The sequence below is a fragment of the Pelecanus crispus genome, chromosome 21 (genome assembly GCF_030463565.1).
Source record: "Pelecanus crispus isolate bPelCri1 chromosome 21, bPelCri1.pri, whole genome shotgun sequence".
NCBI lineage: Eukaryota > Metazoa > Chordata > Aves > Pelecaniformes > Pelecanidae > Pelecanus > Pelecanus crispus.
In genome coordinates, this window is record NC_134663.1 from 38,598 (window position 1) to 108,757 (window position 70,160).

Below are 70,160 nucleotides of genomic sequence, written 5' to 3' on the forward strand. Positions count from 1 at the left end.
GTGGCTGCTCCACAGCACTGGCACCCCTGGAAACATCTCTGCATCCCATTGCTTACGGCTGCTGCCACTGGCTCTGCAGGGGATGGATGAGGACGGCGAGCTCTGCAGCACTCCTCAAGAAGGCATTCCCTTGCTCTGGCCACTGCTCTCCAGCTGAAAAGGATTTCCGTCCAGCACATGCACTGTGAAGGTGGCCCTGCTGGCAGCTGGCCTTGCAGGGGAGAACCTCCAGCAGCCTGGTCCAGCCTGCGCTCTTCTTCCCTCAGCCCCCTGCAAGTCGTTCTGCCGGCTCCTCAAGGGCTTCCTCTCGCAGGTCTTCAGGCTGCCCCTGGGCCAGCTCTGGCAGCAGGGCACGGGAGGATCCTGCCTTGGATCCTGCCCCGGGGCACTGTGACTGCTGCGTTGCTGGGGGGTGGCCCTGTGCCATGGGGGTGAGCGGGCCCCCCATGCGCAGCCCCGCCCGCTGCCCCTCCTGCCAGCATCCTTCGCAGGGAGGAAGCCTTTGGGCTGCTGGCCCTGAGGCAGTGCCTGTGCCCAGGGGCCCCAGGGGCTGGCCCTGCCCTTGCTGCCCATGCCCGGGGCACGGCTGCTGGGCGTCCTCCTCTGCCCCTCGGCTCCCAGGGACAGACCTGCTGCTGTTCCTCTTCTTTCAGGCCATGGCAGAAACCAAACCTGCAGCCCAGAGAATGCCCCTCTTAGCCGGCCCCTCTCTGCACCACAGCTCACACTCATGAGGTCGCACATCCAGGAGGACCAGGGATTTGATCTGTCTGGACACAAAGCCTTTCCCAGTGGTGCAAGCGGGGTGATTTCAGCTGCTGCAGCCTGGAGGAAAGCCAAAGTGTGGCCAGAGCCATAGCTTGGGATGGATGGTGCCAAGAGACCGCCACAGAAACATACCACAGGCTTTGAAAAACAAGGGAGCTGAGGTTACACTGGTGGGGTGGAAAGGCTGCTCAGTTGCAGACCTAGAACATTTGGATCCATACCCAAAGCACAGCCAGGCAAAAACTGACTCTTCCAAACTGTCAAAACATCCCATTGCTGCTGTTGCCCTCACATCCCCTTTTCCCACCAAAACCCAGCTGCACACTTGGCTGTGTTTATAGGGGACACAAAACGCGCTTCAGCCATGGGGTAGAGCTTTCAGAGCTCATTGGTGACTTTCACCTTCTGAGAGTTATTTGCCTACCTCCCTCAAAGTGGGAAGATGTTCAGATCTTACCAAAAAGCCTGGCAAATCTCTTTTTGCTTTAGGAGTTTGTATGTTAATCATGCTGGTGTGGGTAAGGAGTTGCCCGGACAGGCGGCCTTCCAACACTAAAAGGCAGATGCCTCTCTTTGAGAGTCCCTATGCGCCTGGAAGATAGCTGCCAAGAAGGTCTGAGGATTTTGCTTTTTACACACCCACCTGAAACCACCTGAGAATGTTGGTGTGATGAAATTACTGAGGACATTAGTCAAAGGAACTGGTTTATTTGCTATTATTAATAAAAGAAAACCTCTCTCCTAGCACGACTGGCTAAGTAGTTTGCAAAACTGGTGCAATGAGTGCAGAAAGCTGCCAGTGGATGTGTATTCAGTTAAAGAATCTCAACATTTTGATGCCAGCTCAGTGGGAAGTGCCCAAACGTGGATCTGGTGGATCAGCAGGCAGAGTGAGGCTAGGGACAAATTCCCTTGCCAGGATTGCCCCCTGTCCAGAGGCCTTTTAGGAAGAAGACAGTCTTTAAGGAGCAAGGATTTCAAACGGCAGGGAGTTTGCAAGCTAAACCCTGTGTTTTGAGCCATGAACTGGTAGCCAGTGCATTGTCAGGCCACGCTTTCCTCCTTGCAAAGGGCCCCACAAGGCAAGCGCATGCTGAAGTAGCACATCCTGAAATAAGGCGCTAGAGCTGCACTCATTGCATTCCTGTCCTGTGGGGGAACATGGCACAGGAATGCAATCCCATCAAGCAAGCCCCACCATTTCAAAAGGATGTTAAGGTCCTTGAGTGCATCCCGAGGAGGGCAGCAAAGCTGGTGAAGGGGCTGGAAGGCATGTCCTGTGAGGAGCAGTTGAGGACACTGGGTTTGTCTGGTTTGGAGAGAAGGAGGCTGAGGGGTGACCTCACTGCTCTCTCCAGCTCCCTGAGGAGGGGAAGTGGAGAGAGAGGTGCTGATCTCTTCTGCCTGGGATCCAGTGCCAGGACGCATGGGAATGGCTCAAAGCTGCATCCCTCAGGGGAGGTTTGTGTCAACACAAGGAAACATTTCTTTACTGAGAGGCTGCTCAAACCCAGGAACAGGCTTCCTTGAGATGTGGTCAATGCCCCATGCTGGTCAGTGTTGAAGAGGCATCTGGACAACACCCTTATTAACATGCTTTCACTTTTGGTCAGCCCTGAAGTGCTCAGGCAGTTGCATCCATTATTTTTGTAGGTCCCTTCCAACTCAACTCTTCTATTCAATTTGATTAGCATTTTTTTTGATTCATTGGTATACACATTTAGCAAAAGCCACCTGGTTAGTCAACACCAGGGGATCTGCCGATCGAGCTGGCCCTGCCCAATCAAAACTCTTACATACTGTAGAGGGGGATAAAGTCCCCGTAGTGCACGTAAATAATATGCTGGGGAAGACAGTCTGAGTTATCCCTGCCAAAGAAAAACCCATTTGTGGGATTGTTTTTGCTCAAGGACCTGGGTGCCCTTGGTGGGTAATGCGAAAGGATGGGGAATTCCAATGTGTACCTCAAGGGGATTTGATTTTGGGTGAAAACAGCCAATGAACCGAGCTGTGTGATGTTAACTGCTATATAATGCTGTATGTCATCACTTCTATGGTTGCTATGTGACATATCAACAGCATTACAGTAAGAATCACTCTGATTAATCAAGAATGAACTTCACTGAAACCAAATAAAGTGCAGGGGTAATGAAACGAGAACTGGCTTCAGCATGCAACAAGCCAACACCGCACACAATCTCTCCTGCTCTGAAAGACTGTGATGACAGATGGAGCCCAAAGTCATGGACTAAATGAACTCAATTAACTTTTACAGGGATGGTCCATAGATTAAGGGAATGATATCTGTGTGTATATATCAAAAGACAGGAAAAGTGGTGGTGATTAACTGGAATGTATTGGGAAGTGTAGGACCTCGGCAGTATGTAGATGGTACAGAATAAGGGGTGGATACTGTCCTGGTTTTGGCTGGGATAGAGTTAATTTTCTTCCTAGAAGTTGACATAGTGCTGTTTTGGATTTAGTATGAGAAGAATGTTGATAACACACTGATGTTTTAGTTTACTAGCTAAGTACTGCTTATGCCAGTCAAGGACTTTTCAGCTTCCCATGCTCTGCCACCACAAGAAGCTGGGAGGGGGCACAGCCAGGACAGCTGACCCAAACTGCCCCAAGGGCTATTCCATACCATGTGACGTCATGCTCAGTATATAAGCTGGAGGAGTTGGCTGGGGAGCAGCGATCGCTGCTTGGGGAATGGCTGGGCATTGGTAGGAGCAAGGTGAGCAATTGCATTGTGCATCACTTTCTTAATATGTTGTTGTGGTTATTATTATCATTACTACTACTACAACAACTATTTTACTTAATTTATTTCAATTATTAAACTTTTCATATGTCAGTGCATGATTTTTCTCACTTTTACCCCTCCGAACCTCTCCCCCATCCCACTGGGACAGGGGAAGTGAGCGAGCGGCTGTGTGGTGCTTAGTTGCTGCCCAGGGTTAACCCACCACACTCTGTGAGCTGCTCCCTTAGAGCTGGCAGTCACCTGCACATGTCTTGGACCACCTCCTGAAGCCCAAATGTCACCAGGTGTTTGTGCCTGAACAGCTCCCTCCTGCCCTCCATCTCCATTATTGCCATGGGAGCTGAGACAAGGAGCTCACATTCAGGTGCCCATGTTGTGCCCACCTGAAGAGAGACAAGAGGAATCCCCCCTCCTGTGGGTTTGTGCTCTGCATGGGAGGGAGCTGAGAGCCCTTGCAGCCCAGGATGAGATTCCTAAATTGACTCTGCTGAATCCCTTCCCTCATCAGGGGCAAAGGAGATCCCTGCCTGTCACTGCCTGGGTGTCCTGTCTAATGTGGAGCCAAGAAAAAAGTGATTACAGGACCTAAATATTTCTCTGTTAAGAGAATGCCACTGGTGGAAAGCAGTGTCTCTCCCCAGCTGTGGGAGGGAGCATCAGTGATGGCTTCAGGCTGTGTCACAGCAGGTTCCCCTGCAGCCCCAGGGACAACACAAGGGAGCCCAGAGGGGCAGAGCAAATGCTGCCTTGGGCTGGTGCTGTGCTGCTGAGCTGGGCCGGGCTCCTGGGACGCAGGCAGCTCCTGGCAAGCGGGCAGCGCTGCAGAGAGACAGCTCTGCCCAGGAGCAGCTCCTGTGCCAAGCGCAGCAGGGCTGAGGGCAGTGCCTGCAGGCAGGGAGGGGAGAGGAGGGAAGCAGGGAGAGGTTAAAGGCAATGTGGGGTGGGAGGGTGCTGAGAGGTCACTGGGGAAGAAATCTTCACAGCAGTCTACATGATAAGTCTCTTACTGCAGGGCAATGCAGCTGCATTTCCTTGAGGGGTCTCCTAAAGCTGGCACATCCCACAGATGACAGGATCTGTAAGTACAACTCTCTGAGTTTCTCTAGTGTAGAGGCAAAGAACATCCTCCAGAACAGGTATCCCATGCTGCACTGTCTGAGGGACAGGGCATGACAGCTGCCTTCTCCAAGGGATGGCTGCAGGGGTGTGAAGACGGGTGCGCAGCCAGAAGCACCCAGGGCTGTCCTTGTGAGCAGGGTCCCTGCACCCCAGGGTGCTGTGTGCCGGGGCAGGGACTCTGCTGCCTGCCAGGGTCAGCTCTCAGGCTGCCCAGGGCACTCCCCACGGTTCTGCCAGGGGAAGCTGTGGGTGGACAGAGTGACCCCAGCAAGGCGGTGTCCTTCTGCTGGTGAGAGGGTGCTGCATGCGTCAGGGCTGCTCAGAGCTTCAGCTCACCTCCTGCATATTTCCAATAGGAGGTTTCAAGGGGAAGATCAAGACAAGGATTACTTTCAAGAGAAAGGCCATTCTTGAGTCCCTGTTTAAAATTTCCTACTCTTGAGAAACGGGAGGGAATAAATGATAAAGGAGTTCTTAATTTTGACAAGTCACTGAGATTGCTGAACTGTAACTTTGAGGGACCAGGAGGTCTTCAAGACTCTCCTAATGTGTTTTCATCCTAATGTGTTCCCAGCCCCACCTCTGCCTATGGACAGATGCAGCATCACCTTTGCTGGACCCATCAGGCTTAGTCTGACCTGTCCTTTTTTCTATGTGCAAACATGAACATGGGCCCAGCCAGTGCCCTGCATACAGGCAGGTTTCTAGAGGGCTAAGGTGAGTGCACAGAGATTGCAGTGGGGTCTGTGAGTGCTCACAGGGAAAAGACATGGCACAGGGAATCACCTCCCAGGACAAAAATCACTAGGCAGCAGGGATATGATCTGGGAATGAGAGGAAATGAAAACTAGGAATGTTAGAATCATAGAATCATAGAATCTTTCAGGTTGGAAAAGACCTTTAAGATCATCCAGTCCAACCATTAACCTAACATTACCAAGTCCACACTAAACCAATTAAGGGTAGACTAGACTAAACCATGTCCCAAAGTGCCACATCTACCCATTTTTTGAACGATTCCAGGGATCTTGTGGGAGGGAGAATTCAGAAAACTCTGTCTCATCCCCTCCGATGCAGAGGCATTGCTCGCTCTGTTCTCCCTGAGTGCAGCAGAAATGCTGGGGGTTTCTGACATCCAAGAACATTCCCCAGGGGAGATGGGGGGAGCTGTACAAAACCCTAGAGCTCTTAAACTGCATTTACCATGCCCGTTCCTTAGCCCTGGGAGTGCAGATGCTGACAGGCCCTTCTGTGTTAGCAGTGGTTTCATCTGACGCAGTTGAACACCAGGACTGGTCCCTGCCCCTACCCACTGCTACAGAGTAGGGCTTACTTCTCAAGAGCCCGTGGGCAGATGCCCTGCTCTTCATGGCACATATGGCCAGCACCAGCCAGGGCTCCAGCCACAGAGCTAAAGGAAGGGCTGCTAGGAAAAGAAAAGGGGGGTGTGTGTGACTGTGGGAGGGTCTATGGGAAATGGCTCTTGTTTTGCTCATAGAAGTCTCCCCTAACTTGTCACTGTCTTTTTCTCCTATGACAGTCCCCATGCCCAGAGGCAGCAGATGTCCAACAGCAGCTCCATCACTGAGTTCCTCCTCCTGGCATTTACAGACACGCGGGAGCTGCAGCTCCTGCACTTCTGGCTCTTCCTGGGCATCTACCTGGCTGCCCTCCTGGCCAACGGCCTCATCATCACTGCCATAGCCTGTGACCACCGCCTCCACACCCCCATGTACTTCTTCCTCCTCAACCTCTCCCTTCTTGACCTCGCCTCCATCTCCACCACTGTCCCTAAAGCCATGGCTAATTCCCTGTGGGACACCAGGGCCATCTCCTACTCAGGATGTGCTGCCCAACTCTTTCTGTTTGTCTTTTTGATGTCAGCAGAGTATTATTTTCTCACTGTCATGGCCTACGACCGCTACGTTGCCATCTGCAAACCCCTGCACTACGGGACCCTGCTGGGCAGCAGAGCTTGTGTCCACATGGCAGCAGCTGCCTGGGGTAGTGTGTTTGTCTATGCTTTGCTGCACACTGCTAATACATTTTCACTACCCTTCTGCCATGGCAATGCTGTGGACCAGTTCTTCTGTGAAATCCCCCACATCCTCAAGCTCTCCTGCTCAGAGGCCTACCTCAGGGAAGTTGGACTTCTTGTGGTTAGTGTTTTTCTTTTTTGGGTATGCTTTGTCTTCATTATGCTGTCCTATGTGCAGATCTTCAGGGTCGTCCTGAGGATCCCCTCTGAGCAGGGACGCCACAAAGCCTTCTCCACGTGCCTCCCTCACCTGGTCGTGGTCTCCCTGTTTGTTAGCACTGCTATCTTTGCTTACCTGAAGCCCCCCTCCATCTCCTCCCCATCCTTGGACATGGTGCTAGCAGTTGTGTACTCGGTGGTGCCTCCAGCAGTGAACCCCATCATCTACAGCATGAGGAACCAGGACCTCAAGGATGCAGTGTGGAAATTGATACCTCGATGCTTTGCTGAAGGAATTAATTTCTTCTGCATAGCATTTGTAATGTAAATCATTACAGGCCCAGCCTATTGTCTGTAATTTTTCTTGTTTGTGGTGTTTTTTTACTTGTGATAATGTTGTCATCACCTTTCTAATTCACTCTTTACTTTTCTTTTCTGGCCAAGTCACTCTGTAAATGAGGAACCCTGTTCTCTCTCTGTGTTTAAACAAAATAAAGCACCCTTCAGTTGAATTTTTGTGGTGAGATTGTTCCCCCAAGGCTCTTTGCAGCTGCAGGGACAGTTTCTGAGTGCATGGGTGGAGGGGAAAAGAGTGCCATCATGGCAGCAGCTGCCTGGAGCACCAGCACTTGCTCTGCCAGGGCTCTTCTCTTCCCACTTGCATGCTCTCGTTCTGATCCCTTGCGTTGCTGTAAGGCCTGAGTGCTCTGGCAGCTTGGTCACAGGCGTGCTGCGTGCTAGTGCTGTGACCGCATGCAGGGACAGGCCATGGGCACTTCTGTGACAGAGCTGGCCTCCATACCAGCGTTTCCATAAAGAAAGGTGACCTCCTCAAGGCAGGGCCTGAAGCCTTAGGTCTGCTTTCAAAGTTGCTCTCAAGAAGAAGCTCAAGCAAGTGCTCTATTGAGGGAAACACCAGTGAAGAGCTCAAGTGTGTGAGTGTGCAGGACGAGGGCACACAGCAGTGTCCCTTGCACAGCCAGGCCTCCAGGGATCGCCTTGAAGGACCAGCAGAGCAGGGTCTGCTCTGTGACCTTGTTTGCTGGACACCACGGGCAAGGCGCCCCAGGGCAATGGTCACAGAGCAGCCCCTTGCAACCACCCTTCCCAGCACTGGCCTCTCACTCCAGCAAAGAGAGCTTGTTTGTCCCTCCACGGAGGAACACTGAACAACGAGGTCAGAAGTCCATGTTTGCATTGTCCAGAGAAGACTTAAGCATGCCCATGGTGTGTGTGTGAGGAGAAGAACCCGAGTGAGCACAAATGCCATCAGCTATTGCCAGAGGTGCCATGAAGGCCAGTGGGACAGGCAGTGCCTCCAGGTCACTTCACCTGGAGAGTAACATCCCCGGGGAAACCACCTGAATGCAGCACTGGGATGTGCTTCCTTGACCCGAGGTGCCTGTGTCCATCCCTCCTGCCGTGGGGCATCTCAGATAGGTGCAGAGCAGGGCGACCCACCGCAGGGCTGAGGTGCCTCCCAGCCTCTGGCAGTGGCAGCAGGAGGCCAGAGGGTCATGATGCCTGCTGCAGTGCACGGCCTGCGCGTGTGCAAGGGCAGGACTCGTGCCTCTGCACAGCCCTGTGTGTGTGAGGAGTGCAGGAGGCCAGCTCTGATAGGGACACCTCACAGGGCCCTGCCCTTCCTGGGTGTGACTCCAGGAAGAAACCCCACTGCACCAGTGAGATTCATCTCACCGCCACAGGCTCCTGGCAAATGCTGCTGTCTGCTCACATCACCCTTTCTGGATTGTGCCCTCCAATGTGTCAGAGCAATCAGAGAGTTGCTGGGCTCCTTGCAAATGGCAGACATCAAACCTTTCTTCCAGAAGTGCAAGAAGGAGCCTTGGGAGAATTACAGGTTGGTCATCCTCACCTCAGTCCCTGCAAAGGTGATGCGCCAAATACTCCAGCAGCCACTTCCAGGTCCTTGTAGGACAAGAAAGGGATTGACAAACCTGTATGTGGGGGGGAAAGAAGGGATGTTTTGTACCTGGACCTTAGCAAGGGTGTTGACATGATTTCCCATAGTCTCTTTCTAGCCAGACTGATGATACCTGGACTGAAGCAATGGATGATGTAGTGGGTGGGAAGCTGGCTGGTGGATCAAGCTCCAGTGTCACCAGTGGTAGAGTCCTCCTGGTGTCCACTTCCTAGTGGCATCCCTCAGTGCAAGCACTTGTGCCAACTCTTTTGAATGTCTTTACTAACTCCCTGCATAATGTGACGGAGTGCCTTTTCAGCTCCTTTGAGGATGATGCCGAACTGGGCAGAGTCCTTGAGCCTGCCTTGAGCGTGTCAGCTGTTCTATGATTCATTGAATGTTTTCCTTGGAGAGCTTTCTGAAGACAGACTGGAGAGAGGAATAAGGAAAAAAAGAGAGTCAGAAGTAGAGATATAAAATACACCAATATAAATACAGCAGTTCCTCTGAGCAATGTTTCTCCATTCAAAGCGTTGGTAGGAAATCTTTGAGACCAACTTGATGAAACATGAATACTTTTATCTGCTCACATACTGGGCCACAAGGAGGGTGATGGCTGGGTATCGTATCATGTGGTCAGTTGTGTCTCGGGACCTCCTAATGCAGTAGGAAGCCAATCCCTGTGAAGGGAGCTGTGAGGTTACTTCCTTCTGAAACAGCTGCTAGGTCAGCCCTTGACTCATGGCTGGTATCTGTGCTTTGAAGCGCACATCTGCCAGTGTCTCTGACAGGCCAGCAGAAGGCACCTGGATGGCACATTGACTGGGAGATGCCTTCTGCCAAAGGACCGAGGCTCACTCCAGGAAGGGGGCTTCTCTTTTGGTTGTCATGTCTCTTCTGCCTGAGTACATGATGGGACAGCAGCAGGCATGCAGCTTGGTCATGTCTATCCGAGAAACTGAAAGGTCATCAGCCTTGGAAGATGATGGTGAGGTTCCTTCTGTCTGGTGAGGGGAAAGGCCACAAGAAGGCTGATGGGTTAGCATGCCTGCTTGAAGGTTGTTTCCCAGATGCTGGAGCTTTCCTTGGAGGTAGGCAACAGCAGGAGAATAAAACACTGCCACAGGGTGCAGCTTGGAAGGTGGAGACTGGACATGAGGAGGAAGAAATGTCACTCGATGGGTAGTGCTGTGGGACATGGTGTCCTCCAGGAGGAGTATGAGATCAGTCCATCTCTCCGTGTTTCAAGGAACAAAGTGTGAGGGTGGATAGATGTCAGTGACTGCATGGAAATGCCAGGGTGAGAGCAAGGTGGGGAAGCGAGATGGGTGCCTCCAGCATGCAGGGAAAAGGAAGCAGCTGTGGGACAGCGCAGGACAACTTGTGCTAGAGATGGCAAAGAGCGTTGGCAAGGCTGGGAGTCACCAAGAGGACCCAAGCCTTTGTGCCCCTGGGTACGGCAATCGTGTCTGCCACCAAGGCCCATGAGGAGACACGTTGTGCTAAGGCACTGGGGGGGCCTCATGGCCTCCTTGCACACTCCCAGGAAGGCTGGGAGTTGTCACACCGTTGGCCTTCACTCAGCATCACACCCCCCACATCCCAGTGCCCCAGGAAGGGCCCTGAGAAATGTGCAAAGGACAGGATCTGCCTTCTGTGGGGCTGGGGGTCAGGGCTTGGCCTTTCTGCTTCATCAAAGCAAGCCAGGCTTTTCTCAGCAGCTGAGCTGCCTGCACATTACCTTTGCCTACCTGCAATCACAGCCTCCAATTATCTGCTCTAACGAGTCCCTTGGGAGGCTTTGTCACTAATGGCCCTCAGTGAGACTCATTAATGCTTCAAGGTACTTTGGGTTTTGCTTTTGACATTGAGTCTTGGAGAGGTTTGTGCAATCTCCTCTCAGTACTTGAGGTTCAAGGACTCTGCACCAAATACACTACAGCACTCATTAACATCAAGAAAGCCCTAACAAGCTATGTCTCTTCCTGTAATTGTCTTCTAGTCTTGCACAGTTAATTAGAGAGGTTTCCTAGTGCACTTCTGGAGAAACATTTCAAAGAACATCTAATAAAAATGAATGTTTGTTTTAAAGGGTGTAGTTTATTATGTTTCATTTTAGGGAAGAGAGGGTAGCAGCCTTGTCTGAGTGCTGTTGATGCAGGGTCTCTCCCAAGGAGGTCTGGACTGGTAGGAGAAGCTGTCCCTTGAGCTCTGACACAGCATGGACACCCTTGCTCCTCACCTCCCCAAGCCCATCATGGCTCTCATCGGCCACCTGGCACTGGCATCCCTTTTCTTTACATCAGACTTCTCCTCTTCAGTCTGCCGCTGGATGTTACAGCTCCTTTGTGCCAGCTCCCACCTGCTTTCCTTAGAGGCCTGGCTGCACAAAGGCAAAGAGGGATTTCTCTTATTTTTGAACAAGCAAAATAAGACTGATAAGACTCACCAGTCAAATGAAACACGCTCCCCAACTGTATGCCAAGTACAAGCTGCTACCAATGAAGTTCACCTTCCACAAGGCATAATCATGCCAGAAATCTTTTAGACAGAAAGGAAGTGGTAGAATAAACAAAATTAAAGTGTTGGCTAAAACCAGAATTAGACAGCATTCTGAAAGATAGGCAAGCTTTTAACTCCCTGAAGCTCAAAGTAGCTACTGGATTGTTGAGAGGTGTCTGAATAATCAAAGAGTAAGGGGAAGGGAAATCTAGGGAGCCACTGGAAGTGTTTATGTGCAGATGGGCTGCTGGCAACGGGTCTTCAGAAATGGTCAGTTTCGTTCAGAGAGCTGGAAATACGTGAAAGATGAGGGAGATGAAATGCACAGCCCAGTAGAGAGAGGACTGACAGTGCAAACATAGAGGAAGGTCAATAGTTCTCTTCTTGCTATTCATGGACATCCTGAAAACTGCTCATTTTGATCTCAGGGGAAAACACTGATTGGAGCCCACTTTGCTTATCATTGTTCTTTCCTCATTCAGGTTGCCTATTGTTGTGCTTTCCAAGTTCAGGTTGGTGTTCACTGTCAATAAAGTGTTTTATTGATCATTTGATGTCATTTCACCTTAATTTAGCCCAAGGAAATCACAGAACCTCCACAATCCTCTCTGGACAGCCCAGTTCATGTCATGACAACATCACAAGTGCATGCACAAGCCAGGTGCCTCCCGCCCTAGAACCTCCTCAGGCACCTATGACATCACAAGCCACTGCGGAAGCCAGGGGCATGCTCCTCACCTACCATGTATGCAGCTACCAGAGCCACCACATGCTCCTGTGCAAGTCAGGGGCCAGCACCTGCTCTGAAACCTCCTTAGCCACCAGTGGCATCACAAGCAGCTGCACAAGCCAGCTGCATACTCCTGCCTTATCAGCTATTCAGCCATCAATGACAACATCAGCAGCTGCAGAAGCCAGGGACTTTCTCTTGCCCTTGGCAACATGACATCACAAGCGCCTTGTCATGGTTTATCCCCAGCCAGCAACTAAGCACCATGCAGCCACTCGCTCACTCCCGCTACCCCGGTGGGATGGGGGAGAGAATCAGAAGAGTAAGAGTGAGAAAAACTCCTGGGTTGAGATAAGAACAGTTTAATAATTGAAATAAAATAAAGGAAAATAGTAGCAGTAGTAGCAACAATGACAATATAACAATAATAGTAGTAATAATATACAAAGCAAGTGATGCACAAGTAATAAAAGTAATAATATTATACAAAGCAAGTGATGATATCCCAGCCAAAACCAAGACAGTATCCACCCCTTATTCTATACCATCTATGTCATGCACAGGTCCTACCTTTTCCAATGCATTCTAATTAATCACCACCACTTTCACTATCTTGATATATACACATAGATATCATTCCCTTAATCTATGGACCATCCCTCTAAAATGTCCATTAAGTTCATTTAGTCCATGACTTTGGGTTCCGTCTGTCATCACAGTCTTTCAAGGCAGGAGAGATGGTGTGCGGTGTTGGACTGTTGCATGCTGAAGCCAGTTCTTGTTCCATCACCCTTGCAATTTGCTTGGTTTCATCAAAGTTCATCTTCATTAAGCTGGGCAATTCTTAAGTAATACCATTGATGTGGCATATAACAACCATAGAAGTAATGACATACAGTATTATATAACAATTAACATTGTATGACTCAGTTCATTGGCTATTTTCACCCAAAATAAAATTCCCTTGAGGTACACATTAGACTTCCCCATCCTTTCACATCACCGACCAAGTGCACCCAGGTCCTTGAGCAAAAGCAATCCCACGAATGGGTTTGCCTTTGCCAGAGGGGGAAGTAACCCAGACTGTCTTCCCCAGCATATTTTTTATGTGCACTACAGGAACTTTATCTCCTTCTACAGTATGTAAAAGTGTTGATTGGGCAGGGCCAGCTCGATCGGCAGATCCCCTGGTGTTGACTAACCAGGTGGCTTTTGCTAAATGCGTATCCCAATGTTTGAATGTCCCACCACCCATTGCTCTCAGGGTAGTCTTTAACAGTCCATTGTATCATTCGATTTTCCCGGAGGCTGGTGCATGGTAAGGGATGTGATACACCCACTCAGTGCAGTGCTCTTTGGCCCAGGTGTCTATGGGGTTTTTTCGGAAATGAGTCCCATTGTCTGACTCGATTCTTTCTGGGGTGCCATGTTGCCACAGGACTTGCTTTTCAAGGTCCAGGATGGTGTTCCAGGTGGTGGCATGGGGCATGGGATATGTTTCCAGCCGTCTGGTGGGTGCTTCCACCATGGTGGGTACATAGTGCTTGCCTTGGTGAGTTTGTGGGAGTGTGATAGAATCAATCTGCCAGGCTTCTCCCTATTTATATTTCAGCCATCGTTATCCATACCCGAGGGGCTTGAACTGCTTGGCTTGCTTGATTGCAGCACATATTTCACATTCATGAATAACCTGTGCAATACTATCCATAGTTAAGTCCACCCCTTGATCACGAGCCCATCTGTATGTTGCATCTCTTCCTTGGTGGCCTGAGGCGTCATGGGCCCACCGAGCTATAAATAGTTCACCTTTATGTTGCCAGTCCAGATCCACCTGAGCCACTTCAATCTTAGCAGCCTGATCCACCTGCTGGTTGTTTTGATGTTCTTCAGTGGCCCAACTCTTGGGTATGTGAGCATCTACGTGACATACTTTTACAACCAGGTTCTCTACCCGGGCAGCAATATCTTGCCACAATGCGGCAGCCCACATGGATTTGCCTCTACGCTGCCAGTTGCTCTGCTTCCATTGATGCAGCCACCCCCACAGGACATTTGCCACCATCCATGAGTCAGCACAGAGATAAAGTATTGGCCACTTTTCTCGTTCAGCAATATCTAAAGCCAGCTGGATGGCTTTCACCTCTGCAAACTGACTCGACTCCCCTTCTCCTTCAGCAGTTTCTGCGACTTGTTGTATAGGACTCCATACAGCAGCTTTCCACCTCCAATGCTTTCCCACAAGACGACAGCACCCATCAGTGAACAAGGCATGCTGCTTTTCATTTTCTGGCAATCTATTATACAGTGGGGCCTCCTCAGGATGTCACCACTGCCTCTGGTGATATTCCAAAATTTTTGCCTTCTGGCCAGTCCACAATCATTTCCAAGATTCCTGGGCGACTGGGGTTTCCTATTTGAGCCCGTTGTGTGAACTATCTCCCGTTTAATTTGTTCAAAGGCTTGTTATTGCTCAGGGCCCCATTTGAAATCGTTCTTCTTTGGGGTCACCTGATAAAGAGGGCTTACGATCTGACTGTAATTTGGAATATGCATTCTCCAAAAACCCACAATGCCTAAGAAAGCTTGTGTTTCCTTTTTGCTAGCTGGTGGGGACACAGCTGTTATTTTGTTGATCACATCCACTGGGATCTGACGACGTCCATCTTGCCATTTTATTCCTAAAAACTGGATCTCCTGTGCAGGTCCCTTGACCTTACTTTGTTTGATAGCACAACTGGCCTTCAGAAGGATTTGGACTATTTTCGTTCCCTTCTCAAAAACTTCTTCTGCTGTATTGCCCCACACAATGATGTCATCAATGTACTGCAGATGTTCTGGAGCTTCACCCTGTTCCAGTGCCATCTGGATCAGTCCATGGCAAATGGTGGGGCTGTGCTTCCACCCCTGGGGCAGTCGGTTCCAGGTGTACTGAACACCCCTCCAGGTAAAAGCAATCTGGGGCCTGCACTCTGCTGCCAAAGGGATGGAGAAAAACGCATTAGCAATGTCAGTTGTGGCACACCACTTGGCTGCCTTTGACTCCAGTTCATATTGAGTTCTAGCATGTCTGGCACGGCAGCACTCAGCGGCGGTGTAACTTCATTCAGGCCACGATAGTCCACTGCTAGTCTCCACTCCCCATGAGACTTTCACACTGGCCATATGGGACTATTAAAGGGTGAGCGAGTCTTGCTGATCACTCCCTGGCTCTCCAGTCGATGAATCAGGTTATGGATGGGAATCAGGGAGTCTCGGTTGGTGCGATAGTGCCGCCGGTGCACTGTTGTGGTAGTGATCGGCACCTGTTGTTCTTCAACCCTCAGCAACCCCACAATAGAAGGGTCCTCTGAGAGACCAGGCAAGGTAGACAGCTGTTTAATTTCCTCCGTCTCCAAGGCAGCTATCCCAAAAGCCCACCGGTACCCTTTTGGGTCCTTGAAATACCCTCTCCTGAGGTAGTCTATGCCAAGGATGCACAGAGCCTCTGGGCCAGTCACAATGGGGTGCTTCAGCCACTCATTCCCAGTTAGGCTCACTTCAGCCTCCAGTACAGTGAGCTGTTGGGATCCCCCTGTCACTCCAGAAATACACATGGGTTCTGCCCCTCTATAGTTTGATGGCATTAGCGTGCACTGTGCACCAGTGTCCACTAGAGCCTTATCTCCTGTGGGTCTGATGTTCCAGGCCATCGAATCCACACAGTCCAGTAAACCCGTTTGTCCCTTTCCTCCACCTGGCTGGAGGCAGGGCCCCTCTAACACTGGTCATAGTATTTGTTGTTCACTTCTTGTAAATGTGAATCAAGAGTCCATTGATTAAGACTGGAAGTGAAATTAGCCCTCTTACTCTGTCTGGGGAACTGCTCACTGGAAACTGAAGCTGCAGTTTTCCTGGAAGAACCGCCTTTTGTAATAGTTCTTCCTTGTAACTCACGCACCCATGCCTCTAGGGTCGAGGTAGATTTTCCATCCCATTTCCTCATGTCCTCTCTGTGATCACGCAGGTAAAACCACAGGGTCCCCCGTGGTGTGTATCCTCTCCATCCTCTCTCTTGAGCATAAGGACATTGACTCCTAATGGCTGAGATACTGGTCCATACAGGTGGGGAGTAGGACAGAGTTGCTGAAACTCTCAGGACAGTTTTTCAGACAGTTTTTCCACAGCCGAGATGCAGGCCCATAGGGAGGAAGAGATACTTTCTTCATATTCCCGGAGTCGTCTGGCCACTTAGTCCACCTTTGTTGCCTTTTCATCTTTCCAGTATTGCCAACGAGTTGGCATACGATGCTGGTGCGCTCTGTACCATCTTCCGCCACATGGGTCGACTTCATCTGGATCTTTGGGTAACTGTTTATTGTTCAGGTCACTATAAATCACCTCTGGCATGCCTAATTCCCTCAGGTACTGGATACCCCTCTTTGTGGTGGTCCATTTGCCTGGGCAATATGTAACATCCTCCTTGAAGGGATATCTTTCCTTCATGCTTGACAGAAGTCGCCTCCAGAGGCGGAGGGTTTGTGCCCCTTTTCCAATTGCTTTGTTAATGCCTCCTTCCCTAGAAAGGGATCCCAGCTGCTTGGCTTCCTTACCCTCTAATTCCAGGCTCCTGGCCCCATTACCCCAGCATCAGAGCAGCAAGGTGATGATGTGCTTGACTGGATGACGGCTGAAATCTTTTTGCATATCTCGCAGCTTACTCAGGGATAGGCATCGGGTAGTTACCATCTCATTTATGGGTTCTGCCTCTTCCTCCTCTGGTTCTCATGATGGCCCTGGTTTATCTTCCTCCCTTACTAAATGAGCTGTTTTTCTTGTGTATTTTTTCTTTTGTATAGGGGCAACTGATACCGGCACGGGTTGGTTCTCTGGTTTAGCCATGGTGCCTGTCACTGGGGTTGGAGTAGCCTCAGTGCCTGTGGCGGGGGTTGGAGTAGCTACAGTGCCTGTTGTTTTGTCATCCGATCCAGAGACCTTCTCTTTCCCTTGAGGGTACTGAATAGTGTTGACCACGGCTCGCCAGGCATGGGCCAGTCCCCAGCATGTTGCAATGAGTTGTGTCTCTCTGGAGTTGCCAGGGTGACAACATATTTTTTCCAAATACTTTAGTAGTTCTTCAGGATTCTGCACTTGTTCAGGGGTGAAGTTCCAAAGCACTGGAGGTGCCCACTGCCCTAGGTACTTGCCCATACTATCCCACACACCCTGCCACTCATAACTATCCAGCCTTGGGGCAGATCTCTGGATGATATTCTTGAGTTGCTTACTAACCTTTGTCAAAACCAAAACAGTATTCCCAAGAAGTATCAATAGAAGTATCTTAACTGCCCAGGGGTGTTCAAGATAATGAAAAGTTGTTGTAATGGAGGAGGAAACATCATAGAAGAAGGTAGCGAAGGTGCCATTCTGTATTTCCTCCACAACAAGCCTTTCAGAGGAAGAGGTATAATTGCTAGCTCTCTCCATGAGGTGGTACCTGAAGTACAGTAATGACTTCTGTATGAAACCCAAATACCAAAGAATGCTCAAGGTCAGTGTTTTAATAAGGAATCTCCCAAGCAAAATATCATTAATCACTGCAGAGCATAGCACACTGCACAAACCAACACCAAACTTTAACAGGTACCGCAAAAAAAAGAACATGGTGCAGATCAGATGAACTAATATTGTGACCAGCAACTGTTAACAGATTCCTTAATACACTCTGGTTAATCTGTTATTATGTCAAACCTTTCAAGCTACACGCTGGGCACCAAAAAGGACTGTCGTGGTTTAGCCCCAGCCAGCAGCTCAGCACCACGCAGCCGCTTGCTCATTCCCCCTACCCTGATGGGATGGGGGAGAGAATCGGAGGAGTAAGAGTGAGAAACACTCCTGGGGTGAGATAAGAACAGGTTAATAGTTGAAATAAAGTAAAATAGTAATGATAATAACAATAATAACAATATAATAATAATAATAATATACAAAGCAAATGATGCACAATGCAATTGCTCACCACCCACCGACCGATACCCAGACAGTTCCTGAGCAGTGATCACTGCTCCCCGGCCAACCCCCCCCAGTTTCCATACTGAGCATGACGTCATATGGTATGGAATAGCCCTTTGGCCAGTTTGGATCAACTATTCTGGCTGTGCCCCCTCCCAGTTTCTTGTGCGCCTGGCAGAGCATGGGAAGCTGAAAAGTCCTTGACTAGCATAATCAGGACTTAGCAACAACTAAACCGTCAGTATGTTATCAGCATTGTTCTCATACTAAATCCAAAACACAGCACTATGCCAGCTACTAGCAAGAAAATTAACTGTATTCCAGCCAAAACCAGGACTGTATCCACCCCTTATTCTATACCATCTAAGTCATGCACACATCCTGCCCTTTCCCATGCATTCTAATTAATCACCGCCACTTTCCCTATCTTGATATATACACACAGATGTGTGTATAATCCCTTAATCTATGGGCCATCCTATATTTATATTCTTGTCAAAAGCTTAAAAACAGGAAGTGTTTGCTTTGTAGTTTTAAATCTTACACTGTGATCTATAGCCGGATAACTGTTGTAATGTGAACAAAACTTTAACTTTTAATAATGTAAAGTATTTATTTTAACTGTAAAATGTGTGTATATTTTGATACTGTCCTATAAAGAGTAGTTGCTTGTCTGGGAAGGTAGAAGGGGAGTACCTTATCAGCCTCAATGTAATGTTGCTGTATTACTCAACTTCAAGACACAAAGAAGCAGCACTGCAGAAGCTGTTTACCATTCTTCACAGGTTTCATTAATTTTGTGTTGGAAACTAACACAATTTTCACAGAAGAATTGTGTATAAGTTATGGACATTTCAGGGGGGGTTGCAGCAGCCAAACTGGAAGCGTTTCTGGAACATGGCTATTTCTCAATTTCTAGTCACAATAGTTATAGTTCCATTCTGTGAATGCTGCAGAGTTTCATAAATTGTAGTACATATACAGTGGTGTGGAGTAAATGCTGCAGGTGATTTAGAGATTAAACTTAGATTCACAATTTTAGGAAAAGGCAAAGCACTGAAGAAGCTTCCAGGGTGGAGTGCAGCTGGTATGCATGGAATCAATTTCACGGAAATTCCCTGGGCCTGCAACCTTAGACGTTGGCAACACCAGGGGAACTTGGTGTGTTGGCTCTAAGAGGAACTGCCCGGAGGGTGGAGCGGTGTGGAGAGACTGCAGCCAGGCTCTGTGTGGCACCCCAGATGGGACTGCTGTGAAGCATTCTGCCCAGCCAGGGCAGCTCCTGTGCCCTTGGATTCCCCAGTACACTCCGTCAAGCCTGGAGACTTGTTCTATCTACGAACATGAAAAGACGAAGCATTTGTTGCCTTATTGCTGCTGCTTTTAGTCTTTGTGTAGTCATGGCAAGCAGTCTATTGTAGATGTACTGACCAAAGGAACAGCCTGTAGTATAGCAGAACACTGCGAGAACTTGGGCAAACAATGGATGAATGAAGAAGGACAACAGGAAAGGGTATAATGAGACCCTGGGCCAACAACCTGTCACGGTTTTGACAAAATGCTGCCCTTTGGTAAACTTTTGCTCATTATAATATCATTATAATACCAAAACACACCTCCACCCCAAAACCTACCCACCTCTAAGGTGCGACCACTCCTCACTGAGCTTGTGATTTGAATTTCTCCAAGCCTATACCTTTAAAGCGAAGCAAGAAAGTTTTACACCAGTTGTAACAAAGTATGTATGACTAGAGTCACTCAAGCGCCACCTGAAAGATAAAAAATAGTATAAATTAGCCTAAGAGAGAGGGCATGTTAGGGAAGATACCATCGCGTGCTACTCTGACCTCTGGGATCAGTCGACGGGCTGAGCCTCTCTTCTCCCTCATCGGGACGTCTTTGAGTAAGAATCTAACACTTGGTTATACCAAGTGCCTCCCTGGGAAATTTAGAAACCTCTATAGAGTCGCTTTTATGTCTTTTGATGCATCTGTGTTATCCAAAACTTTGGTATTTGCATATGCTTTGCAGTCAGTGAATTTATCACCGGTAATCCAACGAACCTGTGTCTGTTGCTTTAATAAATTGCTTTGATTTATTGGTCTAGCCGTGATAGTGGTCATTGAACGCGACCAGACGCTTTAAGTGTGGCCGTGGTGGTTCATGCAGCATGACTAGACAAAAGGTGCCTACATTATTTGTGCATTCGTAATCGTGATAGTTCAGTGTACTGAACGCGACTGGACTTACAACGATAAATTGGGTACCTTCCAAAGCCCTCTTGATGCAACAAGTGGACAATACAATGTAATTTGTTTGAATGCAGGCTGTGTAAATTGTGTAAATGTACCTGACTGTTTATAGGAACATGCCAATGTGTATGTGTGGCATATTACCAGATGTGACCTTCTGAAACTGTTGCAGTGCCGTGTTTTGCTGTGGAACTGCTTGCATTTTGTTCTCAACAATGTGTACCTTTGCCTGGTGATTTCAATAGTGGTTGCACTTTGTGCAAAGGCATAGTGCTAGCCAATTAAATGAGTGGTCTTTCGAGTGACAAAGATTAGAGAAGGCAGGGCTTAGTGCAGGGGAGCTGCTTCTTTCTTCCGAAAATTAAAGGCTGGAGTTCATTTGCAAGAAAGATACGTGTCTTCCCACTCGTAACTTCTTCCCTCACTCACTGCAGAAATTACACTGTGTACATTTTGGGTGGAGAAAAGAAAAATTACTGTGGAAGGTAGCCACCAGAAGAAATTGGACTCCGTTAGTGCTGACCCTAAATGTGTCCTTTGATCTGTAAACTCATGTGAAGTTTTCCTCTGAAATGAGAAAAACTGTCCAAGTGGTGTAGACATTTAAGCTTTTGAGAAAGTTTAAAGAAAAATACAGGAACATAACATAAAGCAGCTCAAAACTGTTACTTGCTCTAACCCCTTGAGTGCAGACCAGCTTATCATGGAGGCAATAGGTGGTAAGAAGTTTACCGGTTTGTTATTCCTATGTATTAAATGCCATAAGTTAATTATGGTCTATTCCTAGGATGTGTTTTTTGTGTTTTGCAAGTGTTTTGTAAACTGTTTGGGTTCAAACAAACTAGTCAAGTATCTGTAAAGTTGTCTGTAAATGTTAATGGCAATGACTTCAAAGATGTTGATGTGGATGATATTACAGTTAAGAAAAAACTGTGTATATGAAACAAGCATTTAATAAAATACTGAAACTAGATGGTTGCTTTTGTGAGTGAATGCATCTAAAACCAAAAGCATGTGCGGCTGATCTGAAAGATCGGTTCTTGAAGGTCCAAGTCATTTACAGTCACTCCCTTTGACCCTGCCTGTGTCTGCACTAGTGTGTAATAAAAAAATCTGACCAAATACTGTTTAAACAAAATCAGCTGGCTTCAAGAATTTGAAGATGTAGTTGTGTGTATGGTTTATATTACAATTTGTATGTTAAAAGGACACAGTCAACTGGAAAAAAAGGGCAGGTTTTACTTCCTGTAGTTACATCACTTCATATGAAGAAGTTAGTAGGGGGGAGCATGCAGTTTGGACTGCCTACAGCACATGATGGTGACATTTCTACTGAAAAGAATCCTTTGTCTTGCTGAGGGATTCTAAAAAGCTTGATTCCTTTTCATGCTTCTGTGTCTGAAGCTCAATTTCAGCAAGCAGAAACAACTTCCCCAACTGCTAAGTTGAGTGTCCTTTTAATGCTGCAAAATGTAAATCATGATAGTGGCATACATCTTTCTCAGTTAAATGTACAGTGGAGATCTTCTCCTTCAAATAGTCTGGAGCCTAAAATCAATTAAAAAATACTGGACAGTGTAAATGTTTCTACGCATAGCGTGAGTGCTCTTGGAAGAAAATGGGACTGGTTCCACAAGCCTTTATGTAAGGTACAGACAGAGCCTAAGGTTTTGGGTGCCCAGGAATGCTCTTGTCAAGCAGGTTAACGGGCACCCAACCCCCACGTAAAGGTGTAAGGACTCCCCAGAACATCTTCAGCACCACTCTGTTTTATGAGTAGCTGTTTTGGTGCACCCTCAGCTGGCGTTGTGCTGCTCTTGACGGGACTGGGTGAGTGCTGTGGTCTTTGGCCGTGGGGGCTGCACTGTGTTTCTCATGCGTGTGTCAAATCCTGACCTGTTAAACAGACTGCCAATCTGGCTGAAGCCGATGCTTCCGAAGGAGATAAAATAACAGCGATGATGATACAGTCTTGCCAGGAATATGATCCATCCAAGTAAGCGTTGCTGATGTCAGATCTGTTCTTTGAAGATGATGGAAAAGCTGCAGAGATGCTTGTTGGAACAAGAGAGACACCTTTGCATACCTTTCTTTCCCCAAAATCTTTCAGTTACATGAGGATAGCCTTGGGTCCACCTCCACCATCTTACACTTGCTTCCATTGTGGAAAACCTGGCCACTATAGGAAGAACTGCCCAACACATGGGGTAAGACTGTGGGGGACTGCTGGTGTTCAGTAGTTTGTCATTGTTTTTACCTTGGCAGTCATGGAACAAATACAGAAACACTCCTATTAAGAATTGTTTCTCTAGAGGTGAAAGACAGAGGTTACCTGGCAATGTTGCAAAGGCCTTCAAACTTCCAGGGAAACCTGCAATTACAAATGCAAAAATGTCTTTTTTCAATGTCATAGGCATTAAATATGTCCATAGACCTTTCTCTGTAGACTTTCACGCACATTTTTGTATATTTCAATATCACTGAAAATGTTTCTGGTTTTAACTCTTTTTAATGACTGGTTTTAGACAGGTTTTAGGATTCTGTCTGAACCCAAGATGTTTCTCTTGACCCCATCTTGTGACTATGTGCGTGTTTTAATTACACAAGCCTCTGGTTGAGGATTCATGCCATTGAACGTTCGTCACTGAATGTATATGCATGAGGTCTGAATTCCACCTTCATCTAGAGATGGTGAACACAAGTTCCCCAGCGAGTGATTCAGAGCAGCGAACTGAGCTGTCACGCTGAATTGCGCTGGGGAGCAGGAGCGGGTTTGTGTCTCTTCTCTGAGTGGATGGCGAGTGCAGGGATGTTTCGCCCTTCAGGAACCTGAAGTTAAGCCAAGGAATGTCAAATGAGTTCAAAACACTGCTCAAGCTTCTGGAATGTCCTGGCTCTGTTCTTTTAGGAAAATACATACTTTAGTCGAGCAACCCTTAGGCTAGGTACAAGGAGAGCAGTAAAGGCTTTTGCTGCTTCAAATAGACCTTGAAATGTCATTTTAAGTGTGGGTCTTGAGATGAGATATGTCTGCATTTCTTTCCTTAACAGGACAAACAATTTGAGTCTGTTCCCGGAGTTAAAAAGAGCACAGGAATTCCCATGAGTTTCATGGTGGAGGTGAAAGATCCCAACACCAAGGGTGCTATGCTGACAAAGAGTGGAAAATATGCAATACCAACTATTAATGCGTAAGTAAGGAATTAATTGGACTGACCACAAAGGGAACGAGAGAAACCATGTGTAAACATCCGAGTGGCAATGCAACCAAGTTGGCCAGCATCTGGAATAACAGGAGAGGAAGCATTGTCATTGTAGCTTACCCTTAAAATCGGTGATACTTTCTACCATTAAAATAGGGCGGTCCTTCTGTTCCTGCCCCTGCAAGTTGGTGAAACTTGCGGTATGCTAAGAATCTGTATTTCTGCAAAACGTTTCAGTAGCGCTTACAGAGGAGTTGTTCTCTTTGAACGCTCATTTTGCTTCTGGGTTATGCTTCAAAGGCTTCCTGCAAAATTTAACAAAGAGCTGTTGGACTGAGATTTCCTGCCCCCCTGACTTTTATCCAGTCCCATGTGTGAAACAGACTGAAGTTTTCCTGTGGCTATAAACTAAGAAAACACTACTGTGTGCTGACAAGAGTGGCTGTTTTCAAATGCACTTGGTAGCACTTGTGTTTTTCTGTTGTGGATCTCCTTTTGTAGAAGCTGTAACACAGACTTGCTCCATTTATCAAACACAGTTACTTGGAGACTAAGTTTACCCTGAGCCTGCAATTTACACTTACCCTCTGGCCAAGGAGAGTTGGGATTCATTTCACCTGATTTCCCGCTGTCAAGGAATTCTTTTTCTAGTCTGAGCTGGTGTCTGAGTTGATCCAATGAATGGGAGAGTTCTGCAGAAGGAAAATTCTTCCCCCCTCCCTCTTCTAGTGCTGTGGATATAGAAAAGTAGTTCAAACAAAATGCCTACATGTTAGAAGGCTAACAGGGAGTGAGACGGATTCTATCTATTCTCTTCCTTTGATAAAATCCAAAGTTTGGAAAAGTTTCCCTTTACCCATCTTTAACTTTTTCCTTTTTCCTTCCCCACCCTGTCTCCAGGGAAGCTTATGCTAGAGGCAAGAAGGAAAAACCTCCCTTTCTACCAGCGGAGCCATTCTCCTCCTCCTCAGAGGATCCTATTCCAGAGGAGTTGTTGTGTCTCATCTGTAAAGATCTAATGACAGATGCAGCTGTTATTCCCTGCTGTGGAAACAGTTACTGTGATGAATGTAAGTGTTACTCCCCTCTCTGTTCATTCAAAACATCACATCTGATCTTCTGAAAGCAGAAATAGGAGATAAAGAAATTGCTTTGTTACCACTTCTACTTAATACTTCAGTATACCCTGAACAGGAAAGGATTCTTCTCGCATAAAGGAAAAAAATGCAGAAAGCTTTTTCCCCTGTTCATGTATGTCGTTAAATCCTCTTAACATGCAGAAGGATGAGTATGAGAAGAGTGCGTCACTGTGCAGGTGATTACAGTATTAGATATGGAATGCATTTAGTTTGTCCACAGCCCTTTCCCTCATACAAAATTATACAGCCAGCTCTGGTGCCTGACTGTGCTCTGCAACAAAGGGACAGTTAGGCATTTAATCCACATTCTTCTCCAGGGAGAGCTGGTTAAAGCCTTCAGAACTCAAACCTACTCATGGTTTTTTAAGACGTGTTTTATTCATTAACCTCAAGGTTGGTGACTTCTCGCTGCACTATACAGTGGAAAAAAGACTAGTGGAGACATCAAGACACAGCCTACTCTACATCTTCAGGTGTGACAGTAGTGAAATATCAAAACTGCACAGTTGTGTGCTGCATACGAGACATTTTTGACACTATTGAACTTTTATAGCTTCATGCTCTCAATTCAAGACCATATTCACCCATTAATCTTAGATGTGTTTTGAGAATTGATTAGAAGCCAACAAATGTCCTTACTTTGGCTAAAAACTGTTTTGATGGTTCTAATTATTCACAGGTATTAGAACAGCGTTGCTGGCAACTGAGGAGCATACATGCCAAATGTGCCATCAGACAGATGTTTCGCCTGATTCTTTAATTGCCAACAAGTTTCTACGCCAGGTACCATGATGCCTTTTACATAAACTGTTTGTAAGAAAAGTCTATTTGTGAGAAGGTGAAAGGGAAGCAAATACTAATTTACATCTCCTTTAAGCAAGGCTAAATTGAACAAGGCCAAATTTACTTTTGAAATCCATGATCTGTTGTTATAGAAGCTTACAGCCTGGCACATTCAAGGTCACACTTTTGTTTAAGATGATTGCCTCGCTTTCAAATTTGGTGTTAACACTGAAGTACTTTAAACACAGATACTCCGAGTCACCAGTCAGTAATATCAGTGTCTAATGAGATGTGTTCATATATCTATATGGTGATTTATTTTAGGGTTGGTAGCATTTACAGGAATACAAAAGCAATTTTACTCTGTGGAGGCTTTTGTTGGTGTATCTACTGAAGTTCCATATTACCTTTTGGTAAATGTTTTTCTGCCTCCAGGCTGTGAGCAGCTTCAAAAATGGAACTGGCTACGCAAAAAGGCTCAATACCCAGATTCGACAGCAGCAGCAACAGCCACCACCACCACCACCACCACCACTCCTGACCACCTGCTGCTGTGCTGGTGAGTGCCGCCGACTGTCTAAACCTTCCCCTCTGTCAATCAGCAGTTTGTTGGAAGAGAAGGTAAGTTTTATTTCAACATACGAACTGATTCTTGTATTTTCGTAGAGCTCATTTTCCAACTGTTTGCATTTATTCACAAGGGCTACCAGGATCCTGTTCAAAGACAGCCAGCAGTAGCAAGTGTTCTGGGCCCCCAAGGACAACCAATACCCACAGCTGGTAAGTAACTATAACTTCAGGATTTCCTGAAAAGAATTCTCTTCAGACCAACTGAATGGATTGTTTTTGTGTATGTGTCTCCCCACTCCAAAAGGTCATCCAATGAGAGCCAGAACAATTTGCTCAGCAGGTGGCAGAGCAGGCTGGGAACTGTCAGTATTCTACAGAAATTCAATAGATGACCACTTGTAACCTGTTAAACAAGGCCGTAACACATGACTTGTACAGCAGCTGGTTTATAATGAACTGAGTATGCACAGATAGCTGTTTACACATGATTTTGCTAAGGAACTGATGAACTATAAAAAGATTCAAGAAGAGCGTAGGCATTCGTTTTCCAGGTGACTGCCTTCCATGTCCGTAAAGGAGAAGCAGATTGTCTGGAAGAACCAGGAGGAGTTCCACTTCACCTCTCTCGTTAGATGGAATGGATGACTCAAAGGATTAGCAGTGATAGGAGCTGCACATGTAGGTTGCTAGCTCAACTCTGGCAGAGATTCAGGTTGACCAATAGTTGTCATTTGGCAGCCGTTGTTAAGGAACAGGCGTCTCTTTTACTAAAGCTTCTCTGCAGTGACATCCTTCACCTCCTGACAGCCGTGAGAGGCTGGAAACTGAGTAGGTGTAGTTGCTGGATTTTCTGTGTCTCCCTATTCTGATTGTAACCGTGACCTCAAAGCACTTTGGAGGAGATATGTGAGAGAAATTGTCTTGATTTCCTTTTTTGCTTATTTCTGGGGGATACATGGAGAGATTTGAACCTGGACTGCAAACTGGTGGCTTTCGCTAGTATTCTGTTGACATTGTTGAATTTTTCATAGGAATTAAGAGATCAGGCTTGTTTAAGGAAATCTTAAATTGGTGAAGGACTTCGAGAGGAGGAATGATGGTAATGGCCATAGGCGGAATAATGTGAAATAATGGTTCTTTAAAAAAATAATAAAAGAAAAACCTGTGAAGAAAAAACTCAGGGTAGCTGATGTTTTCTATCCCTCAAAATCACTTGGGCGGGAGTCTGATCTGTTAGTCGTGCTCTCAGGATCTTTCCTAGAGTAATGGCATTGAGTCACATAGCTCAATCAACAGCTATGGTGTGACAGAGGTGAGTGGAAATAGAGTTACCCTTACTGGATGTTTTTACACTAACAAAGCAACAGCTGTTTTGTCTTGTAAGCAGAAACTCTTACATGTTATCAAGTTCTTTGCTTTGCAGTAGCATCATGCCAGCAGCTGAAAGAAGCTTTGACAGAAGCATATGGAGAGGAAAAAAAAAACACCAAACCAAGTTGGGGAGAGTGACTCTTTTGAATTACCTTCAGTATTTTTTTTTGTGTTCTGTTTTTACTAAGGTCCAAGGCTCTGTGTAGTGCTTCATCTTCCTCTAGAAGTTCATATACCGACTCCAAGTCAAGATGCAGTTCTTCCCGCATTAGCTCCTCCTCTCAATCATTTAGACATTCCTGTTCTCATTCCTACTCAAGATCACCACCATATCCAAGAAGAGGCAAAGGGAAGAGTGGTAACTCTCATTCTAGGTCAAGGGTACATGGTTATCATGGGTCAAGGTCAAGGTCACCCCCATACAGAAGATCCCATTCACAGTCAAGATCGCCAGTATTTAGAGGCCAGTCTCCCACTAAACGGACAACACCTCAAGGGCAAGGAGAAAGGGAGTATTTTAACAGGCACAGAGAAGTTCCACCATATGATAAGAAAGCTCCCTATGGCAGATCTGCTGCCATCCGACGTGCATTAGAAAAGGAAAGATACAGCACGTGGGAGAGGAAGGTGGACACTGATTGTGAAAAATCTGCTCAAATGGAACCTCCTGTGAAAAAAGTGAAGAAGGAGTAGCCGGACACAGACAGTGTTAGAACATCTTCCTCTTAAAAGGATGAGAATATTTTGATACTATCCTGTAAAGAGTAGTTCCCACTTTGGGAAGATAGAAGCGGAGTACCTTTTGGGGAGGGGAGCATTGCAGAAGCTATTCTGGAACATGGACAATTGCATGGTTATTTTTCTCTTTGTTAACTAGCTATACTTTACTAGTTATACTTTGTGTATAAACACAAATCACATGTTCATAAATAAAGTTAAGATTCTTCTAGCCTCGTGTATTCCCTGGCATGTCTGTATTACATTTCTAAGTAGCATCTTACCATAAGGGAACAGAGAAATCTCAAAAAAAAAAAAATTAAAACAAAGGAAAAATCCTGGAGCGGGAGGGAAGACTTAGAGTTAGTTAGAAGTAATTCAAGTGAATGAAAGAGAAAGCAAAACCATTCCCTTCTTGTTTGCTCTGACTGTCCCTGATTTGGGCTGTGGGTGGCTGTAGGGAAGGTGGAAGCCTTGCATCTCTCTTCACAAGTCCTCTCTCCCTCCCCCTGTCAAAGCTCTGCAGCCTCAGGTGCTTCTGGTCTTGGAGGCACAATTAGCAATGCAGCTAATTCTTCAAGCTACCTCAGGCTTTGGTCTACAGAGTGCGGTTTTCAAATTTCAAAGCAGAAGCTGTATCTTAGTGTGGCAGGAATAAATCACTGGAAAGCTTGCCAATTCTTGTTGAACAGTAAAGCAGCAAAATTAAAATGAGTGAAGAATTTTTTTTAAAAAAAAGATGCACAAAAGCTTATACTTTGAGTATTTCTTCATTCTGTTGCTTTCATGTTCACCATCATTCTACACTTGCAGATTTGGGCTGCCGTCCCGCTGTTCCTACAGCCAAAGCAAGCAAGTGGATCCTTCTTGGTTTAGTATGACTATTTCAGTTAAGTGCAAGGGTCTCTGGTTGGTGTTTGTCCTTACAGGCTGCAGAAATGCAGAGTCATGCCCGTTGTTTTAGCGCTGTCAAGCACAGCTGTGATCCTTCCTGGCTGAATTTTGAGTTTAGCCAAGCCATTGGGTTTTAGGAAACCACTGTAATTTACATGCAGCACTGCAGCAGCGAGATTAGCCTTTTCCTGCTATTTTCTGTCCCCTTTCCCACTTGCTTTGTGTTCATTTCTGCTTAGTCTTCTGTTGGAAGTGGGAGTTAATACATTGACTGTCAGTTCTGGGTTTTGGGGGTTTGTCTTTTCTTTTTCATTTTATTTCCCAACTCTTCTGCAGTATTATCTTCGGGTTGTATACAGGTTGTATCCAAGTTGTATACATCGCCTGAGGGTGGCAGCGCTAGTGGAACATTTACGCTGCTCCTGGGAGCAGGGATGGGTCAGGAGCATATCTGAAATGCTTGTACACCAGGGCAGGCAGTGTGAGAAACAACCAAGATGAACTGGAAGCCTGGGTCCATTTCCCAGAGCTGGGATATCATTGGTATCAGTGAGACTTGGTGGGGCAGCCGGGTGTCAGCTACAGCTGCTCACATGCTGGAGTGCAGGGCAGTCACGGGAGAAAAGCAGGAGCCAGGCATGTGCGTTGCATTTGCTGAGCAGGGCTGGGTCCCCGGAGGGCAGAGAGCAGTGGCCTGAAGAATGGCAGCCTCAAAGGGCGTGCAAGGTGCGGGAGCTTCCTGCTGCCACCCTAGCTTGTGGGGGTAGAGCTGAGGCACCCAGCCGAGTGCAGCCTGGTCCCTAGGATGGCAGGGCAGGCTCTGCCTGAAAGTGGAAGAGCTGCTCTCAGGGCCCTTGAGGCGTAGCATGGCTTCATGGGCACCAGAGCTGGGCCCCAAACCAACTGGCTCCAGGCTGCTTTGGATTTTGAAATGGACCTGAAGATGGTGCCCAGTATCTGCTCAGAGCAGACAGAAGGTAGCTTTAGAGCAGCCAACTTGTCTTCTGTGGATCCTCTGCTGTTGCAGCCCCAGATTTTGCAGGTGGTTAAGGGGGATGGATGTGAGAGGTGGCCACACTGGACAGCAAATTGAAGGAAGAGTTGGGGTCACTTTGGGGAGAGGAATCTGGCAGGGACAGCCATACCCAGGAGACCGCATCAGTAATGCCATGGCAGTCCAAGACGGCCTAGCGAACAGCGCCTGAATGACCACATCTGTTCCCAGGTGTGGCAAACATGGGAGCAAGGAGGGAAAAAATAAGCAGGGGTAGGTCCCTTGTTTGGGAGGAGGCATGGGCGCAGAAAGGCAGGAGCCAAGGGAGCTGAGGGGGATGTACAAGCATGGAAAACGGAGAGGAGGGGGGGTCAAGGAGCCAGCTGCTGTTTGGTTTGCTGGTTTGACTGAGCCCTGCACCTAATCCCCACATCCCGTCCTACCTCCTTTTGGAGGGCGATTCCAAATCCTTTTCTGCATGGCCCCCCTCTGTGTACCTGGTGCGGGGGTGGGTGCAGAGGCCTGGCTGCTAGCAGTGGCAGAAGGGAACACAGGACATAGGGACCCAGCAGCTGGAAACACCGAGTGTCCAGGGCCAGGTACTGGTGGAGCGCTGCGTGCGTGTGCAATTTGCGAGTGAGCTTGAAGATGGATGTACTCGCGAGCAAGAGGAGAGAGACCCTTTCAGTCATGTGGATGGCATGTGGCTGCAGCACGGGTACACAGAGTTATATGTTGTTATTAATACTACTATGACTATTTTACTTAATTTATTTCAATTATTAAACTGTTCTTAACGCACGAGTCTTCTCACTTTTAACCTTCCAAATCTCTCCCCATCCCACCGGGCATGGGGAGTGAGCGAGCGGCTGTGTGGTGCTTAGTTGCTGCCCAGGGTTAACCCACCACACTCTGTGAGCTGCTCCCTTAGAGCTGGCAGTCACCTGCACATGTCTTGGACCACCTCCTGAAGCCCAAATGTCACCAGGTGTTTGTGCCTGAACAGCTCCCTCCTGCCCTCCATCTCCATTATTGCCATGGGAGCTGAGACAAGGAGCTCACATTCAGGTGCCCATGTTGTGCCCACCTGAAGAGAGACAAGAGGAATCCCCCCTCCTGTGGGTTTGTGCTCTGCATGGGAGGGAGCTGAGAGCCCTTGCAGCCCAGGATGAGATTCCTAAATTGACTCTGCTGAATCCCTTCCCTCATCAGGGGCAAAGGAGATCCCTGCCTGTCACTGCCTGGGTGTCCTGTCTAATGTGGAGCCAAGAAAAAAGTGATTACAGGACCTAAATATTTCTCTGTTAAGAGAATGCCACTGGTGGAAAGCAGTGTCTCTCCCCAGCTGTGGGAGGGAGCATCAGTGATGGCTTCAGGCTGTGTCACAGCAGGTTCCCCTGCAGCCCCAGGGACAACACAAGGGAGCCCAGAGGGGCAGAGCAAATGCTGCCTTGGGCTGGTGCTGTGCTGCTGAGCTGGGCCGGGCTCCTGGGACGCAGGCAGCTCCTGGCAAGCGGGCAGCGCTGCAGAGAGACAGCTCTGCCCAGGAGCAGCTCCTGTGCCAAGCGCAGCAGGGCTGAGGGCAGTGCCTGCAGGCAGGGAGGGGAGAGGAGGGAAGCAGGGAGAGGTTAAAGGCAATGTGGGGTGGGAGGGTGCTGAGAGGTCACTGGGGAAGAAATCTTCACAGCAGTCTACATGATAAGTCTCTTACTGCAGGGCAATGCAGCTGCATTTCCTTGAGGGGTCTCCTAAAGCTGGCACATCCCACAGATGACAGGATCTGTAAGTACAACTCTCAATTGTTCTCTAGTATAGAGAATGAGGGCATAAATCAGAGCAGGGATCCCCTGCTGCCCTGTCCGAGGGACAGGGCATGACAGCTGCCTTCTCCAAGGGATGGCTGCAGGGGTGTGAAGACGGGTGCGCAGCCAGAAGCACCCAGGGCTGTCCTTGTGAGCAGGGTCCCTGCACCCCAGGGTGCTGTGTGCCGGGGCAGGGACTCTGCTGCCTGCCAGGGTCAGCTCTCAGGCTGCCCAGGGCACTCCCCATGGTTCTGCCAGGAGAAGCTGTGGGTGGACAGAGTGACCCCAGCAAGGCGGTGTCCTTCTGCTGGTGAGAGGGTGCTGCATGCGTCAGGGCTGCTCAGAGCTTCAGCTCACCTCCTGCATATTTCCAGTAGGAGGTTTCAAGGGGAAGATCAAGACAATGATTACTCTAAAGAGAAGGAGCTTTTCTGAGTCTGAGAATTCAATTTCCTACTCTTGAGAAATGGGAGGGAATAAGTGATAAAGGAGTTCTTAATTTTGAGAACTCACTGAGACTGCTGAACTGTAACTCTGAGTGATCAGTAGGTGTTCCACGTCTCACCTAATGTGTTCCCAGCCCCACCTCTGCCTTTGGACAGAAACAGCATCACCTTTGCTGCACCCATCAGGCTTACTCTGACCTGTCCTTTTTTCTACATGCACCCAGCCAGTGCCCTGCAAACAGGCAGGTTTCTGGAGGGCTAAGGCGAGTGCACAGAGGTTGGGACAGTGTGTGTGAGTGTTGAAAGGCAAAGATACAGGACAAGGAAACAGCTCCCAGGCGGAAAATCTCCAGGCAACAGGGATATGAGAGGAAACACAAAATAGAAATGTTGTGGGAGGGAGAATTCAGAAACCTCCGTCTCATCCCGTCCCATGCAGAGCCCTCCCCCTGAGCAAGCCCCCTTGCCTCCTCTCCCAGCCAGCAAAGCCTCTGCCCCAAGGGCTGGGGGCTCCAAGGCGCGAACCAGCTCCTCTGCAGCCAGAGCTCCAGCAGAGCTGTGCTGCAGCTCTCCAGCCCCACGGCCAGTGCCCTCTGCAGAGCACAGGGGCTGAGAGCAGCTGCCCGGCAATGCTGGTGCCTGGGAGGTGGTGGGCACAGCTGGGGAAGGGCAACGCTGGCCTGAGGGCCCGCCTGCCTCTGCCCTGGCCTCTCTCACCCACACCCTCACTCCAGTTCTCCTTCTCGCTCCACTTGTCTCTGTTAGTGCTGGGGTTATTTCCTTCTTGCTGTCAGGCTCCCTGGGCAGATGGAGTTTCAGCTGCAGAGTCACACACTGGTCTTGTGGGTCCCCCCATGCCTGTGTGTCCATGGGAACAAGTGTCCCAGCTTTCCTCTAAGCTGTGGGGCAGTGGGCAATGCAGTCAGTGCATGGAGGCCATGAGCTGAATCTCCCTTATTCAAATGCCACCACTAAGACACTTGGCTATCAGCTGGAGGTTTCCTTCCAGGCTCTGAGCTTCTCTCCGTGATGAAAACCTGTCCTATAGCATCTTTGTGTCATCTGAAATTCCCAGGGAGGGGCGCAGAGATGCTATGACAGAGAAAATGCTGTTGTGTTTGTGAAATGAGCCATGTGTGTTGTTGGCTAGAAGTGGGGTGCTGAGACCTTGAGAAAGGCTGAGACATTTAGTGGTCTGTGGTAGATCCCTCTGCTCTCAGCAGTGCCTGGTGGCTTTTCAGGGTAACATGGGTGTGTGATCAGCCTCCATCTCAGAAAGGTGCAAGCCCAGAGAAACAGGGAACTAGGCAGAGGGACTGTGCCCTCTGCAGCTGCCCTCCCTCTGCACTGAGCCACAGGCAATCCTCTTGCCTTGCAGAACTCGCTCTGTTCTCCCCTAACTTGTCAATGTCTTTTTCTCCAATGACAGTCCCCATGCCCAGAGGCAGCAGATGTCCAACGGCAGCTCCATCACCGAGTTCCTCCTCCTGGCATTTGCAGACACGTGGGAGCTGCAGCTCCTGCACTTCTGGCTCTTCCTGGGCATCTACCTGGCTGCCCTCCTGGGCAACGGCCTCATCATCACCGCCATAGCCTGTGACCACCGCCTCCACACCCCCATGTACTTCTTCCTCCTCAACCTCTCCTTCCTCGACCTGGCCTGCATCACCACCACTGTCCCTAAAGCCATGGCCAATTCCCTGTGGGACACAAGGGCCATCTCCTACTCAGGATGTGCTGCACAGTTTTTTTTCTTTCTCTTCTTGGTAGTAGCAGAGTATTGTCTTCTCACCATCATGGCCTACGACCGCTACGTTGCCATCTGCAAACCCCTGCACTACGGGACCCTGCTGGGCAGCAGAGCTTGTGTCCACATGGCAGCAGCTGCCTGGAGCACTGGGTTTCTTTATGCTTTGCTGCACACAGCCAATACATTTTCCATACCCCTCTGCTATGGCAATGCCCTGGACCAGTTCTTCTGTGAAATCCCACAGATCCTCAAGCTCTCCTGCTCACAGTCCTACCTCAGGGAATTTGGGATTCTCGTGGTTAGTTTTTCCTTAGCTTTTGGGTCTTTTATTTTCATCGTGTTGTCCTATGTGCAGATCTTCAGGGCCGTGCTGAGGATCCCCTCTGAGCAGGGACGCCACAAAGCCTTCTCCACGTGCCTCCCTCACATCATCGTGGTCTCCCTGTTTGTCAGCACTGGCACGTTTGCCTACCTGAAGCCCCCCTCCATCTCCTCCCCATCCGTGGACCTGGTGCTGGCAGTTGTGTACTCAGTGGTGCCTCCAGCAGTGAACCCCCTCATGTACAGCATGAGGAACCAGGAGCTCAAGGATGCCCTATGGAACTGGCCCAACTCACCCTGTTACACTGACAATAACCTGACTCCCATTCTCTGAACATTTCCCAGGGTTTAGCTTAGGCTAGGACTCTCCTGACTTTTCCCTTGTGATAATCATACTTTTACATATTTTTGCTGGGTTTCGACTGCTTCTCTTGTTTGATCCTGTTGTGTCTGACCCTGGCACAACACTGTGTCTGGTGTGAGCTCTTCGATAGCATCTGGTGTGAGCTCTCCGATAGCAACTGTTTAATAAAAGGGGATTTCCTGGTTGCAGGTGCTGGCTGTGCTGTTCTTACAAAGTTGCTTCCAAGAAAAAGTCTAAGGAATTGGTCTTTTAAAGTGTCTTTTTTTCCTTTGTGTTCTCCCTGTGTTTGGGGTTAAATGCATGGTAATGTTGGTTTCCATTGGATCAAAAGTTCTGGTTTTACAGGCTCTCTTCTTGATGTCCAATGGCCGTGGAGATGGTGCATGAGCTCCCCATTGCCTCCTCAGGCTGCTTCACCTATGACAGGACCGACAGCTTTGTTAGAGACCAAAGGCTGGATTTTGCACTCACCCATTGGTGTGTGGTGACTGTGGTGATGGTGGATGGTCACCAAGGTACATAGCCAGGGCTGTCCCACATGGGACAGGGAAGAAGACATCCTCCAGGAAGGGAATCCAGAGCTGCCTGGAGAGCCCGGGGCTTCTCCAGGGAGAGTGTGTGACTGAGGTGGGCAGTGACTGGAGCCCCACAAAAGGAGAGATCGCCCAAGGTGGAGTCACCCCAAAGGGAAGGGGCAAAATGCAGGTGTCTGCAAGGAAACAAAGATGGACACAGCCAACCCTACACAGACCAGCTCTAACAGGCAATAGCACTGTTAACAGCCACCACACCAACAGCAGCACTTACACATCCATGAACAACACAACCGGCCCCATCCCGGTGCCCTTCTCAGACTGATCTGCTGGGAAGGTTGCATGAGTGCTCTGTACGTTCCCAGCAGAACTTACCCATGGGCTCACACAGCCCCATGGTCCCTCCACTGTGGGCCTGGCCTTTGGGTCTGCCCACACTCAGAGATATCACCCACTTGGTAGTTCCAACCCTGCGTCTCTCCAGATCCTGGTGGCCGCCTCCTCCTCCTCGCTTGCCCCACTTGACCAGCAAAGCATGTACGCCCAAACACACACACACCAGTGAGCCCAGGAAAGGTAAAAGTGAGACAACTCGTGGACTGAGATAAAAATAGCTTAATAGGTAAAGCAAAAGCTGTGCACACAAACAACAAAATGAGGAATTCAGATTCAATTAAATTGCAGATATTTAGTAATGGACTCAGTGAACATAATTTCACATCCCAGAATCATTAGTTTTCCTATCATTTCAGTCTGACGTTAAGACAAAGTTTCATAGAGAACCTCAACTACATTGTAGCAGTCTTTCAAACAGGAGATTAAACGGAACATTTATTCTTTCTAATAGTTAAACTTTAATGTCACTGAACATTTGACAGCATCAATTTCCCTGCATGTATGGCTAAATCTTACTTTCTGACACAAACAGTTCACTGATTTTTAATTCATAGTTAAGAGCCAATGTGACATTAAAGTTGCACTATCGAATGCTGAGGTTTACATCTGGTATTAAAAAAAAAGCAATGAAACAGAAGAAGGGTTAAGAACGACAACCAAGCTATGACAAAAACATTTATATTACTCCACACACTTCTGTTAGCTTTGACGTTACCAATTCAAAGCAGAAATAAATAAGTAAATGAAGACCGCCAGAAATACAAAAAGAAACTATGATCCAAAACCCCAGCACTTAACTTGCTCTGAATATAGAGTGATATCAATGATACTGTAAGAGAACAGAACAAGCACAAAATGGGTTTTTTCTTATTGCAAAAGGGACGATATACTTTCAGAACTGAAATCTGCACCAGATTTCAACCTAAATTGCTTACATATCTCAAGAAAACATTTATGGCTTTAGTGCAAAGGGCTGTAAAATGATGAGTTAATTCAGAGACCTGACATAAGCCTAAAATGCCTACTCTGCAAATCTGGATACATAGGATGGAACTGCTAAAGATAAGTACTCAGAAACACTGTCAACATATAGTCACAATTAAACAACCAGAAGAATTTCATTTTCCACTGTATACATAATCACCCTAGCACTTGGAGAAGGGCTGTACTCCAGCATCAAAAGACAAAGAAACCAGGCAAATCTTACTTGCGATCACAGAGTAAGAACTGATGTTTTTACCGTCCTTTACAGATTACATCCAGCATGCATTTGGTCTAACATCCGCAAGTGTAGTGAAATGGACTTAATTATGTGGTCACACCTTAGTAACTGTATTACTGAATTGCAATATAACCACAGATAAGACATTCAAACTTTTGGCACCACTTAAAGAACACATAAACATCATTTGGTAGTTATGTTTCTCTCTCTTTTCTTTTTTTTCTTTAAAGAAACGAAGGAGAATACCTTCACTACTTCTGAAGGGGTCATAACGCTACAGCCCCTGACAAAGCGATATAGTTTGAAAAAGTGAACCCCTCGCAAAGCATGAAGTATAAAAGGAGATTTCTTCCCTCTGGTCAACGTCACTGCAGACACCATGGAATGAGAGAAATCACGTGAAAGAAGACAAGAAGATTGCAAGATTTTTGCCAGCAGTGTTAGGTGTACATGAAAGATATAGTAAGAACAAATTATTATTAGGCAGCAAGACAGAAAAATAAAGAGAACAGAACAACCTACACGAAGGGGAAGGGAGGAATGAATGGCAAAAGGCTCCTTGGAGGGAGCAGATGATAAAATTGTTAATTATGCAAAAAAGGAATAAATGTTTCCTATGTATTTTTGCTTTATATGTTTAAATATTACAGACAAATACAAGAAGAATATCAAGTAGAAATTAGATTATCGAGACTATTATTAGGATTGTATGTCTAGCTCTAATAGTCACATAACAGTAGGATATGGAAATAATTTTCAAGGACAGACAATAAAATTATTTAAGAATAGATGACCTACAGAAATTAACATACTCAGGAATGACTGAGAAATTAATTGGACACTAAATTCCTGACCTCCTCCCTACACAACCGGGCCATTTCCCTGTATTAACCCCAGGACACCTGTCCCTGCTTCCATTGCCTGTGCAGTTCCTTCTTACTCTTTAGTTTGACCAGCAGGTCTTGACACAACCATGCTGGCCTCTTCCCTTCCTTGCCTGATTTTTTACACTTGGGGACTGATAGCTCTTGTGCTCTATGGAAGGTGTCCTTAAAGATCTGCCAACTCTGTTCCGTTCCCCTGTCCCTGAGGACTGTCTCCCAGGGGGTCCTTCTGACTAACTCCTTGAAGAGCTGGAAGTTTGCTTTCCTAAAATTTGGGGTCCTGACTGCAGTCCTCGCTTTTCCCATATCCCTCAGGAGCGTGAGCTCCACCAACGTGTGATCACTGCAGCCCAAGCTGCCTCCAGTCTTGACATCACGGATGAGCTCACTTGCATTGGTGACCATCAGATCCGGTATCGCGTCCCCTCGGGTAGGCGTGTCTATTACCTGGCTTAGGAAGTTGTCGCCTATGCATTCCAGGAATCTCCTGGATTGCCTACAGCCTGATGCCATGTAGGCCCTCCCATTGTCGAAGAACCCAAGGTTGTGACGGTGGCACCAGCCTCAGAGCCATGTGTTAAGAGATTGGATCTGCCTGTTCCTACCAATGTCACCTCCCACAACTGGAAGGAGGGAGGAAAAGATGACCTGTGCCCCCGATTCCCTCACTAAGCCTCCCAAGGCCCTGAAGTCTCTTTTAATCACCCTTGGGCTACGCACTGCAACTTCGTCACCACCCACATGGAAGAGTAGTAAGGGGTAGTAGTCTGAGGGCCGTACCAGGCTGGGAAGTCTCCTGGTGATATCTCTGACCCGGGCTCCTGGCAGGGAGCAGACTTCCCTATGAGGAGGGTCCACCCGGCATATTGGACCCTCCGTTCCCCTCAGGAGGGAGTCTCCAGCAGGTCCTCTGTGACAGCTGCCAGTCCCAGGCATGGGCTGCAGAGACATGGGCTCCTCTCCACGTAGCCCTCCGTACTTACGGTCAGACAGTGGAGCGCTGCCTGAAAACCTCTGAAATTTTACATGTCTTTAACAGTATAAGCACGACCTCATCAGCTGAAACAATTGAATACTTTTAATAAAAAGTCAGTGTTTCCCCCTGAGATCAAAATGAGGAGTTTTCAGGATGTCCATGAATAGCAAGAGGAGAACTATTGGCCTTCCTCTACAGTGGCATTGTCAGTCCTCTCTCTACTAGGCTATGCATTTCATGTCCCTCATCTTTCACATATTTCCACCTGTCCTAACTAAACCGACTGCAACTGAAGTCCCCTAGCCCATCTGCACAGAAACACTTCCAGTGGCTCCCTAGATTTCCCTTCCCCTTACTCTTTGATTATTCAGACACCTCTCAACAATCCAGTAGCTACTTTGAGCTTCAGGGAGTTAAAAGCTTGCCTATCTTTCAGAATGCTGTCTAATTCTGGTTTTAGCCAACACTTTAATTTTGTTTATTCTACCACTTCCTTTCTGTCTAAAAGATTTCTGGCATGATTATGCCTTGTGGAAGGTGAACTTCATTGGTAGCAGCTTGTACTTGGCATACAGTTGGGGAGCGTGTTTCATTTGACTGGTGAGTCTTATCAGTCTTATTTTGCTTGTTCAAAAATAAGAGAAATCCCTCTTTGCCTTTGTGCAGCCAGGCCTCTAAGGAAAGCAGGTGGGAGCTGGCACAAAGGAGCTGTAACATCCAGCGGCAGACTGAAGAGGAGAAGTCTGATGTAAAGAAAAGGGATGCCAGTGCCAGGTGGCCGATGAGAGCCATGATGGGCTTGGGGAGGTGAGGAGCAAGGGTGTCCATGCTGTGTCAGAGCTCAAGGGACAGCTTCTCCTACCAGTCCAGACCTCCTTGGGAGAGACCCTGCATCAACAGCACTCAGACAAGGCTGCTACCCTCTCTTCCCTAAAATGAAACATAATAAACTACACCCTTTAAAACAAACATTCATTTTTATTAGATGTTCTTTGAAATGTTTCTCCAGAAGTGCACTAGGAAACCTCTCTAATTAACTGTGCAAGACTAGAAGACAATTACAGGAAGAGACATAGCTTGTTAGGGCTTTCTTGATGTTAATGAGTGCTGTAGTGTATTTGGTGCAGAGTCCTTGAACCTCAAGTACTGAGAGGAGATTGCACAAACCTCTCCAAGACTCAATGTCAAAAGCAAAACCCAAAGTACCTTGAAGCATTAATGAGTCTCACTGAGGGCCATTAGTGACAAAGCCTCCCAAGGGACTCGTTAGAGCAGATAATTGGAGGCTGTGATTGCAGGTAGGCAAAGGTAATGTGCAGGCAGCTCAGCTGCTGAGAAAAGCCTGGCTTGCTTTGATGAAGCAGAAAGGCCAAGCCCTGACCCCCAGCCCCACAGAAGGCAGATCCTGTCCTTTGCACATTTCTCAGGGCCCTTCCTGGGGCACTGGGATGTGGGGGGTGTGATGCTGAGTGAAGGCCAACGGTGTGACAACTCCCAGCCTTCCTGGGAGTGTGCAAGGAGGCCATGAGGCCCCCCCAGTGCCTTAGCACAACGTGTCTCCTCATGGGCCTTGGTGGCAGACACGATTGCCGTACCCAGGGGCACAAAGGCTTGGGTCCTCTTGGTGACTCCCAGCCTTGCCAACGCTCTTTGCCATCTCTAGCACAAGTTGTCCTGCGCTGTCCCACAGCTGCTTCCTTTTCCCTGCATGCTGGAGGCACCCATCTCGCTTCCCCACCTTGCTCTCACCCTGGCATTTCCATGCAGTCACTGACATCTATCCACCCTCACACTTTGTTCCTTGAAACACGGAGAGATGGACTGATCTCATACTCCTCCTGGAGGACACCATGTCCCACAGCACTACCCATCGAGTGACATTTCTTCCTCCTCATGTCCAGTCTCCACCTTCCAAGCTGCACCCTGTGGCAGTGTTTTATTCTCCTGCTGTTGCCTACCTCCAAGGAAAGCTCCAGCATCTGGGAAACAACCTTCAAGCAGGCATGCTAACCCATCAGCCTTCTTGTGGCCTTTCCCCTCACCAGACAGAAGGAACCTCACCATCATCTTCCAAGGCTGATGACCTTTCAGTTTCTCGGATAGACATGACCAAGCTGCATGCCTGCTGCTGTCCCATCATGTACTCAGGCAGAAGAGACATGACAACCAAAAGAGAAGCCCCCTTCCTGGAGTGAGCCTCGGTCCTTTGGCAGAAGGCATCTCCCAGTCAATGTGCCATCCAGGTGCCTTCTGCTGGCCTGTCAGAGACACTGGCAGATGTGCGCTTCAAAGCACAGATACCAGCCATGAGTCAAGGGCTGACCTAGCAGCTGTTTCAGAAGGAAGTAACCTCACAGCTCCCTTCACAGGGATTGGCTTCCTACTGCATTAGGAGGTCCCGAGACACAACTGACCACATGATACGATACCCAGCCATCACCCTCCTTGTGGCCCAGTATGTGAGCAGATAAAAGTATTCATGTTTCATCAAGTTGGTCTCAAAGATTTCCTACCAACGCTTTGAATGGAGAAACATTGCTCAGAGGAACTGCTGTATTTATATTGGTGTATTTTATATCTCTACTTCTGACTCTCTTTTTTTCCTTATTCCTCTCTCCAGTCTGTCTTCAGAAAGCTCTCCAAGGAAAACATTCAATGAATCATAGAACAGCTGACACGCTCAAGGCAGGCTCAAGGACTCTGCCCAGTTCGGCATCATCCTCAAAGGAGCTGAAAAGGCACTCCGTCACATTATGCAGGGAGTTAGTAAAGACATTCAAAAGAGTTGGCACAAGTGCTTGCACTGAGGGATGCCACTAGGAAGTGGACACCAGGAGGACTCTACCACTGGTGACACTGGAGCTTGATCCACCAGCCAGCTTCCCACCCACTACATCATCCATTGCTTCAGTCCAGGTATCATCAGTCTGGCTAGAAAGAGACTATGGGAAATCATGTCAACACCCTTGCTAAGGTCCAGGTACAAAACATCCCTTCTTTCCCCCCCACATACAGGTTTGTCAATCCCTTTCTTGTCCTACAAGGACCTGGAAGTGGCTGCTGGAGTATTTGGCGCATCACCTTTGCAGGGACTGAGGTGAGGATGACCAACCTGTAATTCTCCCAAGGCTCCTTCTTGCACTTCTGGAAGAAAGGTTTGATGTCTGCCATTTGCAAGGAGCCCAGCAACTCTCTGATTGCTCTGACACATTGGAGGGCACAATCCAGAAAGGGTGATGTGAGCAGACAGCAGCATTTGCCAGGAGCCTGTGGCGGTGAGATGAATCTCACTGGTGCAGTGGGGTTTCTTTCTGGAGTCACACCCAGGAAGGGCAGGGCCCTGTGAGGTGTCCCTATCAGAGCTGGCCTCCTGCACTCCTCACACACACAGGGCTGTGCAGAGGCACGAGTCCTGCCTTTGCACACGCGCAGGCCGTGCACTGCAGCAGGCATCATGACCCTCTGGCCTCCTGCTGCCACTGCCAGAGGCTGGGAGGCACCTCAGCCCTGCGGTGGGTCGCCCTGCTCTGCACCTATCTGAGATGCCCCATGGCAGGAGGGATGAACACAGGCACCTCGGGTCAAGGAAGCACATCCCAGTGCTGCATTCAGGTGGTTTCCCTGGGGACGTTACTCTCCAGGTGAAGTGACCTGGAGGCACTGCCTGTCCCACTGGCCTTCATGGCACCTCTGGCAATAGCTGATGGCATTTGTGTTCATCTTCCCACACACACACCACAGGCATTCTTAAGTCTCCTCTGGAGAGGAGGAGACTCTGTGGAGGAGGAAACAATGTGCCCTGGGGCACCTTACCCGTGGTGTCCAGCAAACAAGGTCACAGAGCAGACCCTGCTCTGCTAGTCCTTCAAGGCAATCCCTGGAGGCCTGGCTATGCAAGGGACACTGCTGTGTGCCCCCATCCTGCACACTCACACATTTGAGCTCTTCACTGGTGTTTTCCTCAACAGAACACTTGCTTGAGCTTCTTCTTGAGAGCAACTTTGAAAGCAGACCTAAGGCTTCAGGCCCTGCCTTGAGGAGGTCACCTTTCTTTATGGAAACGCTGGTATGGAGGCCAGCTCTGTCACAGAAGTGCCCATGGCCTGTCCCTGCCTACGGTCACAGGACTACCACGCCTGTGACCAAGCTGCCAGAGCACTCAGGCCTTACACCAATGCAAAGGTTCAGAACAAGAGTGTGCAAGTGGAAAAAGAACAGCCCTGGAAGACCAAGCGCTGGTGCTCCCTGGCAGTGCTGCTATGCCAGGACTCTTTTCCCTTCCACCCATGCAGACAGGAACTGTACTTGCAGCTCCAAAAAGGCATTGGAGGAAGGAACAGAAGAAATAAAAAAAAGTGACTGAAGGGCGATTATTGCATTTAAACACAAAGAGAGAGCAGGGCTCCTCATTTACAAAGCCACTCAGTCAGAAAATAAAAGCAGACAGTGATTTAGAAAGGGCATGACAACATTACCACGAGTAAAAAAACACCACAAACAACAAAAAATAGAGATGACAGATTGGGCCTTCAATGAGTTACATGTTACGTATTATGTAGAATTAGTTTATTGCTTCAGCAATAAACTGCGTTATCAGTTTCCCCACTGCATCCTTGAGCTCCTGGTTCCTCATGCTGTAGATGAGGGGGTTCACTGCTGGAGGCACCACTGAGTACAGAACTGCCAGCACCAAGTCCACCGATGGGGAGGAGATGGAGGGGGGCTTCAGGTAGGCAAACGTGCCAGTGCTGATAAACAGGGAGACCACGGCGATGTGAGGGAGGCACGTGGAGAAGGCTTTGTGGCGTCCCTGCTCAGAGGGGATCCTCAGCACGGCCCTGAAGATCTGCACATAGGACAACACGATGAAAACAAAACATCCCAGCAAAAGAAAACCACTAACCATAAGAAGGGCAACTTCTCTGAGGAAAGTGTCTGAACAGGAGAGCTTGAGGATCTGTGGGATTTCACAGAAGAACTGGTCCAGGGCATTGCCATAGCAGAGGGGTATGGAAAATGTATTGGCTGTGTGCAGCAAAGCATAAAGAAACCCAGTGCTCCAGGCAGCTGCTGCCATGTGGACACAAGCTCTGCTGCCCAGCAGGGTCCCGTAGTGCAGGGGTTTGCAGATGGCAACGTAGCGGTCGTAGGCCATGATGGTGAGAAGACAATACTCTGCTACTACCAAGAAGAGAAAGAAAAAAAACTGTGCAGCACATCCTGAGTAGGAGATGGCCCTTGTGTCCCACAGGGAATTGGCCATGGCTTTAGGGACAGTGGTGGTGATGCAGGCCAGGTCGAGGAAGGAGAGGTTGAGGAGGAAGAAGTACATGGGGGTGTGGAGGCGGTGGTCACAGGCTATGGCGGTGATGATGAGGCCGTTGCCCAGGAGGGCAGCCAGGTAGATGCCCAGGAAGAGCCAGAAGTGCAGGAGCTGCAGCTCCCACGTGTCTGCAAATGCCAGGAGGAGGAACTCAGTGATGGAGCTGCCGTTGGACATCTGCTGCCTCTGGGCATGGGGACTGTCATTGGAGAAAAAGACATTGACAAGTTAGGGGAGAACAGAGCGAGTTCTGCAAGGCAAGAGGATTGCCTGTGGCTCAGTGCAGAGGGAGGGCAGCTGCAGAGGGCACAGTCCCTCTGCCTAGTTCCCTGTTTCTCTGGGCTTGCACCTTTCTGAGATGGAGGCTGATCACACACCCATGTTACCCTGAAAAGCCACCAGGCACTGCTGAGAGCAGAGGGATCTACCACAGACCACTAAATGTCTCAGCCTTTCTCAAGGTCTCAGCACCCCACTTCTAGCCAACAACACACATGGCTCATTTCACAAACACAACAGCATTTTCTCTGTCATAGCATCTCTGCGCCCCTCCCTGGGAATTTCAGATGACACAAAGATGCTATAGGACAGGTTTTCATCACGGAGAGAAGCTCAGAGCCTGGAAGGAAACCTCCAGCTGATAGCCAAGTGTCTTAGTGGTGGCATTTGAATAAGGGAGATTCAGCTCATGGCCTCCATGCACTGACTGCATTGCCCACTGCCCCACAGCTTAGAGGAAAGCTGGGACACTTGTTCCCATGGACACACAGGCATGGGGGGACCCACAAGACCAGTGTGTGACTCTGCAGCTGAAACTCCATCTGCCCAGGGAGCCTGACAGCAAGAAGGAAATAACCCCAGCACTAACAGAGACAAGTGGAGCGAGAAGGAGAACTGGAGTGAGGGTGTGGGTGAGAGAGGCCAGGGCAGAGGCAGGCGGGCCCTCAGGCCAGCGTTGCCCTTCCCCAGCTGTGCCCACCACCTCCCAGGCACCAGCATTGCCGGGCAGCTGCTCTCAGCCCCTGTGCTCTGCAGAGGGCACTGGCCGTGGGGCTGGAGAGCTGCAGCACAGCTCTGCTGGAGCTCTGGCTGCAGAGGAGCTGGTTCGCGCCTTGGAGCCCCCAGCCCTTGGGGCAGAGGCTTTGCTGGCTGGGAGAGGAGGCAAGGGGGCTTGCTCAGGGGGAGGGCTCTGCATGGGACGGGATGAGACGGAGGTTTCTGAATTCTCCCTCCCACAACATTTCTATTTTGTGTTTCCTCTCATATCCCTGTTGCCTGGAGATTTTCCGCCTGGGAGCTGTTTCCTTGTCCTGTATCTTTGCCTTTCAACACTCACACACACTGTCCCAACCTCTGTGCACTCGCCTTAGCCCTCCAGAAACCTGCCTGTTTGCAGGGCACTGGCTGGGTGCATGTAGAAAAAAGGACAGGTCAGAGTAAGCCTGATGGGTGCAGCAAAGGTGATGCTGTTTCTGTCCAAAGGCAGAGGTGGGGCTGGGAACACATTAGGTGAGACGTGGAACACCTACTGATCACTCAGAGTTACAGTTCAGCAGTCTCAGTGAGTTCTCAAAATTAAGAACTCCTTTATCACTTATTCCCTCCCATTTCTCAAGAGTAGGAAATTGAATTCTCAGACTCAGAAAAGCTCCTTCTCTTTAGAGTAATCATTGTCTTGATCTTCCCCTTGAAACCTCCTACTGGAAATATGCAGGAGGTGAGCTGAAGCTCTGAGCAGCCCTGACGCATGCAGCACCCTCTCACCAGCAGAAGGACACCGCCTTGCTGGGGTCACTCTGTCCACCCACAGCTTCTCCTGGCAGAACCATGGGGAGTGCCCTGGGCAGCCTGAGAGCTGACCCTGGCAGGCAGCAGAGTCCCTGCCCCGGCACACAGCACCCTGGGGTGCAGGGACCCTGCTCACAAGGACAGCCCTGGGTGCTTCTGGCTGCGCACCCGTCTTCACACCCCTGCAGCCATCCCTTGGAGAAGGCAGCTGTCATGCCCTGTCCCTCGGACAGGGCAGCAGGGGATCCCTGCTCTGATTTATGCCCTCATTCTCTATACTAGAGAACAATTGAGAGTTGTACTTACAGATCCTGTAATCTCTAGGATTTGCCAGCTTATAGGACACCCCTCAAGGAAATGCAGCTGCATTGCCCTGCAGCAAAGACTCACTGTGTCAAGGGCTGTGAATAATTCTCCCCCAATGCTGTTCTAATACCTGTGAATAATTACAATCATCAAAACAGTTTTTAGCCAAAGTAAGGACATTTGTTGGCTTCTAATCAATTCTAAATTGACGTCTATGATTAATGGGTGAATGTGGTCTTGAATTGAGAGCATGAAGCTATAAAAGTTTAATAGTGTCAAAAATGTCTAGTATGCAGCACACAACTGTACAGTTTTGATATTTCACTACTGTCACACCTGAAGATGTAGAGTAGGCTGTGTCTTGATGCTTCCACTAGTCTTTTTTCCACTGTCTAGTACAGCAAGAAGTCGCTATCTTCCAGGTTAATGAACAAAACACGTCTCAAAAAATCATTAGTAGGTTTGAGTTGTGAAGGTTTTAACCAAGTCTCCCATGGGGAAGAATGTGGATCAAATGCCTAACTCTCCCTTTGTTGGGGAGGCAAGGCAAGGGCAGATGCCCAGAGTGTGTTTGGCTGTGAAAGCACTGGCACGGGAAGGTGAGGAGAAAGAACAGCTTTCAGTGCTATCATCTTTGCTGTGGGAGAAATCACTGGACGTTTCCAGCACCGAGCAGGGCTCTGCCGATCGCACACAGTGGCAGTCCATGCTTGCTTAGCTCCTTACACTGCCAACACTCACCGTCACTGTCGCTATTGGCAGAGCCCTGCTCCGACACTGCAAATGTCCAGCAATTTCTCCCACAGCAAAGGTGCCAGCACGGAAAGCTCTCTCTCTTCCTCACCTTCCCGTGCCACTGACTTCACAGTGAAACACACACTGGTGCTCTGCCCTTGCCTTGCCTCCCAGCAGTATTTGCGGGTCTATGAAAGTTGTGGCAAGGGAAGGAGAGACCAAGCAAGAGCTTTCATTCCTGGCTCCTTTCTTACGTCACAAACCACTGGACATTTGTAATTGTGAAGCCGGGCTCTGCCAAGAATGAGCGTGAGCTTGGGTTATTGTTTAGGGAGTGCTGGGGAGGCAAGTGCAGAGCCGATGTGCTTGTGGGACTGTGAAAGTGCCTGCAAGGAAAGGCGAGGAGCAGCAAGAGCTTTCAGTCTCAGCTCCTTTGGTGTTGGAGAAACCACTGGACGTTTGCAATTTCACAGCTGGCCTCTGCCGAGAGTGTGCTTGAGAAATTTTGTTGGGAGTGCTGGGAGGCAAGGCAAGCAAGAGAGGCAGTGTTTGTTGGGCTGTGAAAGTGTCTGCAAGGGCAGGCAAGGACCAGCAAGTCCTGGCGCCTTTCTTATGGAGAAAGCACTGGAACTTTGCAATTTCGAAGCCGGGCTCAGCCGAGAGTGAGAGTGAGCTTGCGAAATTGTGTTTGGGAGGCAAAGAAAGGGCAGAGCCTCTGTGTTTCTGGGGCTGTGAAAGTGCCGGTAAGGTCAAACGAGCAGCAGCAACAGTTTTCAGTCCTGCTCCTTTGGTGTGGGAGAAATCACTGGTCGTTTGCAATTTCGGAGGTGGACTCTGCCGAGAGTGAGAAGGAGCTTGAAAAAACATGTTTTGGGAGTGCTGGGAGGCAAGGCAAGGGCAGATGCCCAGAGTGTGTTTGGCTGTGAAAGCACTGGCAAGGGAAGTTGAGGACCTTGCTAGGTGAGGACATCTAGGTCCAAATTGCACCATGGTCCTCCTAGAACAGGGCTCTGCTTAGAGTGAGCATGAGAGAGTAATGTTGGGACAGCTAGGATGTTAGGCAAGAGCACAGCCCCAGAGTTTGTGGGGCTGAGAAAGCGCAGCCAAGGAAAGGTGAGGAACAGCAACAGCATTAAGCCCTTACGCCTATGGTGTGTGAACCAATATTGCACATTTTCAATCTCAGAGCAGGTCTCTGTTGCTATTGAGCAGGAGAGAGACTGTGTTGGGACAGCCAGGAGGTAAGGCAAGTGCTATGCACCAGAATTTGTGTCGCTCTGAGAGCACAGCAAAGTGAAGGTCAGGACCAGCAAGAGCATTAAGCCATTACCCCTGTGGTGTGTGAGAAATCGTGGACATTTGCAATGTCAGGACAGGGCTCTGCTGAGGGTGAGAATGAGAGAGACAGTGCTGGGACAGCTAGGAAATAAGGCAAGAGCAGATCCGAAGAGTTCGTGGGGCTGTGAAAGCACAGCCAATGGAATGTGAGGACCAGCAAGATCATTAAGGCCTTACAAGTATGTTCTGTGAGAAATTGTGGACACTTGCAATTTTAGAGCAGGGCTCTGCTGAGAGCCTGAGAGAGACAGTGCTGAGATAGCTAGGAGTCAAGGCAAGAGCAGAGCCCCAGACATTGTTGCACAGCGAACCTGCAGCCAAGGGAAGCTGAGGATCAGCCAGAGCACTAAGCCTTTACCCTTATGGTGTGTGAGAAATAGTGGACATTAGCAGTCTCAGAGCATGGCTCTGCTGAGAGTGAGCTTTGAGAGACAGTGTTGGGACCACTAGGAGGTAAGGAAAGAGCAGAGACCCAGAATTTGTGGGACAGAGAAGGTGCAGCCAAGGGAAGGTGAGGACCAGCAACAGCATTAAGCCTTTACACCTATGGTGTGTGAGAAATCATGGACATTTGCAATGTCAGAGCACGCCTCTCCTGAAAGGGACCATGAGAGAGACAGTGTCAGGCCAGCTAGGAGGTAAGGCAAGTAAGAGCCCCACAGTGTGTGGGAAAGAGAAAGTGCAGCCAAGGGAAGGTGAATACCAGCAAGAGCATTAAACCCTTAAAACTATGATGTATGATAAATATTTTACCTTTCAAAGTCAGAGCAGGGCTCCGCTGATATTGAGCATGAGAGACACAGTTTTGGGACAGCTAGGATGTCAGGCAAGAGCACAGCCCCAGAGTCTGTGGGGCTGAGAAAGTGCAGCCAAGGAAAGGTGAGGACCAGTAGCAGCATTAAGTCATTACTCCTGTTGTGTGTGAGAAATCTTGGACATTTGCAGTGTCAGAGCAGGGCTCTGCTATGAATGAGCTTTGAGAGAGACAGTGCTGGGAGAGCTAGAAGGTAAGGCAAAAACAGAGACCTTGAATTTGTGGGACAGAGAAAGTGCAGCCAAGGGAAGGTGAGGACCAGCAAGAGCATTAAGCCCTTACAACTACGGTGTGTGAGAAATCATGGACACTTGCAATATCAGGACAGGGCTCTGCTGAGAGTGAGCATGAGAGAGACAGTGCTGGGATAAGCAAAGAGGTAAGGCAAGAGCAGAGCCTTTGGAGGTGGGCTCAGGCAAAAAATGGAACGGAGCATGCGATAGATTTTGAGGCTGTATGGAGGCAAGACAAAGCTGCAGCCCTACTGTTTGGGGTGCTGGGAAAGCGCTGCCAAGGGACAGTGAGGGCCAGCAAGAGCTTTTAGTGCTGGCACCTTTGGTGTGGGAGAAATCCCTGGATGTTTGCAATTTCAGAGATGGCTTGGGCAAAAAACGTGACTGAGCATGCGATAGATTTTGGGGCCATACGGAGGCAAGGCAAAGCCGCAGTCCTACATTTTGTGGTGCTGGGAAAGTGCTGCCAGGGGACAGTGAGGGCCAGCAAGAGCTTTTAGTGCTGGCACCTTTGGTGTGGGAGAAATCCCTGGACGTTGGCAACTTTGGAGGTGGGCTCAGGGGAAAAACACGACTGAGCGTGCGGTAGATTTTGGGTCCATACGGAGGCAAGGTAAGGCAAAGCTGCAGCCCCACTGTTTGTGGTGCTGGGAAAGTGCTGCCAGGGACGGTGACAGCCAGCAAGAGCTTTTAGTGCTGGCACCTTTGGTGTGGGAGAAATGCCCGGACATTTGCAATTTTGGAGGTGCGCTCGGGCAAAAAACACGACTGAGCTTGCAACAGATTTTGGGTCCATACAGAGGCAAGGCAAAGCCGCAGTCCTAGTGCTTCTGGTGCTGGGAAAGCGCTGCCAAGGGATGGTGATGGTCAGCAAGAGCTTTTAGTGCTGGCAAGTTTGGTGTGGGAGAAATGCCTGGACATTTGCAATTTTGGAGGTGGGCTCGTGCGACTGAGTGTGCAATAGATTCTGTGGTCATACACAGGCAAAGCAAAGCCGGAGCCCCACTGTTTGTGGTGCTGGGAAAGCGCTGCCAAGGGACGGTGAGAGCCAGCAAGAGGTTTTAGTGCTGGCATCTTTGGTGTGGGAGAAATGCCCGGACGATTAAAATTTATAGGTGGGCTTGGGCAAAAATTGCGACTGAGCGTGCAATAGATTGTGGGGCCGTATGGAGACAAGGCGAAGCTGCAGCCCTACTGTTTGGGGTGCTGGGAAAGCACTGCAAAGGGACAGTGACAGCCAGCAAGAGCTTTTAGTGCTGGCACCTTTGGTGTGGGAGAAAAGCCTAGACGTTTGCAATTTTGGAAGGGGCCTCAGGCAGAAATACGACTGAGTGTGTGGTAGATTTGGGGTACATACGCAGGCAAGGCAAAGCTGGAGCCCCACTGTTTGTGGTGCTGCGAAAGCGCTACTGCAGATGGTAACAGCCAGCAAGAGCTTTAATGCTGGCACCTTTGGTGTGGGAGAAACGCCCGGACGTCTGCAATTTTGGAGGTGGGCTCGGGCAAAAAATGCGACTGAGTGTGTGGTAGATTATGGGGCTGTACGGAGGCAAGGCAAAGCTGCAGCCCTACTGTTTGGGGTGCTGGGAAAGCACTGCCAGGGATGGTGAGGGCCAGCAAGAGCTTTTGGTCCTGGCATCTTTGGTGTGGGAGAAATCCCTGGACTTTTGCCATTTTGGATGTGGGGTCGTGTGACTGAGCGTGTGATAGATTTTGGGTCATACACAGGCAAGAAAAAGCCACAGTCCTAGTGTTTGTGGTGTTCTGAAAGTGCTGTCATGGGACGGGGCAGGCCAGAAAGAGCTTTTAGTGCTGGCACCTTTGGTGTGGGAGAAATCCCTGGACGTTTGGAATTTTGGAGGTGGTCTCAGGCGAAAAACATGACTGAGCGTGCAATACATTTTGGGGCCGTATGGAGGCAAGGCAGAGCTGGAACCCCACTGTTTGTGGTGCTGGGAAAGCACTGCCAGGGACAGTGAGGGCCAGCCAGAGCTTTTGGTCCTGGCATCTTTGGTGTGGGAGAAATTCCCATCCCCTGGTATCGCTTTCACAGCGCCACAAATGCTGGGGCTCCAGCTTTGTCTTGCCTGCATACCGTTCTGAGGGAGGCTCTTGGCAGGGCTGGTGAGCTTGGTATGCACTCCCTGTCTGCACCTGGGCCATGTCCTCCTTTTTCCCTTTTTGTCAGCTGTCAGGCAACTCCCTGGGGCTGCCCTGACCCTGCTTGCCTCAGACCTCTTCAGTCTATAGAGAAGGAGGCTCAGGAGAGACTTATCACTCTCTACAACTACGTGAAAGGAGGTTGCAGTGAGCTTGGTGTCAGTCTCTTCTCCAAAGTAAGAGGTGATAGGATGAGTGGAAACGTCCTCAGGTGTTGCCAGGGGAGGTTTAGATGGGATATTAGGAAAAATTTCTTCACCAGAAGGGTTGTCAAGTATTGGAACAGTCTGCCCAGGGAAGTGGTTGAGTCACCATTGCTGGAGTTATTTAAAAGACATGTAGATGTGGTTCTTAGGGACATGGTTCAGCGGTGGACTTTGCAGTGCTAGGTTAACAGTTGGACTTGATGATTTAAAGGTCTTTTCCAACCTGAATGATTCTATGATTGTTATTCCATGGCTGATCAGCAGTGTTGTAGTGGAAGACTACAGCTCCAGGTATGACCTGCAGACCAGCATGGCCAACCAGCAGTCAGGTCATGGAAGACTACAGCTGCCACCGTGTGTATTGAACCAGTACGGCCAAGTGGAAGCCAGGTGCTGGAAGACTACTGCTCCCAGCATGCATAGCAAACCAACATGGCCCATTGATATGTCACATGCTGGGACACTACTGCTCCCGGCATGCATAGTAAATCAATATGGCTGACTGCCAGTCACGTGCTGGAAACTACCACTCCCGGCATTCCCAGCAAACCAACATGGCCGCATGGAAGTCACCACCAGCTTGCTCTGGGAACAGATGGCAGTGGAGCAAACAGCTGTGTGCGCTGTGACCAAGTGGATTATCTACTCGGCTTGGTGGCAGAGCTAAGAGGAAGTAGACAGCCTACGGAGCATCAGGGAATCTGAGCAAGAGATAGACAGATGGAACCATGCTCTGAGCTCCCATAAAGCTGACCAGGGACAGCCTCCAGAGAAAGCCTGTGACCAAAGGGAGCCAGTATCCTCCCCCCACCAAGATGTAGGCAGGATCTTAGAGGGAAGCGGTGAGTGGAAACAAGTCCACAATCGGGGCGGCAAGCGAACCCTTTCCTTGCCCACTGTGGCCCCCCAGGTGCCTCTGCACAATAGGTATGAGGCTCTAGATGTGGAGGACCAGTCAGTGGATGATGTGGGCATTGATCCATCTACACCAGAAGAATTGCCAAGACCACAAAAACCTACCCCCCATATTACTACCACCTCAACAAGGAAGAAAAGAAGCGTCATAGTCATAGGAGACTCCCTCCTGAGGGGAACGGAGGGTCCAATATGCTGGGTGGACCCTCCTCATAGGGAAGTCTGCTCCCTGCCAGGAGCCCGGGTCAGAGATATCACCAGGAGACTTCCCAGCCTGGTACAGCCCTCAGACTACTACCCCTTACTACTCTTCCATGTGGGTGGTGACGAAGTTGCAGTGCGTAGCCCAAGGGTGATTAAAAGAGACTTCAGGGCCTTGGGATGCTTAGTGAGGGAATCGGGGGCACAGGTCATCTTTTCCTCCCTCCTTCCAGTTGTGGGAGGTGACATTGGTAGGAACAGGCAGATCCAATCTCTTAACACATGGCTCTGAGGCTGGTGCCACCGTCACAACTTTGGGTTCTTGACAATGGGACGGCCTACATGGCACTAGGCTTGCTGGCGACAAATGGGAGCCACCTTTCTCAAAGGGGAAAGAGGGTCTTTGCACAGGAGCTTGCGGGGCTCATTGACAGGGCTTTAAACTAGATGTGAAGGGGGAGGGGGAACACTTCAGGCTTGCCTGTGACAAGCTGTGGGATGGTACACAATGGTTAGAGGGACGGGGTGCTACTGTGAGCCCTCAACCTATTGCGCAGAAGCATGATGGGGACACTGCAGCACTGTTGAAGTCTGGCAGAGATGAGCCGGGGGCTTCTGAGATAGTTAGAGCTCACAAGGAAACCTTCATGAAACACCCCGAGGGAAACAAGGGATGTTCCACTAAGAAGGTGACACAGCCAACAGCCCAGATGAAATGCCTCTACACAAACGCACGCAGCATGGGGAACAAACAGGAGGAGCTGGAAGCTGCTGTGCTACTAGGCAGTTACGACCTGATTGCCATAACCAAAACCTGGTGGGATGAATCCCATGACTGGAATGTGGCTATTGATGGCTACAGGCTGTTCAGAAGGTACAGGCGAGGAAGGAGGGGTGGAGGCGTTGTTCTCTATGTAAAGAAATCGATAGTGTGAAGAGCTGTCCCTGAAGAATAGCCACAAGCAGGTCGAAAGCTTATGGGTAAGAGTCGGAGACAGAGGCAACAAAGGGAACCTTGTGGTTGGTGTCTACTACAGGCCACCTGATCAAGGGGAGCCTGCTGACGAAGCCTTCTTCCTCCAGCTCTGGGAGGCTTCGCGCTTGCAGACTCTTGTCCTGCTGGGGGACTTCAACCACCCCGACTTTTGCTGGAAAAGCAACACGGCAAGCTGTAGGCAATCCAGGAGATTCCTGGAATGCATAGGCGACAACTTCCTAAGCCAGGTAATAGACACGCCTACCCGAGGGGACGCGATACTGGATCTGATGGTCACCAATGCAAGTGAGCTCATCCGTGATGTCAAGACTGGAGGCAGCTTGGGCTGCAGCGATCACACGTTGGTGGAGCTCACGCTCCTGAGGGACATGGGAAAAGCGAGGACTGCAGTCAGGACCCCAAATTTTAGGAAAGCAAACTTCCAGCTCTTCAAGGAGTTAGTCAGAAGGACCCCCTGGGAGACAGTCCTCAGGGACAGGGGAACGGAACAGAGTTGGCAGATCTTTAAGGACACCTTCCATAGAGCACAAGAGCTATCAGTCCCCAAGTGTAAAAAATCGGGCAAGGAAAGGAAGAGACCAGCATGGCTGTGTCGAGACCTGCTGGTCAAACTAAAGAGTAAGAGGAAACTGCACAGGCAGTGGAAGCAGGGACAGGTGTCCTGGGGGTAATACAGGGAAACGGCCCGGTTGTGTAGGGAGGAGGTCAGGAAGGCGAAGGCGAGGATGGAGCTGAATTTGGCAAGGGATGTAAAGAATAACAAGAAGGGCTTCTACAGGTATGTCAACCAGAAAAGGAAGGTTAAGGAAAGCGTACCCACCCCCCACCAATGAACAAGAAAGGCAAACTTGTATCAATAGACGAGGAGAAGGCTGAGGTACTCAACAACTTCTTTGCCTCGGTCTTCACCGGCAACCTCTCCCCTCACCCCTCCTGAATCAATGGACCAAAAGATGGGGACCAGGGGGGTAAAGCCCCTCCCACTGTAAGGGAAGATCAGGTTTGAGACCACCTGAAGAACCTCAATGTACACAAGTCTATGGGACCTAATGAGATGCATCCCAGAGTCCTGACGGAATTGGCTGATGTAGTTGCCAAGCCACTCTCCATGATATTTGAAAAGTCATGGCAGTCAGGTGAAGTCCCTGCTGACTGGGAAAAGGGGAATGTTTTGCCCATTTTTAAAAAGGGAAGAAAGGAGGACCCCGGGAACTATCGGCCCGTCAGCCTCACCTCTGTGCCTGGGAAGATCATGGAGCAGATCCTCCTAGAAGCTATGCTCGAGCACATGGAGGACAGGGAGGTGATTCGAGACAGCCAACACAGATTCACCAAGGGCAAGTCCTGCCTGACCAACCCAGTGGCTTTCTATGAAGGAGTAACTGCATCAGTGGACAAGGGAAAGGCAATGGATGTCATCTACTTGGATTTCTGTAAAGCGTTCAACACAGTCCCCCACAACATCCTTCTCTCTAAATTGGAGAGATATGGGTTTGATGGGTGGACTGTTTGATGGATAAGGAATTGGTTGGATGGTCACATCCAGAGGGTCGTGGTCAATGGCTCAATGTCCACATGGAGACCGGTGACAAGTGGAGTCCCTCAGGGGTCTGTACTGGGACCAGTGCTATTTAACATCTTCATCAATGACATAGACAGTGGGATCGAGTGTACCCTCAGCAAGTTTGCAGATGACACCAAGCTGAGTGGTGCGGTTGACACGCCAGGAGGATGAGATGTCACCCAGAGAGACCTGGACAAGCTGGAGAGATGGGCCTGTGTGAACCTCATGCGGTTCAACAAGGCCAAGTGCAAGGTCCTGCACCTGGGACGGGGCAACCCCCGGTATCAGTACAGGTTGGGAGATGAAGAGATTGAGAGCAGCCCTGCGGAGAAGGACTTGGGGGTACTGGTGGATGAAAAGCTGGACACGAGCCAGCAATGTGCGCTTGCAGCCCAGAAAGCCAACCATATCCTGGGCTGCGTCAAAAGAAACGTGGCCAGCGGGTCGAGGGAGGTGATTCTGCCTCTCTACTCTGCTCTGATAAGACCTCATCTGGAGCCCTGCGTCCAGCTCTGGGGCCCTCAGCACAAGAAGGACATGGACCTGCTGGAGCGGGTCCAGAAGAGGGCCACCCAAAATGATCCGAGGGCTGGAGCCCCTCTCCTATGAGGACAGGCTGAGAGAGTTGGGATTGTTCAGCCTGGAGAAGAGAAGGCTGCGAGGAGACCTTATTGCAACCTTCCAGTACTTAAAGGGGGCCTACAGGAAAGATGGGGAGACTCTTTTTAACAAGGCCTGTTGTGACAGGACAAGGAATAATGGATTTAAACTAAAGAAGAATAGATTTAGACTAGACATTAGAAAGAAATTTTTTACATTGAGGGTGGTCAAGCACTGGCACAGGTTGCCCAGAGCGGTGGTGGAGGCCCCATCCCTGGAAACATTCCCGGTCAGGTTGGACGGGGCTCTGAGCACCCTGATCTGGTTAAAGCTGTCCCTGCTCACGGCAGGGGGGGTTGGGCTAGATGGCCTCTAAAGGTCCCTTCCAACCCAAAGCATTCTATGATTCTATGAAGTCCTGTGCAGAAGACTACTGCCACCAGCGTACCCAGCAAACAAACATGGCCGACCGGAGTCACGTGACAGCAGACAACTGCTCCCAACATGCAGAGCGAACAACCATGGCCGACTGCAAAGTCATGTGCCAGACGACTGCTGCTCCCGGCATGCATAGCGAAGAAACGTGGCCGACCGGAAGCCATGTGTGGAAAAAAACCCATTCCCGGCATGTCCAGTGAACCAACATGGCCGTCTGCAAAGTCACATGCCAGAAGACTACCGTTCCCGGCATGCATAGCGGATCAACCTGGCCGTTTGCAAAGTCACGTGCCGGAAGACAACAGCTCCCGGCATGCCCAGCGAACCAACAGTGCCGACCGGAAGTCACGTGACAGAAGACTAATGCTCCCAGCAGGCCTAACGACTCGACATGGTCGACCGGAAGTCACGGAAGACTATTGGTCCCGGCATTCATAGCGAACCAACATGGCCGTCCAGAGTCACATGCAAGAATACTGCCGATCCTGCCATGCCCAGCGAACAACATGGCCTTCCCCGAGCCACGTGGCAGAAGACTACCAGTCCCGGCATGTATAGCGAACCAACATGGCCGACCGGAAGTTCGCCCATAATACTATAGCCCCCAGCATGCCCTGCGTACGAATGTGCACGGCCGGAAGCTGTCGGAAAACTACAGCTCCCAGCATGCCGCGCAGACATTTCCGGCAGCGCTCGCTGTGCGGGAAGACGGCAGCTCCGTCTGTGCTACGGGCTGGAGAGTTTTCCAATGCCAGACTCTTCAGGGACGCCATTCTGCCCCCGCGCCTTCTTTCTTCCTGTCCCGGAAGCGCCGTGGAGTCCAGAGCGCTGCCTCAGTGTCCCCAATATGGCCCCGGGGTTCTCCTCCGACGGCCCCTGTTGGAGTCCGACATGTCGTGGTCCCCCGGCGCCCCTCCGCCACCGGCCCGCGCCGCCGATGTGGCCCCGACCGGCAGCGCAGCGCCCCCGTGCACACCACCCCCCTCCTCGGAGTTTTTCCTGGGACCTGCCGTTCGCGTGGCCCCGACCGGACCCGGTGCTCTCGCCCCCTCGGTGAGCCCCCACCGCCCGCCCTCGCCCGCCTCAGGTGCTTGGGCAGCTGCACACGCCGGACCGTGCACCCCCTGCAGCAGGAGGGTTCTCCCCATCCCAGTGCGCCCCGACAGCACCCATCATTTGTGTCGCAATACCTGCAACTTCTGCATTCCAAGAGACGCCCAGCCCTGCTCACCTTCTCCGCTGGTACAGCTGCAGCTTTGGTCACAGATAGCCCCAGCACAGCCACCTCAAGCAGCGAAAAAAACACTACAGCCCCTTTTCACAGAGAAGCTGTTGTAATCAGCATCACCTGGGGCTTGTCCCGCCCCAGCCCACAGCTGAAGCTGATCAGGAACAGGAGGCCCTGGCCAGCAGCCTCCTCAGGGGCAGCTGGGGCTGCAGGAGTGCCCCCACTCCTACAAGCAGCTTGGTGAAAGCTACTGGGAAGGCCTTTTTGCGAACAGAAGGGAGAAAAAGATGTATTGTCACAGGGACAAAAGAACAAATGGAGAGCTCTGGGGTGCAATAAAAGAAAAAAGAACATCAGGGGATGACAATGCAAACAGAGGACTCCTTGGGGCATACGGAAAGGAAAACGGAGGACCCTGGAGCACACCAAAATACCAGGAAAATTCTGGGACAGGAGAAAGCCACACAGAAAACTTGGTGATATGCTGCAAGATGTATGCAGGACATGGGAGCGCACAGAAAGGCACACAGAGGGCTTGGGGACACACTCAAACGCAAACGAAGGGCCTTGCTGCCCACCAAAGGGGCTGTAACGTGTGCCATGGGGCTCAGAGTAGCTTACAGGACATCTGTAGGCAGCCCCTCAGTCTGTGCAATTGTCTGTCAGCACTGCTTCTGCTGGCCCAGATGTGCCCGGGACATCGCAGGGTGCAGAGAGCAAACCCAGGAGTGGTCTGGGGACTTCTCATGGTCCTGGAGGGGCCCTGGCTGCCCACCAGATGATGGAAAATGCCACCAACAGCCTGGAGCATCCATGGCAATGCAATGGAAATTCCCTGCAGCCCTGTGAACAGCACTTGGGTGCTCCAGAAACCCCCAGGGATCCCAAAGAGGTCTGGGAGGCCTCGGGACCAGCTGCTCAGTCCCTGCACAATGCATAACCTCCTCAGTGGACATTGTCCCGGGCACTTCCAAGTGCAAAGGGACATAAGTGCAAAGCCATAAGTGCACAGCCATAAGTGCAAAGAATAAAGCTAGAGTTTATTAATTAATGCACATAACTCCTGGAAGTGAGTCTGCCATGGGGCTCACTGCCCACATGTTCCCCCTTCCCCTGCAACACCTCAAGAGTCACCACTGGAGCAGTGTTTGCTGGTTTTGTGAGAAATGGTCAGGTCCTGTTGCTGCTGCTGCCCTTGATGTGGTAAGCCAGCGAGCAGCACTCCGCTCCCTTGTCTATGTTTTTTGCTTCTGGGATACAATTCTGGTTTGGTATTTGAGAGGAAAACCCGACAGCCCCAGCCCTTTTCCCAGAAAATACAGGCACACACCACCAATGGCAAACCAAGTTTTCTGTCATCTCCAGACTGCTCAGAAAGCAGCATCCAGCAAAACCAGGATAAAAACCAGGCCCTCTAAAGACTCCAGACACTGGACAGATGGAGCTAATGCAAAACAGACTCTAGCTGAGTGTCGGGGTTCAGCCCCAGGCAGCAGCTCAGCACCACGCAGCCGCTCACTCACTCCCTCTGCCCCGGTGGGATGGGGGAGAGAATCGGAGGAGTAAGAGTGAGAAACACTCCTGGGGTGAGATAAGAACAGTTTAATAATTGAAATAAAGTAAAATAGTAATGATAATAATAACAATACAATAATGATAATAACAATATACAAAGCAAGTGATGCCCAATGCAATTGCTCCCCACCCGCTGACCAATGCCCAGCCAGTTCCCAGCAGCGATCGCTGCTCCCCGGCCAACCCCCCCAGTTTCCATACTGCCCATGACGCCGTATGGTATGGAATGGCCCTTGGGGCAGTTGGGATCAACTCTTCTGGCTGTGCCCCCTCCCAGCTTCCTGTGCCCCTGGCAGAGCCTGGGAAGCTGAAAAGTCCTTGCCTGGCATAAGCAGTGCTGAGCAACAGCTAAACCATCAGTGTGTGATCAGCATTATTCTCCTACTAAATCCAAACCACAGCACTGTGCCTGCTACTGGGAAGAAAATTAACTCTATCCCAGCCGAAACCAGGACACTGAGACAGTGGTAAGAAGCAGGGGCGCGCTCCACTCACTCAAGCCGCCTCTCAGACAACACAAGCAGCCCAAGGCAAACAGACCCTGGTGGAAAATCTCGTTCATGCGACAGCGCGCCAGGAAGCAGAGCTCGGCGCAGGCAGGCGCCGTACCGGCAGAGTGGCGCTGCGGGGGGCAGGTGACGGCCGCAGCTCCAGGCTCTACCCCGCACCCGCGCCCCAGAGCCCCTGCTGCCCGCCCGCCCGCCCGCCCCGCCCCGCCCCGCCCCGCCCCGCCTCACCCCGCCTCGCCTCGCCTCGCCTCCCACCGCGCTGCTGGGGGCACCGCGCATGCGTACTGAGGGGGTGGTGCTCTGTGACGTCACCGCCGGAAGCACCTCCCTGCGATCCCAGGCGGGGGCTCCGCTGCTTCTCGGTGCCGGCCATGAGCAAGCGGAAGGCTCCGCAGGAGAGCCCCAACGAGGGCATTACCGACTTTCTCACCGGTAGGGCGGGGGGGCCGCGGGCCGCCGCTCCCCCCGGGGCTGCGCCCCCGGGGCTGCCCCCCCGCCGCTCCCCCCGGGGCTCTCCCTTCCCCCCCCCCCCGGGGCTCTCCCTTCCCCCCCCCCCCCGGGGCTCTCCCTTCCCCCCCCCCCCCGGGGCTCTCCCTTCCCCCCCCCCCCGGGGCTCTCCCTTCCCCCCCCCCCCGGGGCTCTCCCTTCCCCCCCCCCCCGGGGCTCTCCCTTCCCCCCCCCCCCCGGGGCTCTCCCTTCCCCCCCCCCCCCGGGGCTCTCCCTTCCCCCCCCCCCGGGGCTCTCCCTTCCCCCCCCCCCCGGGGCTCTCCCTTCCCCCCCCCCCCGGGGCTCTCCCTTCCCCCCCCCCGGGGCTCTCCCCCCCCTTGGCTCCCCCCGCGGCTCTCACCGGGCTCCCCCCGCGGTTCTCCCCGCAGAGCTGGCCAATTACGAGCGCAACGTGAACCGGGCCATTCACAAGTACAACGCGTACAGGTACCGCCTCCCTTCCCCCGGCGGCCGCGCAGCCGGGCGGGCAGCGCCTTCCGCGCGCAGCCCTGACCGGCCGTGTTTGCAGGAAAGCAGCCTCGGTCATTTCCCGGTATCCTAGCAAGATCCGGAGCGGGGCCGAAGCCAAGAAGCTGGTAGGTGCTCCTGCCCAGGGTGCCGGCGGGAGGTCCTCGGGGCAGCGGGGGCAGCGGCGTGGGGGCAGCGCCGGGCAGACCCCGCCGGCCCCGGCCCCGCTTCACGGTGCCCAGTCAGGTCTCGGGGACGCGGCGTGGCTGCCGTGGCAGTTTCGGAGCTGGAACTGGGGCCTCCAGCTGAGCCTCTGCCTGCAAAAGGATTCTGTTACGGCAGGTTTCCCTTTTGCTTTGCTACAGCTTCGCTAAAGTTGGGGAACTTGAGCAGTAATAATCAAAGCCTTGTTCAAAATTATTGCTTTGGGGTAGCTTTTAATATAGCCCTTGAGTTACAGTGTTCATGCTGCTTGTGTCGTACTCTTGAATTCTCGTGCTCCCTTACGGTCCAGTATTTTATCATGGTCTCGGTGGCCTCGTAGTTCTTTCTGGGCTCTAAATTCTGAGAAGGTTTCCCCTTTTTCTAGATATAATGGCTTTAAATGACCTTGAAGTTAACTTGTCTCCCCTCCCCTCTGCAATATTTAGGATGGAGTGGGTGCTAAAATAGCTGAGAAGATAGATGAGTTCTTATCCACTGGAAAACTACGCAAATTGGAAAAGGTGAGTTTCTTTCCCTTGTGCTCTGTTTCTCAATAGTTGCTTTTCTTTGTAACTTGCAAAGTAGCCTGCTTGCTTGTGCGATTTCTGTTGTTGTCCCTAGAGTCTTTCTGTCTTGGTAGTGTTAGGTTAATGGTTGGACTACATGATCTTAAAGGTCTTTTCAAACCTAAATGATTCTATGATTCTGAAGAGACTGATGTCAACCTTAGGAATGGTGGACATGGAGTCTGTGGCAAGTAGAAAGCAGGGAACGAGAAGTTCATCCAAAGCCTCAAAACTGTCTATTGATGAAAATATTTTAGGTTATATAATCAGCATGTGAATGTCTCCTGTGAGAAGTGGAATTCTGACTCTGGAAAGCCCTGGAGTTTTGTGGGTTAAGCAAGCTGTTCACCTTAGCATGGGTAGTTAGGCAGTTTTCAGGCTTGGTATGTATGGCATTATTGTGATACACTGTACTACCATTGGTACTGTTTTGCATTGACTTATAGTGAGTCTCCAAAGCAGAGTCTGATTAAGCTGTTTTATCAAGAAGTCTTTGTTTATTGCAAATGGAGTAAAGAAGGGCTTGGTTTGTTGTTTTGTTTTTGCAGATTCGACAAGATGATACAAGCGCATCTATCAATTTCCTGACACGAGTTACTGGCATTGGGTAAAGGTTTTTTTGTTTGTTTTTTTGGTTTGAGTTTTTTTCCCCCCTTCTGTTTATTTGGTGGAGTTATGAACAGAAATTGGGTGATTGCAAGTAATGAAGAGAGTGAGTCTGACCTGATGCTGTAGTGCCCACTCTGAGACACCATACTTGTGATGACACGATTGGCCGAGAAGAAAGGGTGTAGACTCGTTAGTTATGGACTTGGCGGTAGAAGAGTGGAAGCGCGAAGCTTCTGTGTGCAAGCTGAGAGGGAAAGAAGAGCTGGTCAAGAACAGAACCATGAAGGACTGAGAAGAGTGGAAGTGAGAAGTCCCTTTTGGACTTTTGGTGGGAAGTTGGGCCCAGGGACAATGGTGCATGTGTTTGTAAAAGAAGTAGAGCCCTGAAACAGGCAACGAAACAAAACAAGAACAAACAAAAAAAACTGTCAGGGCTTTTGTGCCATGTTTGAAACCCTTGAGGTCAAGGGTAGAGAATGTGATCATTCTCAAGTAATTCTGAGGGAAAACATGCTCAAAGTTTGAGGATATACTGGTATTTGAGAATGCATCTGAGAAATTGGGATGGGATGCAGAAGGAGAAGCTTGGGTGCTGTCCTGTCTCAGGACAGTGGAAGTTGCCTCTCTTGGTCTGGAATCTGGCAAGAGATGCAGAGAAGGGTAAGAAAGGAAGTAAATGGCAGGTCAAGATCTGATAATTTTATTATAATGTAAGAGTTTTATTGAGGAAGTGGATTCAAGTGTGGTGGAGCTGTAACCATGGGATTCCAGAGTAGTTGGAGACTAGTTCCCCAGGAAGGGACTATGCTTCCAGGCTGGTGGTTTTTAGCGTTTTGAGATATTGGATAACATTACTTGAATACCTGTCTCACAGTTCTTTCCCTGCAGAGTCACGCAGATTAATCTAATGACAAACCCTTAAAAAGGAAAAAGGTTCAGCCATTCACTTGAGTGTTGTGCTTAAGGCAAACTCTTCAGCCAAGTTGGAGCTGGGACTGCTTTGCTGTACCGTAGGTTGCAAACTAGAGCCTTGTTGGGGTTTTTGAAGTGCTAGTTTAAAGACATTTTTGTGTTGCTGTTGCCTTAAGCTGGTTCAGAGACTGATTGTGGTTAAAGTAGTTCTTATTATGCATTTGCTATTGTTGTCTAAAGCAATATTGCCGATTTAGTGAGATCTTGTTTATTTTTTACAATCATACATCGCTATATAGTTAGATCAATGCTAAAAAATGTGCAGGTCAAGCCTGGAATAGCTATCTCTGCTGGTTGAAAGTACAAACTGAAAATGCATATGCTGAAAAGAGGGTAAGCATCAGAAGCGACTTCAGTCTTGGCCTTGAAGAACCTAGGCAGTTACAGTGAATTCTAATGTCCTTTGCGGTGTTGTAAGACTCTTGCTGTTCCTGATGGCAGATTGCCTTCTCTCTTTGCAGTCCTGCTGCTGCTAGGAAGTTTGTTGAGGAAGGAATTAAGACTTTAGAAGGTAAGTGTAACCTTGGGTACTCAGTTTACACTCCGGTACTGTTTTTTTCTGTCAAGCTGCCTGTTCCACGGTGGTACTGTGATAGCAATTATGCCTTAGGCTTTGAGGAAAGCGTATAAGATGCTAAAGTTAGCGCACAGGCTAAAGGCATTACATACCTATCCAAAATAAAGTACTTACAGATTACATGGAAGATTACAAGGATTTTGGCTTTAAGGTGAATGGTTTACTGAAGTCCTTGTCGGGAAGTGCTGTATGCATCCTATCAGCTGTTGCGTAGTTGGTTTGAAATCTCTTCCTTTGTGTTTGAGGTTGCTGTTTTCTTGTTACATATGCTTTGCATGTATCATCTTTGCATTGGTGGAAACTTACTGTAAGATTTTTAGTCCTCAAGTAATTTTTTTGTTTGTTTGTTTTTCTTAATTCTTCTAGATCTAAGGAAAAATGAGCACAAGCTGACACATCACCAGCGAATTGGGTTGAAGTAAGCTTTCTTGGGTGCAAGTGCTTGGCTTTTCTAATGACTCTTTCAGACACCAGGTTGTAATGTAAGGTTATGCAGGCCAAGTAGGGTTCTGTTCTCTCTGTGTGCTCTACATGCTTTTCAGCAGTTACTCAGAGCTTTTGTTTCATTGGGGTTGAAATTCAGGAGGCTTAGTCTCCATCCAGAAGGAATTAATTGCAAATGACTCTTTCAGTTAGCTCATGGAGAATCGCTTTAGCAAGGTTGCAATGATGTTTCTTGGCAATCTGCATAAAAGTGGCCCGGGCTATTTTTTATTATGTGTTGTGAGCAAGGTAAGACCTTTGCATGTCTGAACTTGAGAATGCTAATGCAGAATGTGAGTACTTACCAGCTTGAATGGTGCTTGCTGAGTGGCTGTTCCAGTGTGCTAGTTCTGGAAGAAGTATGGCTGTGTTTGCAAGAAGCTGCAAATGAACCAAATAAAGCCCTATATCTGGACTGGTTCTGTGTAGGGCCCAGCTCTAGCATTTCCACATCAGAGGCAGAGATGCGGAATATGTGATCTGGACGAAATGCTTGCAGTGAGTGAGAAGGGTTACCTAATGATTGTCATCTTCCCGCTGCTCATCTGAGCCCCATACCCAGTGTGCATCCCTGCCTTTATATGTGTGAGCATTCAAGGGAAAACCTTTCCCTGTTAAGTGAGTATAAGAAAACTCACCTGACCTGTCTGTGTTGCTAGTGCACACATTGCCCTTGGGTCTGCTTCCAACGTTGTGCTCGGATGTTGTTTCAGAAACTCTGGTAAGTGCTGAGCTAAAAGAATGGCTTCACCGCTCTATTGTGGTCTTTTCGTCCCTAGTTCCACTGCAGCTCTTTGAGGGAGGTGGGCGCGGGGGGAGTCCCATATCCAGAAGCTCTGTCTGCAGAGCTTTGGATTGGGATGGTTGGGTGATGAGTGTCGGGGAACGTGTGTGGCTCCGAGGCTGCAGTATGGCTGCCAGTGCCTGCTGTCAATGTTTCTGGTGCTGGAGAGGTGAAGAATGTGCCTGCTGATCAGGCACGTCATTGTTTCACCTGGCCTCTCTTTCTCCACAGTCAAGCAGCATGCTGGCAGTCTGTTTTTTACAGCTGCATGCCAAGATATCGGGAGCTGTATTTGACTTGTGAGCTTTCATTTAGCTGTTTCCAACATAGATCACCTCTGACTGTGGGTGAGGGACCTGTACCTCCTGCTTGCTGGTGGACTGAGTTTTGTCAGGAACCTTTTGTGTTTTCAGGGGCTATGTAAATATAAACCAATTGGTTATACAGTAATATTACTCCCACCTCATAGCAGTTCTTCATATACAGTGGAAATAATATGCCATGAAACTGTCTTCTAAGCATTGTCAAACTTGCAGTTGTGAGTTTTTACCATCGCTTGGCAAGATGTTTTCTAAGATGTTTGGTGAGAATGGGGAGCTTTTTGTGATGTGACAGTAATATAAGTTGTATTCTTTCCTCTGATACACATTTAATTGACTAAAATTTTAAGATGCTACCCTTGCCGCTCTTTCAGACACTTTTATTTTTATATATGCAGATACTTTGAAGACTTTGAGAAAAGAATCCCGAGGGAAGAAATGCTGCAAATGCAGGTAAGAATGTCTTTATCGAGGACGTGAGGCACTGGTGGCCAATGAACAACTGACACCTCTAAACACATGTGTTGTGGTTCAGCCCCAGCCAGCAGCTCAGCACCACGCAGCCGCTCACTCACTGTCCCTGCCCCAATGGGGTGGGGGAGAGAATCGGAGGAGTGAGAGTGAGAAACACTCCTGGCGTGAGATAAGAACAGTTTAATAATTGAAATAAAGTAAAATAGTAATGATAATAATAATACAATAATGATAATAATAACAATATACAAAGCAAGTGATACACAATGCAATTGCTCACTGCCTGCCGACCGATACCCAGACAGTTCCTGAGCAGCGACTGCTGCTCCCTGGCCACCCCCCCACCCCCCAGTTTCTATACTGAGCATGATGCCGTATGGTATGGAATAGCCCTTGGGGCAGTTTGGATCAACTATTCTGGCTGTGCCCCCTCCCAGTTTCTTGTGCCCCCGGCAGAGCATGGGAAGCTGAAAAGTCCTTGCCTGGCATAAGCAGCACTGAGCAGCAGCTAAACCATCAGTGTGTTATCAACATTCTTCTCATCCTAAATCCAAACCACAGCACTGTGCCTGCTACTAGGGAGAAAATTAACTCTATCCCAGCCGAAACCAGGACAACACATCTTTCCTTTTTACACAGGAAATTGTGCTGAAGGAGGTAAATAAGCTGGACCCAAACTATATTGCTACAGTCTGTGGCAGTTTTAGACGAGGTTGGTACTCTGTGATCTTGTTATGTTTATTTTGGGCTAATAAGTAAGACTCATTACTATAGATGTTGTTCTTCTAGAGATAAAGTCTATGCTGGAACCTGGCTTTTTCATGTTATTATCGTCTTGACTGGTTAGTTCAGTGACGAAACACCTGCATAAATCCTTGCTTCTCCATCCTGCCCCCATAAAGAGTAGTACATCGTAACGTGTGAATTGTTTGCTTTGCTTTTACATTAACAACATTTGTGCTTCATCGCTATAGAGTACAACAAGAAATTCTTGGGTATTTTCTGAGATGTGTGGGGATATAAACTTTTTGATGCAAGAACAAGGTTCTTTTACTTTAAGATCTCTTTTTCTCAAATATCTTGAATGGTGACTGAGTATTTTCTACCAGAAGAACATGTTTATAGGAAGAGGTTAGATGAATGTTCACCAATGTTAGTGTACTTTGTCATACGCAGAGGGATTTTTCTGTGCTTCTTACTTGCCTAGGCGCAGAGTCAAGTGGCGATATGGATGTTCTCCTAACCCATCCAAGTTTCACATCTGAGTCATCCAAACAGGTGTGTTTCTCTGCCACTGTGGGCTAGTACTGTGTATTACTTCCACAAGGGTATGTTTAAATTCAGAAGATACGTAGTCTCAGCCTTGTACTGCAGCTTCTTGCATCTTTTTGTTGCGGTAATAGTAAACTCTTCTCCTGGATCACCATGTTTATTTTGAGGAGTTATAATCGCTTCTCAGTCCATGTATTATGTTGTGTTCCTCTTCCAGAACTGTTCAGTGTGTTTACTCTTATCCTTCTGCCCCTCCTCTTCCCTTCACACACACTCCCCCCACCCCCTCAAATTCATGTGCTTTTACAACTTCGAACTGTAACAGCAAGCTGGATAAAGCAGAGATTAAAGGTAAAGTATCTCTTTATGTAGACATAATCTTTTGCACAAGAAGCAAATGTCCTGCTGCCCTTGTAATCTTTTGGGACTAACTCTGGAGAAGTCTTAATGACAGTTCATATTTCTTGTGTTGCTTCTATAGATTCATTGCTTAAAACTCAAACCAAGAGGCGAGTTTTGTCACTTCCAATGAAAGCAATCTGACATGGGGAATTAGGTGGAAATTTTTTTTACATTGCACAGCTGTCATTTTATGAGCTCTTTCTCAGCATTATTGTTATCTTTTTTTCCCCTCTGGGTCAAATTTCATGTACAATAATACATACAATTATAGTGATGTCCTGTACTTGTCTGGGCCATTGTCTGGTAAATGGATAAGATATTTTTGGTATTTGTGAAATAATTTCTTCTTCTCTGTTATCGCTGTTCTTAGTCAAAACTTCTGCGTCAAGTTGTAGAACAACTGGAAAAAGTCCACTTTGTCACAGATATGCTGTCTAAAGGTGACACCAAATTCATGGTAAGGCTTTTTTGGTGGTGAGGGACGTTGGGGGGATTACCCTTCCTGACAGAAGCTAGGATATATACAAGATATGTTGCTTGGAATGCTGGAGTTGTGATTTTTTTTTTTTTTCTAATTCCCTCCCTTCCCCCCATAAAAACTTTCTGCCGTTAACTCTCAGTGAATCTCTCACAGTAAGATTTCAGTATTAGAAAATCTACAGGTATTTATGTAGTTCTGAACCCCACTGACATAACCTTCATCATACGATGCCAATTGTGTCTCTGTTTTGCTTGATGTTTCTCCAGAACCTTAGCACAACCTCACTTCTTCAGTTGCACCAGTGACCACTTTTGTAACTCTGTCCTCAAGATCCTGGAAACACTATCGTTCATCTCAGGCCTATGTTTACCTTGTTTTGTCTAATATATAATATAGGAGATAAAATCTCCTTTTTTGTCAATTTTGTTGCAGAGCAGGTTTATTGGATAAACTGCTAGATTTGGGATATAATAGGGAATATATGGGATGCCTAAAGAAAGTAATGAATTACAGGAACATTAATTTTGTTAGGTCCCTTGCTCACAGCAAAACCTTTTTTTCCTTAAACATGTGTATTGGGTGTTATCTTGCTTCACTTAGTTTTCTTTACAGGCCCCAGGTATCCTGGTCTTACAGGCTGGTTAAAAGTTAATTCTAACAGAGAAGTGTAGAAGCGTAAGCAATACTGAGTGGAAATAAGGAGTAGTTAGTTCCTGTCAGTCACTCGTGCTGGCTTTATGGAATTCCTTGGAAGCTCAGAGGAGTGGCCCTGCAGGCGGGTTCACCAAAGGTCCGTGACTTAGGGACTTCTAGGCAAGAATCAAGATTCCGTTATATTCAGCTAATCTTTTGTAAGGCATAAATACTTAAATATATAATACTACAGTTAAAGATACTTGCTTTCCCAAGATGAAAGGGGCTGTTGGAGCACTTGATTATTTTATTTTTTTGTTTGGTTTTGCTTAAAATAAGAGCTAAAAGAACTCTGAGAATTTGCCTTCAGTTTAGTTCATGCTGCATTCTGAGAGGGAATGAAGCTTGATGGCTTTTTTTTTGGCTTGATCTTTAGGAGGAATAAGTGAAAGTCACTTTCATTCTTGCCAAATGGTTTTAAGTGTGAATACTGCATGGGTTTAAAGCTAAGTGTACATCTGTGAGCCAAAAGCAGAGACACTCTGCATTCCCGGTTTGCATTCACAGTTTGACAAGCTCATTATAGTTTGACCATTTGCTCTGTGTAATCCTGTCAATCTTAAATAGTTGTGGAATAGCTCTTGTCTTCCAAGTGGAAGCTAGGAAGGGAATGTTGTAAAAAGGGAAATGTGACTGCAGCTGAGAATCTGAGAAAAGCAAGTCTCAGTAAGGAGACAGACAATGTAACTTTAAAAGCATAAGCAATGTTAAGCTTTCAAAACAAAGCTAAGAATAGAAAGAGAAGTCTCAGCATGAAGCTGCAATTGGTGAAACGATTTAGTATGTAGACATTTCTCATGATTTCTTACAGCTCGTGCCCCCCACACACACACACTGCATTGTCATTTAAGGTGATCATAGACTAGGGAAAAAAAGAAATGGTTGATATGTGAATTGCATGAAGATTACAAGGCAATTTGAAATGAGAAGTGGCAGAGAATTTCTCAAGAAAAAGCTTTTTTTTTTTTTTTTCATTTATATTAGCTTGAGCTTTGTCTGTGTTTTCCTTAACCTGCTGATGTTTGTGCATACTGAAAAGCCTGATAACAATTAGGGCAGAGGAATGGGAAATGAGAAGTCCCGTGATCCTTCCTGCTGTAATAAAAACTTAAGCGGCAGTTATATGCTACATTAAACTATGGTCCTCTTAGCACTGTAAAATAGTGATTTACGGTACTGTGACATCTAGCTGTTCTAGTAAAATATTTAATTGGTTCAGTGGGAATTTAACTTTGTTCTCCAGGATGACTGAGGATTGTTTAGAGGTTGTTTAGGGGTGGGGAGGTGAAGATTGATTTAAATCTGTTTAATTTCACTTTGAATTTCTTGCTTTCCTTACTTCCTCACAGGGTGTCTGTCAGCTGCCAAATAAAGAAGATGGAACAGCCTATCCACATAGGAGAATTGATATCCGGTACACACACCAAAAACCCCTACTTTAGCTGTCTGCTACGTAGTAGGCATCTGCATCAAGTTCTGCATTCAAATTTCTACTCCCATGTTTAGAACATGGCATTTACTAGGTTTCTAATTCCTTTGCAGTATGGAAGCCACTGTACAACTGCCAGTATCTACAACAGGTTATTAGCAAGAATGCTGTACTTTAAATCATGACTTTATATCCAGTTTCAGAATTGTGACCTACTTTATCATACTGCTTTGACATTAACTCTTGGCAGGAGTGCAAGTACTGTAACCGTGTAGTGGCTGAACACCAGTAACTTCTGGGTCAAGGTAGATGTACTGAACCTTTCTTTGATGTGCAATTAATTTCATTCTTGCATCTGGCTTGTCAGAAAATCAAATGTAGAGAGTTGCAGAATG

The 70,160-nt window shown here is 48.8% G+C and overlaps 4 protein-coding genes across 4 annotated transcripts in view; 3 read left to right on the forward strand and 1 right to left on the reverse strand.

The window, feature by feature from the left end:
* The first annotated feature begins 6,160 nt into the window (after positions 1 to 6,160).
* On the forward strand, positions 6,161 to 15,829 carry LOC104025498 (olfactory receptor 14C36). Its single transcript, XM_075724171.1, has 2 exons — positions 6,161 to 7,156; positions 15,759 to 15,829. Exons 1-2 carry the CDS (start codon positions 6,220 to 6,222, stop codon positions 15,827 to 15,829), a joined length of 1,008 nt encoding a protein of 335 aa, XP_075580286.1. The 5' UTR covers positions 6,161 to 6,219.
* Positions 15,830 to 33,620: 17,791 nt separating this feature from the next.
* On the forward strand, positions 33,621 to 34,574 carry LOC142595576 (olfactory receptor 14C36-like). Its single transcript, XM_075724172.1, has one exon. The coding sequence runs from the start codon at positions 33,621 to 33,623 to the stop codon at positions 34,572 to 34,574; it is 954 nt and encodes a 317-aa protein (XP_075580287.1).
* Positions 34,575 to 43,176: 8,602 nt separating this feature from the next.
* Positions 43,177 to 44,168, reverse strand: LOC142595573 (olfactory receptor 14C36-like). The gene has a single exon (XM_075724163.1). It carries the CDS (start codon positions 44,113 to 44,115, stop codon positions 43,177 to 43,179), a length of 939 nt encoding a protein of 312 aa, XP_075580278.1. The 5' UTR covers positions 44,116 to 44,168.
* Positions 44,169 to 59,888: 15,720 nt separating this feature from the next.
* Positions 59,889 to 70,160, forward strand: part of POLB (DNA polymerase beta) — a 15,273-nt gene continuing 5,001 nt past the window's right edge. The window contains exons 1-12 of the mRNA XM_075723946.1: positions 59,889 to 59,977; positions 60,421 to 60,478; positions 60,561 to 60,627; positions 61,150 to 61,224; positions 61,818 to 61,876; positions 63,312 to 63,361; positions 63,794 to 63,845; positions 65,413 to 65,467; positions 66,128 to 66,200; positions 66,696 to 66,766; positions 67,533 to 67,619; positions 69,686 to 69,750. Of these exons, the coding sequence (XP_075580061.1) occupies positions 59,917 to 59,977; positions 60,421 to 60,478; positions 60,561 to 60,627; positions 61,150 to 61,224; positions 61,818 to 61,876; positions 63,312 to 63,361; positions 63,794 to 63,845; positions 65,413 to 65,467; positions 66,128 to 66,200; positions 66,696 to 66,766; positions 67,533 to 67,619; positions 69,686 to 69,750 (773 nt within the window). The 5' untranslated portion in view covers positions 59,889 to 59,916. The remainder of the gene's footprint in view (positions 59,978 to 60,420; positions 60,479 to 60,560; positions 60,628 to 61,149; positions 61,225 to 61,817; positions 61,877 to 63,311; positions 63,362 to 63,793; positions 63,846 to 65,412; positions 65,468 to 66,127; positions 66,201 to 66,695; positions 66,767 to 67,532; positions 67,620 to 69,685; positions 69,751 to 70,160) is intronic.

Coding starts and splice junctions, on each gene's coding strand:
- LOC104025498 (XM_075724171.1), top strand. CDS start 6,220: ATGTCCAACAGCAGCTCCATCACTGAGTTCCTCCTCCTGGCATTTACA. Junction 7,157..15,758: donor CTTTGCTGAAGGAATTAATT/TCTTCTGCATAG, acceptor GCTGGAGGCAGG/GCCCCTCTAACACTGGTCAT.
- LOC142595576 (XM_075724172.1), top strand. CDS start 33,621: ATGTCCAACGGCAGCTCCATCACCGAGTTCCTCCTCCTGGCATTTGCA.
- LOC142595573 (XM_075724163.1), bottom strand. CDS start 44,115: ATGTCCAACGGCAGCTCCATCACTGAGTTCCTCCTCCTGGCATTTGCA.